Genomic DNA, 60,060 nt, shown 5'->3' with positions numbered 1-60,060 from the left:
CGAGGGGGCAGGGTCTCGGGGGATTGACGGGGACCATATTAGGGTAATTAGGGAGGGCTTTGGTGACAGGCACAGAACAGTCCAGAACTCTGGGAGGGGTTTGGGTGATTGACAAGGAAGGTGCCAGAACAAGGGGAGGGATAACCACATCGGGAGCACTGGGGGAGCAGCTTGGATCTGGGGCAGACCAACTGGGAGTAGAAGTGGGGAAGGTAGGGATGAACCATTAGGGTACAAAGAACATACAATATACAATAAAAACATCACATCACCACACTCAGGCTTGCTCAAGAGTTTTATGTGTAAAGTACTTAGAAGCACTTAATCATTAACTAATTTAACACTTACAAAATTATTCAATAGACTTTACTAAAAGCAAAGTAACTGAACTATAAATCTAAGTTGGCAATATTCATACTGTACTTGCTCTAGGGTATTTAAAGCCACTCAGGTCCTCAAACATGCAGACATAAGGCAATATGTACAAAGGTACCTATTAAAAATTCCCCCCACACCAAGGTCAGTGAAGTACTCGTGGAATACCTTTGCATCTCTCAGCAGGCTGAGCCTTGAGGAGTGGGGTATCAACCCAGGCCCCATTGTCAGCTTTCAGTGACAGTCCTCCAAGTATCAGAGTGTGAGAGTTGGCTGGCTCTTAGAGGTGTCCCACTGAGAGTGAGAGGCTGGGGCTCTGGTCCAGGAGAGCTCCAAGGGTCTCACTTAAAACTGCTGCTTATAGGGTTGCAAAATGCTTGGCTTCAGTCTTCTGTTAGTCTCCAGGATGATTCAGGCAACTAATGTTCCAGGGCTGTCAGGGTATGGCTGACTATCTCTTGTCCTTTGTTAGGCAACAAAAGCTTCTGCTAAGGACAGTGCCTTCCCACTTTAGTCATGCATGAGTTTTTGATAAGACTGAGGGAAGCTTCATTGCCTAAGTCATTCCTCAAGGCTTAATCCTAATGAGAATTCCTGAGATTGTAGAGTAGTCTGAGGAGGGGAGGAATGCACCACCAAAGGAAGCAGGGGAGGAGGAGGTGCTGATCTCCTCTCTCTCTGGTGACCAGTGATAGGAAATTGAATGAGGCTGTGTGAGGGGAAGTTCAGACTGGACATTAGGAAAAAGTTCTTCACTGAGAGGATGGTCAGCCAATGGAACAAGCTTCCCAAGGAATTGCTTGTGGCTGCAATTCTGTCAGAATCCAAGGAGCATCTGAACAATGCTCTTTGTCATATGGTTTGGTTTTAGAAAGTCCTGTGAGAAGCAGGGAGTTGGATTTGAGTATCCTCATGAATCCCTTCCAACTTGAGATATACTGTGATTCTGTGATCTGAAAATCAGTTGCTACAGGGTTGAATATCCTCAACATGCCAGACGGGTTTCAAGAGCCCGTGCAAATGAGGAATTAAAACTTGTTTCTGTATTAAAACAAACTCAATATCATGCTACATTTCTAATTACCCTTGCACACGTACCCACACCCTCACAGGCACTTCACAACTTCCCATTACAGCAGAGATAGCAGGAGTTTGTTGCAGCAGATGCACTCGGGGTGCTTATTGTGTACTGGTTTACTTGTTGCCCAAGGCTTTATGGTTTCCTTGCCAGTCAGTGCTTAATCTTTTGGGGATCCTAGACCTTTGCATTCTCCAGGTTCCAAGCTATCAGAGCATGCCTCCCAGCCTAGTGCTGTTGGTGTGGCACCCCTGCCCCTTCCTCCACTGTCAGGCATGGTCTCTCCTTGGTCAAGTATGTATGCTTGCACAATAAAGTTCTTCACTGAGAGGAGCTGCCTACAATGAGGTGTGACCAGCACTCTGTGAGTCAAGTTATCTGTCCCCCAGGCTGAATTTTCTCACCTTTTGTAAACATAACTGATGTCATCAGATAACTTCTACAATAGAAGTTGTTTAATGAAGAGCTTTGTTTTCCTCAACTGGTAAGATTCACCCAAATCACTCAAGCATTGTGTATTATTACATCCCCTAATAAATATGCAATAAATAAATAGGTAGGCAGAGACTATGTATTAGATGGGTTCATGTGAATTTTACTATGTAAAAGAGATAACTTTCTGCCCCTCTGTGTGCTTGATTTGTGGAAACCTACACGTTGTACTCTGCAGGAATCGGCTGTACTGAGCCCTGGTGTGTGCCATGGCTGAACTGTGGACAGGAGAGCCCTCTGAAAAAGTAAGGGAGTCCATGAAACATAACCACCATGAATTAGTTATTGGAAGGTGGTGTCAGGATGCTCTACTTGAAGGCTGATGCAGTTCTGCAATTATATGCGTTATTCTGCATTGGGCCAAATTGCCAAGGTAACAGTGTAAGAAACACCAGGCTGAGAAGGAACATCAGGAGTAGCAGAATTAAGGCCAATTAGAAAGAATTAATATGGGGAATTCTGGGTTTTTTGGGAGGAATCTGGGCAGAAGCAAGCAGGTACATGCAGGGACAGTGAAAAGGTGGGCTCAGGGAAGGAGAAAATGGGTAATTAGATATGAAGTAAAGACAAGGGTGAGATCTTTTGGCACTAGGACTGGGAGTGATTATGGATGGTGGCATTCAAAAATCCAGGTACTGTGGACTAAACACATCCTGGTTTCAATTTCCATTGTCTTGAGTTCACACGCAGTCCATGGCATGTCTTGTTCGTGTGTTTCAGCTCATCTAGGTACCCAGATTCCATTTATAATCACTCTACACTATGTTGATTTTTGACAAGATTGAGTCTGTATTAACTGGTCAGATTACTATCATTTGTAGTCCACAAAAAGTTAATTTTATTCCAATCAAAACCCAGCATCAGTAACAGTATTGTTCCCTGCATCTTGAAACACAAAAAACATTACTGATCCATTGCACTGACTTTCCCTAATTCTGAGAATAATGAAGGCACACATGAATTCTCAGAATAATGAAGCTCCCAGACATACTCCCACACTTGTTATTTCCGTCATTTTTTGCTAATAATAAGAGGAAAGTCTGTTTTCACTGAAAGAAACAGTGTTCCACTTGTTATGGAAGTGCTGTCAAACAGGATCCAGTTTTTATTACCTAGATCCATATTGTGGCCCTACTTGTGTCCATCCCCTGGCCCTTGCTGAGACATCCTGGGGCTGTGTCCAACCCACCTGCCAGCCCTCCCCCACTGCCCATGGCAAAAGCAGACAGTTGGGGAAGGCATCCAGTTCAGGTTCAGCTCAGGGTTGTCCCCATCCCCAGTTACACACTCCTTCCTTTCTGACAGCAGATTATCACTCCCACACAGTTGCATGTCAAACAATTCAATGTTGCAGTAATTAGAGGCTGGGGTCACTGTGAACTGATGGTTGTCAGGATGTTCACTTTGTGAACTGAGTCTGGATCATGCACACCAAGCCCTGTCCTTGACTCCTTGCCAATATTCCAAGTCCTCCCCTCGCAGTGAATAACACGGCTATCAAAGGGATATAAACCAGCAGAATATTTTTAGTAGTCTACACATTTTAACTGTGGTGCAAGTACTTATTTTTCATTATGACATTTCATTGATTTTATATGACAGACGACGCATCCTATTTATAGTCACAGCAGGACCTTCACCTTTATCCTGAAAATTGTGTTCTGTCAACAGCTTCAAACACAAAGCTGCATATACACATATTCCAGAGGGCACCTTCACTTCCATCATTTCTACTCTTGCATTTTCCTATGTTATTTTGTATCTCTGACTATTCCTGATGCAATTCATTTATCCAGGTTAAAATATCTCGCTCTGAAGGAGTTTCTAGTGAAGTTAAGGGCATAATGAACAGCATCTTCATTGTAGAAAAGGGTTTCAAGAAATTAAATCCCCAATGCCAATCAACCTGGGTTTCTTGAAACCGTCAAGTCAGGGATAACTGGTATTTTCAGTTCTTCCCACTCCTGCCTACTGTCTTCTCTAACAACGCTGTTGCTGTTTTCATGCACCACTTATGCAGTCAGGATGGCTGAAGGTCACTCAACACTTGCAACTCTTGCTTCATCCTCAGACCTTGGAGGCTGGTCATGGTCACTAAACCCCTGAAGCAAAGGCCTCCAGCTGAGTCAGCAACTTGTAGAGTCACACATGTGGGGCGTATTTCCAGTTTCCAGTTTCCTGTTTTCTTAATCTTCATGTTTCTGTTGGGCACTGAGGTTTGCTGTTACTGACCGTATCACGTGCCTCAGGCTGGCAGTCTCTCTAACAGGCACAGCCACTATTTTTTCATTCCGTTTCCTAATCCTGTTTCTCTGGTGAGCTTTCACATCTGATCCACAAATGGTTCCCAGACTGATTCATCCATTTATCAATCTCTTTACAGGGATCTTGCTTGAAATAATCTTCCCATCTCCCATCTCTCCACCACATTTTGGCTCAAGCAAATATCCAGAACCGTAATCCCTGCGCTCAATAATCTGAGTCTCAAAGCACTCATCCCTTTATCACTTCATGACCTCTAAAATCACTGTCAGGCCTGCATACTGGGATTATCTGCCCAGAATTTCATCCCCATGGATGTTCACAGCTGCACACCCAATGCACTTAACACTGAACTTCCAATGGTCAGCCACATTTTGGTTGTGCTGAAATTACGTGTTCTTGCCTCAAAGCCTTCTACCCACATGGTATTCTTTTACAGTGGTTGGGCATTCTTGTTTTGGTCCTTCATTACTAAGGGCACGGAATCATAACCTGAACAGAATAAAATATAAACTCATACCAGTAATATGCCATAATGAGACAGATATTAAGGAGAAGCAGTTGAAAAAAGCAGTGTTGTATGCATGTATTGTATTACCATTAATATATAAAGGGAACTTTGAAGGTCGAATGTGCTAAGACTATTAGAACTCTAGACCCAGATAAAACTATCCAGATACCTTCTATTGAAGTGCCTCAAGTTACATCAGAGAAAACATGAGCCGTGCTACCAGGGCATTGTATCTTGATAGATGTAAAACCCATGGAGTCATGAATGGAAATGCTGTCAGAACACTGTATTTTGATGGTGTAGCCTTGAAGCCCAAGTAAATTGGTGTTGCCTTTGCTGGTGCAGAGGCAGGAGGCTGCACTTTAGTCCTGAACTGCTTCAAGGCTGAGATTTGCCAACAGTTGCTTTGTCTGAGCTCATTTTGGCCTGCAAGGGGCTTTGCATTTGTTTGTTTAGATGTAACAGCAGTTGCCTAACAATCAGATGACATATAATATTATCTAAATTATTTTGACATTAGGTAACTTTGTGCAATTGTATGCTGTACTGTTATTGAAGTTTTTTGTGCAACTATGGTTAGTGCAAATAGGTCATTATTCTGTGTCTGTGACCTAGAATTGCCTAGAAGAGTAGGAGTGCAGGATGATAGCAGAGGCCTTGAAAGTCCAGGCACGTGATGATACCAGAGACCACAGGGTCATAAACATATTACCAGTACTCAATTACTGGTCACTAAAGGAATGTAGCCTTGGGAGCTGGATAAAACCTGTTTAAGGGAAGAAAAAAAAGAGTGAGAACAAAGAGCAAGTATCTAACATAATGTAAACTAAACCACAGACAGTGAATTTTGTTATAACAAGGAATTGTGAGGCAATAAAGAAAGAGGAAGATGTGGTGCACATTACAAAATATATAAAAATAAATCCAAGCACAGACTCTAGAGAGAGGATGTTTCCACCATCAGCATCAAATTTCTTCCAACGAAGAACAAGGGACACAAACAAATCTCCTATTTCACGGTCAACCTTTGGGGCCAGAGGGGTCATGAGAGGGTGATTCTAACACCAGAGAAGAGGGACAGGTACTAGGAAGTTTCCCTACAGCTGTTTTAACTGTGAATTAATGTGGCTTTTACTGTAAAATTTATATTCTTTAGACTATTAATGTTGCTGCCATTGTCACCAGATGGATAGCAATGCTTTGCTGTTAAGACTTCAGTTACTTTAGTCACAAATTCTGCTGGTACAAGTTATTTCTTTAGCCCACACAAATGGTACACATTGCAGCCCAGTGTTGAAGAAAACCAAAACCCTGTAATTCACACATTGCACAAGGGACCTGTAACATGACCACCAGGACCTGCTGAGGATGTGTATGACTGGTATCAGAACTGGAAGCATCTTTAGGTGTACGCTTAAGACTGCAACAAAGCGCACACACCACGAGCAGGGTAACAGTTATAACTCCATATAATATAATGTAATATAATATAATATAATATAATATTATATAATACTATTATATAATAATATATATATTAAATACAGATGGCACAGGCATCATTGTTTCAGAATCAGGTGTGCAGAATCAACCACTACCATTTTATAATCATGCTGTCTATTTCAGTTTTACCTTAGCAAAGGCAAATACGCCTCTGAGGTTTGTGTTGTCTCTCATTACTTCCACTTGAAGTAACTGTTGTAATATGGGTGCAACCATTTGGGCCAAGAGATGAATTTTCAGGAGTATTTGCTTGTTCGGGCAATACAAATCTCAGAAACTTTTTCCTCCCAGTCAATCTGATAATCTATGCCCCAAAGGGGATTTCAGGATCTCTGACCATATATACCCAGAATATTTGTTTTCTCTAAACATTTCCAAACATGGACCGTATCACCTGATTTGTGGCTGATTGGTTTTTTGGGGATTGTAGCTGGGACCAGCTTGCCTTTCTGATGGTTGTTTGGTGACAGGACTATTGTCTTTGGCAATGCAGTTGACATGGTGTTGAAGGATGTGTTGAATGTGGCATTTTTAGTCTTGCAGCTTGAAAAGTTGCCAGTTTCAATTGTCTTACAGCCTCTTCCTGCCTTGGACCTGTAACAAAATGAGTGGTTTCAGTTGCTTAAAGAATCACTGTCGAAGGTATCAGTGAAAACAGACTTTAATATGAATTTGCAAAAGCACAACAAAGTTTGACAGCAAGGTCCGCCCTACTACTTATTATATAGATAATACATATAAAGGAAAAGCAAAATATAACCAATTTAGAGTGATTTATATGGAGGACAGGGAGGTAAAAGGGGCAAAGCAGAAAAGGGTAAGGGCAATCCTCTCTAAAGTCCTTCTCAGAGAGGAGTCTGGATGCAACTGGATACAAACTCAGGCTCAGACTTGATCAATGGTTTACATCTAAAGGATTTAGCAGCCCTTAAATGTTGAATTAACCAATAATCAACTACAATCATGACAATAATGACAGTTATGCATTCAAGATAATAACATGTATACTATATTTGCTGTAGGGTGTTCAAGTCAATACACACGCACACACACACACACCAAGATATGTATATGTACAAAGGTACACCTATTAAAAATTTCCCTCAGGAATGATTGAGATACCCCCATCTAATGCCTTTTGGCATTTCTCAGTGGCAGGGGCTGAGCATCAAGTAGCTGGGATATTAGCCCAGGTCCCATTACCAGCCAAAGGTCCTCCAAGTTTCACAAACTTGGGAGTTCACACACTCTGAGAGGTCCCACTCAGAGGGAGATGCTGGTGCAGCCCACTGCAGTTCAGAAGATCTTAAAGGAATGCTGTTTATAGGGTCATGAGATTGTTGGCTTCAGTCACCAGTAAATTTCCTGGCTGCAATCCAGGCCTGGAAATTACTGAAATTTTCAAAATTCCAATAAGGGTGGTACGGTTCCACTCAGGCTACAATTCAGATAAGGGATGTTTCTGGGCTGTCAGGGGATGACAGATTATTCCTACTCTCCTCTCCCACCTTGGCCAGGCAGCAGGAGTTCCTGGTAGGGTCAGTGCTGCTCCCGCCTCAGCTTTGCAAGAGTTCCCAGTATGGTCAAGGGGCTCTTCACTGCTCAGCTCTTACATGAAGGCCAAGGCCACAATTATGGAGATCATAGAGCAGGTGCAAGCAGGCCAGAGGAGAGGGGGTGAGGATGCACCCCCACAGGACCCCATTCCCACTCATTAAATGCACCTGTTAGGATTGAGCAACGATCACATGGTATTGATGAGCCTAAAGTGTAACTTAATGATTGTGTAATTAATCAGTGTGTTTAATCATAAGTACGTGTGCAGTATATTTTTCTGTCCATGGGAAACACCATGTGTCTTTGATCACCAATTGCATTTATTCTTCCTAGGAACTATATGTATATTAATGTAATAAGGATATTAGGATGTATTGCCAAGGCAGTGTCCAAAGCTAAGTGCACATCCCAAATCTGATTGCTATTGGGATTGATGAGTCTGTATTGTGAGCAAAGCACTCACTACAGGAGCACAGGTGACCACAGAGCTGGCCACCCTGACCATGGATAGGGTCTGTGCAGCATGCCATGCCATCATCAGTTCAATGACTAGGCCCCTGTTCTTCAGTTATATTCAGGTGGGTGTTCCACCACACAACTTCTATTTTCTCTTCTTTATTTCTAAACCTATTTGTTTTCAGCTCGTCTGCCCAGAGCTTTTATTTTCCTTTTTCAATAAGCCACCCTTCAGTCTGTGTTGCTGCTAATGTAGCAAAATGAGAAACAGAGGGTGCTTTTTGTTTTAAACAATACTGATTTAACTCACATTCATGGTCTTACAGTATCAAACACACAACCACTAAGCATACCCATCATATTCAATTCGTCTTGGCCAGATCACTAAGGGAGTCTGTGGTCTGGCCAAGATACTCGGATATGACAAGAAAGACAAGGAATATCAGCTGAAGAGTGGTCATCATGTCTCTTTTGACTGGGGAAAAACAAGTGGGTTTTGAATGTCTTTCACTCTTCAAGGTACTTCTGGAGTTGGCAGTGATTGTAATCTTATTTTTTCATCCTGTGCAACCTTCCTGAACTAACTTTGCTGATATAGTCCTCCATGTGTCTCCCTCTGGAGATTTTATGGATCAGATACTGTTCTTTATCTTCCTGCCATTCTCCACATCTTCATTTCTGTCGATCATTTTCCCAGTATGCTCACTGATGTTCTGGGGTCTTGGTAACAATCTGGTCTCTATGCCACCAACACTCACAGTTCTTTTAACCTTGTTTTAACTGTTTCTGCTGGTGCTTTCAGACACATTTTGTATTTGTCCACCTTAGTGTTCCTACCACAAATCTCTGCATCAATATACCCAGCCACTATATAGAAATCGGCTTTTTTTTGCTCAGTCTAAATTATCAGTCACTCTGTGTGGTTCCTACCTTTTTTTTCTTTTCCAGTGAGTGGGTCTAACCACTTCCTTCCACAATGAAGTGATGGAAAGATCTCTTCTTGCCTTCTCACTTTGGATTTTCTGCCAACTTATATGGCAGTTAATGAAACAAAACTCACTTCAAGGCCCTACAGATAAGGAAGGTGATTTCTACTTTGTAAATCAGCTGACTCTGTTTACTCATATTTTCACCAGCAGAAGTATCAGTATGTGTGTGTCCAGGTATGTTGAGCTTTTGATGGGATACCCTTCCTTCTTGGACCAGGGTAAGAGAGCAGAGGAGGCTGCTGTTCTGCTAAGTTCTTTATTTCATAGTCTCACAGCTTTCTTGAAGGCAGAGTTCGAAGGGGGTTACACGATAAAGCCAAGCAGCAGGCAAACAGCAGGCAGAAAACAGCTTCTTCTTCTAATTCTAGTTTCTTCTTTATTTTTTTTCTTACAGAAGTGTAGATTATATTTGTTAACTGACCAACAAGATTAACACATGATTCTAGTTTTCTTTTCTGAACCTATCCTTGTCTAACAGTCAGAAGCCTTACACAAGTGTTACATAGGTATCACACAGATTTGCATATACAGTTTCTATCAGCCCTTATTGTTTATGTGAACGCTTTATCTAAAAAATGTGAACAGTGTAATTCTATCTATATTTTGTCTAAAGTAAAGAACTCTGTGAAAAGGTAACACTGCTGCAGCTTTTTTATGTTTAAGGCACTTAGCATATTTCTACTAAAAGTTAAAAATCTATATTTCTGTTTCACTTTGGTGTAGCTTCATGTATCTCAGCTTGTCTAAAGGTTTTAATTCAACCCTTGTGCTTTGGCTTCCCTCTGGGCCTGAGTCCAGAGAAGCTTTCACTCCAACACAGGTAATCTGGCCAGGACAGTTTGTGCACAACATGTTGGACAGGGCATGCCAGTACTGAATCCTGTCTACATTTGCTACTTCCTTTTCATTGTTGTTGGATAGCCTTTGAGTCAACAGTTCCTCTAATCTTGATATCTAGTTTCACTGCACATGAGTCTCAGACAACACTGCTGGGTCACTGTTTTGCTTTTGTTTTCCTTTTCTAGTTCCATTCTGGCTCCAGCCCAGCTCCTTTATCCGCCTGTCATCTTATCTCACGGTTTCATTTTCTTGTTCTCTGGTTATTGATTGAAACCATTCATAGGTTGCACTGTGATCCAGGTGAACTTCTGACCCTAGATAACAATATAGGTCATTATTTTAGTTCTTGTTCTACTGTTTCTTCTCATGTTTCCACTTGCCCAAGCACATTTCCACTCTCACTTCCAGAACAACCTGAGTATTCATGGTGCAAATGTCTGCGTTAGTTCCAAGTAAAAGTTTGGGGTTCATTGACAGATTAGGATTCCAGGTTGCTTTCTACTTGAATGCCATCAATCACTAGCATAATGTATAAAAGTTAAATTGCTAGTCCTATTTGTCTATTCTGTTGTCAAGCAAGTTCTAGCTGGACTCACCACAGGAAAGCTCTTTGCTTCTGAGGTGTTTTTTCTGTTATGCTTTCCAGTTCTTTTGGATCTTTTTAAGAATTTTAAGAATGCTTTCAGTATAGGTTAATACACTGTTTTAAAAGTTGCTAAGGCATATTTAGTATCTGTGGACCCAGCAACCCAGGATTGTGTAGTGTCTTAAGAACAGAAGCTTATCAAATGCCCTAAAAGTAACCCTACAGTTTTCTTGGCTCACCCCTCTGGAGAACATGTGTGTCATGCACAACACTGCAGAGGACTTGAGACCTTACAGAGCATTTTGTGACAAAACAAGAGCAAAAACAGCTGGTGACTGCCAGCTACAACAATCCCAGTGCAGCCCCAAATATGGGTTCTACCCAGCGTGCAAGAAGCCAGTTCACACAGAGTTGAGATATTTATTTTATTTCTGCACAGAGGTGGGTGCAAGGTGGTAAATCCAAAGCTAGCACCCACTCAGTATGCCAGCTACCTGCTTTTATGCACTTGACTGTGGAAGAGAAACATTTCCCCTACACACAACAGTCTAAACCCACATCCGTTGTGAATATATCTTCCCACCTTCATGTAAAGGCACAGCACCCATTTATTTTAGCATGCATGCTCTATGGGGAAGCGGCTTATCTGAATAAGGGGATACTATAGCCTATGGGTGTGTATTTTACTATGCAAATAACTAAAGGTTAGCACAAAAGTTCAAACAAAATTCTTCTTTGGCCTTATCAACAGTTTGTTCCAGTGTTATCTCCTTGTTTGGCAGATTTATGGTGTCATCTTGTTCTCACTTCTCTGCAGTGGGGCCTTGATTCTTGGTTTCTGATGGTTATCTTGCAGAGATAGGGTTTATTACAACACCACTCACCATTTGTTCAGCTCCTCTGTTGGGTCGCCATAATTTTCACAAGAAAGAGTCCCAGTGACAATATAGTCTGATGGAAATATTTCATCTCAAAGCAACACTGGTAATGTTTTGCCTGTACAGGGCAAGGTTCAGAGGTAATTTAGAGATCTGTCCCTTTGCTGAGAAAAAACCCTCTTTAAACACACTTGCTTTCTACCTAGATGCTAAACAGAATGCTGCCTTTCAAGGGCCAGCTTGCAGCCCAGTTTATTTGCAAATTGGTCTCTTGAGAGAAGGGTCTGAGGTTGTCTGGAGTACCCCAGCCCTGAGGGGGGTACCTTTGCCATTTAGTCATTGACTCAGACAGGCTAAGCTTGGCTGAAGCTTTTGTAGAGGATCAGCCTCTGGGATCTGTGGTAATTTAAATGTTGCCGTTGCTGTTTCCTTTCAGGTTTTTCTAAAGGTTTGAGTTGGTTTCTCTGCATCCCCATCAACTTGAGGATTTTCTAGTACAATGCAAGTGTGTTTTATAACCCCTTTTTTACAAATCAGTTGAACTAATTCTTCTCTGAAGTATGACTGGATTTTATGAAAGGGCCTCCTCTGAAAACCATGTATTCTATCAGGTATGGAAGGACATAAACCTCCATGCTATATTTTTTTTAGGAGAGTGCCAGTCTAGATGGTTAATGATATCAACAAAGACATAAAGCATAAGACAAAAAAGTAAACAGTTATTTCTCCTTGCTGTAGTTTGCAGGAACTTTGCATGAGTGATGCAAAAGTCATGGTGATGACCCTGGGTCTTGTGGTACTGAATTTTTATTCTCCTTTGGCTCATTAATTAAGCCTTAATTAGGCTGATTAATTAAGTCTTGGAGCATTGGAGATTTTTGTGGGGTTTTTTTCCATTGGCATAGGTATTTAGTACTGGTTTGTTTTGGGGGTTGTTTTCCTGAGTGTAGGTATTTAGTGCTTGTTTGGAGGATTTTCAAGACTATTGGATTAACTCCTCTCTGCTATGACCAGTACAAACATCTTTCAGCACTTCTGTGGGGTTTTAGAACCATGTGCACATACGTTATGTCATATAGTACATTTATGATGACTTCTTTTATATCATTTGACTAATCTTACGGTGTTTGTCACAGACAAATTGAGCCACAAAGCACCTGTTTTAACCACATCACTTGAACAGATTTAGGCACAAAATTCTGAGTAGATGAGCAAGTGGAGGTATATGTGGAGGGTGTGGAAAGGTATTTTATGTCTCTTGCCATGCAAGAAGTTTGCGTGAGAGAACCCATGTGGTGATGACTACAATCTTTCTCTGTCCCTCTCTCTTTCTCTTTCTCCCCCCCTTCTCTTCCTATTTCTCTCTCTCTCTCTACCTCACATTCATTGTTAAGTACTATTTGTACCATTCACTTTGGCATATGGTCTTGTTTGCACCTTAATTCAGGCAGAGGCATCTTTTAATAATTGAACAGTAACATTATTCCAGAAGTGGGATCCTAACATTATTCTGGTGCATCCTAACACTCCTGTTCCTGAATCAAAAGCAAATCCACCACTTACAAGAAAACACCCTCATCTCACAAATCTATTAATTTCTAAGAAGCAGTGTAAATTTTGAGCTCACTCTCCCTTGAACATCATCATTGTTCTAATTTTCTAGGCACCTTAGAAAAAAGTCTTTCTTGTGGGGCACATTACTTTTGCAGTTAGTGCCCTTGGTGTGGATTTCAACTGTGTCCCAGCTGTCTCAGGTCCATGCTGTCATGGATGGAGTGATGCACTTCACTTGTAAGGGAGAAGCAACAACATAATTTATCGATATAAAGCAGTGAGTTAAAAAAGCAAATGTGACAGTGGTTTAACGAGATTCAGTAAAGTAAAGTACATTTGGTTACTTATTGCATGGAGAACAGGGTCAAACAGAGAGATCCTCCCACTGTGTCACAAATTGGTGAAAGGACCCCCTTGCTTTCTGAACTCCTTCTCAGGGAGGAGTCTGGGTGCAGCTGGATCCGGACTTAGTACCAGACTTGGTCAAGGTTTGTGTCTGAAGGATTTTATGTGCACAATCAATCCTTTACATCACTTAGCTAAAATTTCAAAGTTTAGCATGCTATCAATCACTCACCAAGAACCTGATGTGGCAAGGAATCTCTCAGCCCTGGAGAATAACCTTGAGAGGCATCCTTGTTCCATGGGTATAGTGTGCAGCGTGCTGACCCGCAGGAATGCTCAGTGGGCCCTGGGCTGTACAGTACTTATGCAGCAGGATGTTTGACTTCTAGTCACATTTGCAGATCAGCAAGACATCTGGGCCATTGTTTCAGAGAGAACTTGGTCACCATGTTGCCATCCATCCCCCAAAGTCCAGAGTAAGCTGGATGCATCTTGGTGATGGCTATGCCTTGGGGGGCGTGGGGGTGTGTGAAACCACACCTCCACTATACTGATTTTTGCCATTCACATTGTAGTTTCCACTTTAAAATCCACTGTAGGAAATTTGTTTAATACAGGGGAGTAATTGCACTGAAAAAAAGAACATACCACACACAGGGTAGGTGGCTATTTTCATCAGCTCTCACTGAAATCGGAAGTGCAAGGGTGAGATTGGCACCACGAAGATAAGAGGCAAAGTGAGGTCTGGGAAAGTGAGACCTAATCCTGACCCATCTGCTTGTGAAACCACAGCAAGGTAAAGCTGCATGATAGGGCTGAGCCACTCTCATGACTCATCATCACCTTTTATTTTAGGTTCATTTTTCTAGAAGAACATAGATTGCGTCTTTGGGCCAGACTCTTCAGTTGCAGGGAACATGAACTCACGGCTGCCAGCTGTTTTGCTTATTAGTTATATGAGTGAAAGACTGTGAGAATACTTCCATTTTTCTATAGCTCTTACTGGCTGTGTGCATCTCTCTGCCCCTTCACTGTAGTGCAGGCATCTCACCAGGGTCAGCCACGAGGTCAGGAGAATAAAAAGTAAGTGAATCTAAACACATCAGGTGAATACTGTACTTGGGCTACACAGACCAGGTGATAAGTGTTTATCACTAAATAAAGAACTAAGACATTATGAAAATTCTGGAGAGGCACCTGATTGGACGGGAAATGAACACTCCCCAAAAACCTTGGATGAAAACTGCTGTGTAACTCGAAGCTCCAGCTTGCCTCCTGGGTAGTCCACTGACTCACAGAAGGGTTAAGCGGGAAGGGTTTCCCAGCGTGCCTGAGGGTGAGTGGGCAGGAGCCTTTGGCAATAAAGAAAAGGAAATGAGCTGGATGAGCAATCAGGTTCAAGAGCTACTGAATCAATTGGACCCTCTTCCCTGGAAGCTCTGGAATCCCGGAGCCTTTGATGGGCATGGACTGGGGATGCATCATGGTGCAGTTCCCCTTCCAGGCATGGTGCCACAAGTGCCTGGAGCTAGAAAGAGCTTTTAGCTTGCTGAAAGAGCTGTTAGCTGCTAATGCCTCTGCCCTGAGTGGCCTTTCAAGGGAGTGATTCTCCCAATGACTTTGTTCCCAGGAGAAGCAGCCAGCTACTACTCCTGACTCAGCCCAGGACTTGCATTCTCTGCTGGTGCTGCCCCAAACACTGCTTCCAAATGAAGAGCCCCTTTCTCTTAAAGAGGGTAAGCCTAAAAAATCTTCTTAAGAATCAATGTAAATAGCAGAAGGCAGCAGAGCAGGCCTGTCCAAGTCCCACACAATGGACTTTGACTCTGCTTGTTATAAAATGAGGAGCTAAAAGTGAGGTTAACCACGTTAGCGATCTGGGTGCATGGGCTTGCTCATCAAGCCCTTATCGGGGGGAGCCAGGGGCCTCAGTTGTGTGGCTGAAGACAAACAGGTCCATATCAAACGGGAGCAGGAGTGTCAGTTACATGACTGAAGACTCAAGGTGGCTGCTAGGAGGTAATTCCACAAAGCTAGCACCCCATCTGAAGAATATATGCATAATCATACACTTTGGATCTGCCTCTCTGTCCCTATCTAACAGCTATTCTGTGTTTGTTAACTAGTCCTGCAGGCAACATAACTACTGCTCATCTTTTGAGTCAGGGGGTTTCTTGAGTCAGTGGGCTGTGAGTTGGTGGTCACAATCTCCCACTGCTGGAATTACTTTTCCATTAAGGACACTGGTTTTGAGCCAAAGCAGTTAATTATGTAGTTCACATTCTTGATTTAAGATGGGCCTTGAAGCCAAGATCTATAGGCTGGCCTTCAAAGTCATTGTTCCTTGGTATGCTTTTGAATCCTTTACTGATTCTTTAGGTCATCTTGACCTTCTGGCATAACCCAGCAATTTTCCACGTACACTGAGCAGCAACTCTTAACCCATACAACCGGTGACGATTTTTAACAAGACCAGTAGCAAAATGTGTACACTCGTACATTCATGTTCCTGTATTTGATTCTGTCAAGTAAGACTCTGATTTTGACCATCATGGTTTGTGTGTCTCACTGGGAACTTGGACATTAAACCTGCATGCTTGCTACCCGGGACCTTGGAGATCCCAAGCACGTAGGTATCATTTGAATGAATTTTCTCAAACCACTTTTTTTTTTCACTCTCTGAATGTTCTCATGGCTCTCAGTCCGAGATCATCTGCTGGGGAAATACAGGGCTTCAGAGGATTTGGTGGGACCACTCTGTGTCAGAGGTGCATCTTTTAGTGAGCTTATGTCTCCTGTAGTGCTAAAGACAGCTGTGGTCTTGGCTGTGATCTCTCATGAGTGAATAGCTGTTCTTTTGCTAGAATACAACCAGCTCATTAAAGGACAACTAAGCTAATGCTGTCTCAAAGCACACTGTAAACCCTCCTGCCTTGAAAAATGAAAAGCAACGTGGGGAGGCAAGGTGACACAGAGGAGCTGTGATTTACTTGCATTTCATGGGAACAAACTGATAAAATCCCACTGTTTTCCTAGATACATATTATCACTAAATATATTTAGGGAGGCACTTCTATCAAAATAATACAGATCAGTAGCAGGACATTTTTCTCCTGCGAACAGCATTTAGTCCTATCAGGTGTAAAGGAGAAGCAGCCCAAGAATTTAAACATAGATTAAGTAGCCAATTATTCCACAGTAAACTGTGTTTTCTCCTCTATCCATGTACCTATAGCTTTTGCTTTTTAACCCTGTTAAATCAAATGTCATACATTGCCAGAATGCCTGGCATATATGCTAAAATCACAGAATCACAGAGTGGGTTGGAAGGGACCTTTAAAGATTGACTAGCCCAACCAAAATGTATATAGAGCCAGTATTCTCACAGTCCTTTTCTCTCTCTCTCTTCACTAATAAGAAAAATTACTGGCAGCGTACAGTCATGTTCTCTACGCCAAATGAAGAGCCTTTCCCAAAAATGCATTACATGTTCTCACAGTGACATAAGCACTGAATAAAAAGCAGACTAATAAGACTTCCTTTCTCAAGGCTGAACTTTCAAAACGTGGAAAAGCTGTGATACGTTTCATGGATTTATACAGGTTCATGCCTTAAGAGAAGTAGTACCAGCATGTTCAGCTATTTACATATAATTTAAAGTGGGGGGGAAAGTGCCATTAATTTCTATCAGGTATTTGTCTATCTGACTTTTCAACTCTGCTGTCTTGCCTGGTTGATTCACCAGGGTTACCTGGGTCTGGGTTACTTGTTTCAGGTACATCATGCTTTTGCCTTGTCTTGAACTGTTTGGATATATCCTGCTGAATATATTCTGCTGTCTCCTCTTACAGAGAGAAATATGTTTGGCTCCTGCTTGCTATTCTCCATGGGAAATGTAAGGATATCTTCACTGAAAGCCAGTAAAATAGTTTCTGTCTCTAGAGAAAATAAATCATTGTAGGGTGTTTTCCTGCTGCCACCATAATCAGCTGTGGGCATCAATCCTCAACAGCTTTTTGATAATTCCCAAAGATCTTCCCTTCCACTGGAATTACACAAATGACAGGACCTCCATCCCACACACACTTTGATCACCTTCTGAAAGGGACAATAATCCTCAGGAAGACACATGCCAGGCTCATCCAGCCTATTATCAACTGTGGCCCCAAGAGGAAATCTGGGTTCTCTCTGCTCTCTGGTAAGAATACAGTTCAGAAAGGGCTTACTGGAAATTCCCTAAAAGTGCAGCTTCTTATTGCATCTTAGAGTGGGAATATAGAAAAGGTTATACCAAGGGCTGCATTAGCACAGTCTGCTGCAAAAGCTTCACCCTGTGTGCACAAGAAAGCAGCAGATCCTGACAGCTGTTTTGAGGTCAGGTGGGACACATGCTCCTACACTGAGCAGTGAGGCTGTGCCAGATACAGCTGTAGTAGCAGAGCCTCACAGACAGCAGCATCTCAAGGTACCCTCCTCCAAGGACAGATGCATTCACCATACAGGAATGGAGCAGATGGACACAGCACCAGCATATTTGTGTCCCTCAGATCCCTACAGAGTCAAGGGACTTTTCTATAAAAGGGCTGAGTCTCTTTTTGCTGCCTAAAGCCTGAGGGGCCTTCCCCCATGGAGGACAGGTAAACAAGCACTGTCTCTGGAAAGCTGTGATTGCCCACCCAAATACCACTTCATAAACTTCGGTAATCACCTCTGCCTGGGCTTGTGCCTGGGCTTTTCCCATCATGTGGTCAGCCTGTTTCTGTAGGATATGAGCCTACATCATGTCATGAGTTGTTCCCATTCAATTATTTTCAAGTTATGGACTGAAAAAAATTATGGGGGCTTACTCACCTCTGAAGCTGTCATTGATCAGTCTTCCCACTGAACTTCTTGCTCTCAGGCCACCTGTACCTTTCCCTCTGCTTTAAGGACAAACACTGTATGTTGCTTCAGTGCACCACTGAAATGCATCAGCAGGCCAAAACCCACGAGTTTTTGTTAGGAAAAAACAAACAAACTTTTTAACACAAGTTTATTGAATTTTTATCAGCAAAGCTCATTCTTGTTTATTATTTCTGGAGGAAAAGGGTGGATGACCAGGGTGGAGTAGGTTTGGAAGGAAAGCCAGACAAACAGGTCTTTAGACCATTTAATTTTCCTTGGCTTTAACAGTTTCGTTTGATGAACTTAAAAAGTAAAGGACAGGTAAGTATGTTCAGAAGGCAGGGAAGGAGAAGGAACGTTTGGATTTGCCAGCCATTTGCAGCTCAATTTGTAAAGTAAATAATAAAGGGTATGCAATAGGAATATTCAGGAATTCTGAGAAATTTGGGATCTCTAAACTGCTATACAAGACAAAGAAGGTATTAGGGCTATCTGGAATCACTCTTAGGAAAATGTGACACCTACAGCAACATCTGAAAGACCCTTAGTCTTTGTCTGAAGTTAACAAACTTATCTTGATTAGCAAGAATGCATGAAGACTCTTAGCTACAGTCTTCTCCTGGGTGATCTACAGATAAACAGGATACCAAGCTAAAGAAAACCCCAACCTCCCAGAGAAAAATCAACCATTCTCACTGCTGAGGTGGAAGTGCCTCTACAGTGTGGGTGTGGGACTGCAAGAAACATTGCTTGGATTCCTGTCTTCTTCAGGACTGGGTGTGCAGAATTCTGGATCCTGATCAGCGTCCCTACATATACGAAGTGTTCTGTTATTTGAAGGAACAACTGCTGACATCCTTCCCACAACTGCTGTGGTGAAGCATTTCTTACCTCAATTTTTGGGCAATGAGGAACATCACACCTTGCATCCACACATATCTCAGGCTGGCAGTGGAACAAGAAGCCACTAGTCATTTATGGACTGTAACTATACAGTAACTATCTACATATATATATACACCCACATGTAGGAGCTTGGGTGGGTCGGATGGTCGGGACGGACAGAGACGAGAGATCTCTGAAGTCAGATCTTGGAACATGCGGTTTATTGCAAAGGGCGTGGGTACAGGGGCACTGCTTAGAGCTGCCAGATGCAGCTCGGAGCAGGCCCAAGAGAGCAAGAGTGTAAAAGTAAGAGCAAGTAGGTAAGAGTGGAGTAAGAATGAGTGAAGAGGAGGTAAGTAAGAGAGTAAGCGGGTAAGGGAGTAAGTAGAGTGGTTGTGTAGAAGTCCTCGTTACAATACAGTAAATCATCTTCTGTACTGAATATTCTAATTGTCACTAACCAATCTAATACAAGATACAAATCCTATAGCATTTACATACAGCCTATAAGAATTGTTATATTACCATAGAGTGTTACATCTTAACTCCTAAAAACTACTCTTTGGACCCCTTCTGCTGAGCTAGTAGGGTCTGCTCTGACCCTTGGACCTGCCTGCAAGCAGAGGGTATTGTTCAATCAAGAGGGGATTACCTTCAGTCGGCCATACCATTGTTTTCCAGTTGTTCAGTAACTAAGACTTAGTATCTCAAAGGTGGCTTTCATTTCGATGTTGCCTGTAGTTTTCATATTCTCAAAATCTTTTGTCAGGCAATCGTATTTATAAGGCTTTCCTGTTTCATCTTCCCCAACACCCACACACATATGTGTACGTATATTCATACAGATGTTTATACTACGTGGTAACTATAATAAAAGCAGGGCATAGCTATTACAAAAACAAGAGGAAGATGAAGAAAAGCTGAAGACAATTATGTATAATTCATATAGGTTTTCTCAGTGGCATAAGTATGCTGGCAGGATCACTCTTTTATTAATTTAGTTGAGGCTTCTTAGTTTCTGTCAATACAGCTGCATCACTACAAAATGAATAAAAGCACCCTGGTGATGAACAGTGCTCTGGGTCAAAGTAAAGGAATGTAGGCCTGGCCTTAGGTCTTATCTCTGCAACATAATTAGCTGACACCAACCATGTCCACGAGTTTAACCGTGAGAACTGTGATAGAAAGGCTAAAATTGGTGTGAATGGAACATAAACGGGAATGTCTGGGTGTGGAGACAGCTAAGTGCATCCATCAGGAAGAGGAGCCTGTGTTAACAGCACCCAACTAGCAGGTCATCAAAAACCATCCGGTTTCACAGGACAGACATGCAGACAAAGAACTGTAACGACTCCTGATGAGCACAGAGATAGAAACACAACTGATCACTTCGAAGATAGTAAACTACCAAACTACAAACTACATATCCAAACCCTGCCCATGGTCGTCAGCCTAAGAACCACCCAGGGGCTGGGAGTACTTAGTAGTAGTTAGCATCACTTGTCCTCCCTGTCACAACAGATCTTGGATACAACACCTGGATGGTGTCATGGTGCCTGGCTGGTGGTCACACAACTTGAACACCCAGGCCCTGATATCTGGAATCTGGGTAGCCTCCTTGGACACCACAAACCTCTGGTGCATGTGTGGAGTACTGAAAGTAGGTTTGTTTCAGTTTGTTCTAAACAAAGTCACCCCCTGTAAGTTCTCACCAGGGTATTTCCTATGCAGTTCATACAACACTGCGCTAGTATTTCCTGTGACCAAACCCTCTTCAGGTCAATCCAATCTTTTAACCATCTCCAACTTAGCTGACTTCAGAAGAGCCCTTTTCCATCCTCACGAGACCATCATTACTCCTACAAATGAAGTTTTACATTTACCCCGTTAATAATAGTTTTAGCGTATTTTTTGTGTCCTCGTTGAGCTTTTATTGTCCCAAATGCGGGGTCATTACCCAGTGGGCAACTCAAATTCACATGCCAAGGAGAGATATTTCTATTTCTTTATTGCAGTTTGCACAAAGTCGGGAGCTGTGTAGTAGCCCCCAAAGGGCTGACTCCCCAGTCATCAAAACTTTATACTATTTATACATTTTAACAAACAAAGGTATCAGCATGGCTTGGTTACAAATTACATAGCTTTTCCATTATTTAGTACTCAAACCTGTATTTGCTAATTTGTATCTCTCACTTCTGATGCTAATTAGTTCACATGGATAGTTCTTCCCTCCATTTGCACTGGGTGTCCATTTTGAGGAGGCAGTCAATGGGTCAGTGGTCGCAATTCCCCTGCCAGAACTACTTTTCCCCCAGTTATAGCTCAGTCCTGCTGACTTCACTACTGGTGGCTCTCATCCAGACAGCCCATTCATCTCGGGATTGTGCTCCCTTTTCCTTAATACAAAGGATTAGCCAAGCCTACAAGTTTCTATAAGTTTCACAATGCAGTTGCTTAATCCTAACTGCCTAGATATAGCTACTGATTAACAACAAAAAAACCTGCAAAGTTTGGTTCAGATAGTGAGACTAGGTAACTTTCTCCGTCATTATCTCACAACTTTAAGGTAAAATAGTAAGGTTAAAAAAAACCCAAACCAACAAATTTGGTAAGACATTGAAATCCTTTATATTAAAAAAAGAAACAATTAAAGAACACAAGGATTTTTTTTTTCTTTTTCTTTTTTTTTTTTTTTTTTTGTTTTTGAATACAGGTAGTCTTTAACACATTACACAAAACATTAATATTAGAACAACTGTATCACTTTGTTATGACCTACCATGATTCTAAAATATTTTTAATAATTTGACAATCAGTCTTGTCAAAGATTAATCACATAATTATCCCTGTGACCTTTTCCACTGAAACCCATTGCAAGCTGATCTCTTATCAGGGACTCTGTTGATTCCCATGGTATTCAATATATCAAAACGTCAACATTAAATTTTTAAGAGATTAAAATGGGCTAGGAAACCATACTACTGTGCTGTGTGCCAGAGTGGCACTTCAAAAACATACCCATGCAGGAGTACATCACATCCATAAAATGTTCATAACAGCTCTAAATGCTCACATCCACACTTCTGATTTGCTCTTTAGGTGATACTTGTGGAAAATTGCCAGGCTTGCTATCTCAGGATTCATAAGTGCTGTGATTTGCCAGCCAAAATTCTCATGAAGTATTGAGGATGGTTGAGGAAAAACATGAGCTAAGCCATGCTTATTTTGCACCTGGCTGGAGCAAGGCTTAACAACAGAACATTGTCTGTGAGGAAGCAGAGGTCTCACAGCCCAGTGTTGTCTCTGAGAAGCACAGAACAACAACAGTGTCACTGTACCAGCCTCACTCCCCCTCATCCATGGGAGCCTTGTTATAACTCTGGTCCTCTGAGGAGATAAGGATGTAAAGACTCTCTGGTGAAGGTCAGATGGCCTCTGCTGCTGCCTCAGCCAGAGGAGGAGGGTCCTGAAGTGTCATGGTTCTGTTCTGTCTTTTCTTCTCTGTAAGTCACGTAACTCCATTTTGCCAAAGGTAACCAAAGACCCTCATTGTCTCTCATTTGCATATTATAAAATATCCCCACCAATAACAGCATGAGAAAACAACTGTTCCCAAATTGAATCCTGCATTTGCAGGATATGATATTCCTGAACCAATCCTATTTGACTATAGTCACATCTCCGTTTTTCCAAAAGTATGCATTTTATATTTCAAATCCTCTACTTTTGGAGAACAAGAATATGACCCCACTTTGCAGACAAGGTTGTGGGCTGGTTCCTCTGTCCTCCCCAGAGCAGCAACACCTCTTTTTTAAGATCTGCACCTCCAGCTGCATTGGGGTATACCTGGGAACACCTATACATGGCACTATACACTTACATTTTGTAGACCGAGTGCATTTATCACCAGTAATCTTACAAGAATCTACAACCTGTTGCTTGAATAAACTACACCTTTTGTTAACCTGTGATCATGAAAGTTCTTATTGAACACGACCTATAGTGCCAAAATGGTTATAATCCGAAATTAAAACCTGCCTCACCCAACCCCTCTGATCTGAGGACAAGCTGGAATGCCAGAGGGGTTATTTTCTGCCTGATTTCATACACTTATCACAACCTCTGACATAGCCCAGTTTTGTATTACTTTAAATAACCTTTCAATGTGTTATCCCTTGCTGATGTATTCTACACCACACAAAAAGAGTATCTTCAATCCTTTCTGTTTGTGGTTATCTGGATGAAGGACATACTTTGCTGATGGAACTGATCTGCTCTCAGGCTTGTGCTGCATCTTAACTCTTACCATATGGGGCTGTGACCCGAATGCTGAGTCACAGGGCCTATCAAGGGGGGACAGCTGCAGGCAACAAACTGAATACACACATTTTTATAGTCAGGTCTGATGAAAATTATGATGAGGGAGAATGGGACCCCGATGAAACAAATTTTTAACTTGTTTTATTTATAATAATTTTTTTTTTAAATTAATACTTGCTACCGTGAAAAGCAGTTAATAGGGATGCCCATTGTACAACCTTTCATTCTAGCATATAACAGTGTGATCAAATAAAGTCCTTCTCAGGCAGAGAAAGAGGCTGAGCCCAGAAGAATCCACCCCTGAACTTGCAGTTAACTCAGTATGTCAGGAGATGGGTTCTTGGCACTAAATCTGTTCTGTGTGCTCATACGATGAAGTTCAGACACAATCAATAAAACTGATAGTTCTTCCCCACATTACAAGGTGCCAGTTGTTTGATTCAAGGTGACCCAGGCCCTACAGATCATGACTGAAAAGCAACTCCCCATTTTCCATTTTGAGCCATTGTTACTATATATAATAACTGTTAAAAAGCAATTTTAAAACTTAGACTAATAAAAGGACTAATTATAATGCCCAATAAACTCTGCTCTGCTAACTCAGTGGTTACAGCTCTATTGATTAATCTTGCAGAACTTCTTTCAGTGAAGGAGAATAATTTCACTTTAGTGGGTGAATAAAATGTCTAACTTCACCTACTGTTTTTATTGTGCTCATAATAAGTGTGAAGTACATCCATTTAGAGACAAGCTGGCTATCAAATCAGATTCACTGTCCAAAATTAAGTTAAATATTTGAAGATTCCATCATGCAAGAAGGATGCACCTCACTCAAAAGAGAGAAGCAGTAATATGTTTTGTTGAGGTAGAACCATGATTTTTGATGAAGTTCAATGGCAAAGTTCTCTTTATTAATTACTGCATGGAGGAGACATACAAAGAAAAATTGAGTTAGAATGGCTCGGACAGGGACTGGAGGTATGAAGAGTAAGAAGGACCCTTCTGTTGAGCCACGAGGTGCAGAGTAGACCCCTTTGCTCCTTTCCAGAGCCTAGGTACAGCTGGATCCTGTCTTAGTCTGAGATTCAGTCAATGGTTCACTTCTAAAGAATTACCCACACCATAACACCTGAGCAGCTACATAGGTCAGTAATCCTTCACAGTATGAATTCGGCATACTCTCAGACCCTTTGTGAGAAGCTGTCCTGGCTAAGGGGTCTCTCAAGTTCAAGGAGTAACCTCAGGCAGGTATCATTGCCATGCAGTCTCTGCTTCAGCAAAGGGAGCTCAAAGCTTTGCACAGGCTGTCCGTGCTTGTATAGTGAAGTAGTTGGCTGAAAGTCAACAGCAAGAACAGGACAAATGTCTTGTTTTGGCTCTGATATCTTGTTCTGTACTTCTGGTTATCTTGAACCTTTGGGTGTTGAAACCATGTTTTCATATTTTCAAAATGCCTTCACTCCCCTGTAGGTGAGACAGGGGCTTTACAGCTTGCAAGTGCTCCCCAAGGACACAACGCCTGTTTTTTCTTCATGAGTCTGAAACAAAGGACAGGTAAGGGTCAAGTGCGTCCATCACATTACCCCATCCCTGCAGGGTAAACCCCAATATACAAGTGTACTATATAATTGACAAAATTTTCCTGTCTGACCATGCAGGAGCCACTCTGGCAGTCACACTCCCACCACCAGAGGCTTCCACTGCTGGGACTGAGGTCCCTTTGCAGCAGCAGCTCCAGTGACCCCACAGGTCCCCACCTGGCTCCCCACACACCCCATACTCACATAGCCAGACAAGTTTTCCTTACTGGTTCAACTCCAGGTTGCCCATAGCAGAGCCTCAGATGTCTGGTTCCTTTAAGTGACTTAACTGTGATGCAGCAACAATTGAGCAACAGCTCGAGCTGGTGCCTCCAAGAAGGGACTGCAAACAAAAGAATCCCTGGGCCTTTATACTCTCACTGTCTAAGCCTGTGGTAGTCTGGGATTTTGAGTCCTGGGCTCCTGGTGTGTCTCTGGGTGTCCAGTTACCCCACATGTCCCCGTGGTGCCCTTTGTTGTGCAAAGGGTTGGAGACAGGTCACTTCTCATTGCCTGGGGCTCCCAGCACACAGAGCTCAACCTGCAGCTTGCAACCCAACCTACTTGCACTATGTGTATTCCTCAACATTTATGCTCTTGTAACTTAACAGTACAATATTTCTGGTAAATTTTAGACACAAAGCATTGTAACAGGTAATGTGGCTTTGCACAAGACAAAACTAGGCAGCAGAGAGAGCAAAGTGTGAGCATGTGTGTGGTTGGTTAAGAGTCATTAGACTTTTCTGAAATGAAGTTTACTCAATATATGTTCAAGGAGAAGTAGCCTTTTTCCATTGGTTTTTGTGGTTAGTTTTTGTAAAATACATTTAGTTCTCTATTTTAATTTCTTTCCCCCCACCACCACCAAAGAGGAAGACACTTGAAGAAAACCCAAGTTTCACTATTATGCAACTATGCAGTTAAGAGGAAGCTTCTCCTTATTTAAGCTAAAATAGGTTAGGTAGTTCTTACAGATCTCACAGATGTCTAAGCAGACAAAAGCATATGTTCTCTGACCTTCATCCTGAAATCTCTATCCTGTGGTTTCCTCCCATGACACACTTTCCTGTTGTCTCCTACCTAGTGCATGATTATTGACAACCATGTCCCAGCTGCTTTTTCTGCAGCAACCATTAATTAAACATTCCATGAAGCTGTTTCTGCAAGCTTTTCTTTTGCTTTAAACAGAATATCCCAGAAAGATTTGTATTAACTTCTGGCACAGAATACACATTTCTGTATGGCATGAACAGGCAGCATCATCCACCTTTACCTCTTGCTGGTACATTACTTCTTCAGCAGCAAGTGTTACAAGTTTGGTGTGAATTTCACAGAAACAAATCAGTCTGGAAGTATGATTGATATGGAAGTTCTCTCAATTACACAACATATGTCAGCTAATTGGATTTCAAAGGGGAAGGGGAAGGGCAAGGATGTGATAGCCAGGCTGACAGTTTCAAAGGGTTAAGCTTAAGCTAAAGAAATGCAAAGCAGAGAACAGGGAGACAAGTGCAGAAATTCCTGATGGATGCTATTCTCAGAGAAGCAATGAAGTTGAAAAAACATGTTTCTTTCCTTCACATGTGCAGCCAGTATTGGTCCATCCATACTGCTTGGTCAGCCAACAGAATCTGCCAGCCATTTCTTGCAATCACTTATAAACCCTAGGGTGTTTGGTGAAAGTTCCGTTTATGTTAATTTTAAGTTTAATTAAAGAACAGAACTTTATGTGCGGGAATTTTCAAGCTTTGTCATCTTTGACAGTTTCCAAGCTAAGCAGAAAAAGCAGAGCAAAAACTTACTCATTGCAAAGATTTTGATTAAAATAACTCACCTGCAACCAATATCAAGTCCTCAAATTGCTCTTAGACATACTTTTTCCCGTTGCTCTATACCTGCATCTCTTAAAAGACCTGCATTAATCCAATTACTCTCCACTTCCCTCACATATATACATGGTATGCCCGTTAAGTTTTATTTCATTTGAGAGCCTTTGCAGTGTGCCAAATATTCAATCACCTTTAACTACTGCTTGAATAGTTCATAGCAGTAGCTCATGTTCTTTCCCAAAAGATGTTTATTTTGCGACAATGTGAGCAGTATTGCCTTGCTTCTGTTTCAGACTTGTAAACCAGGCAGTAGATCTATATTTGCCTCACAAATCATTTCTTTATTGCTGCCTGTTGTCATCTACAATCACCTGAGCAGCAGGGGCATCTTGTTCAGCTTAAGTTACCAGCCTGATAAACAACCACAAGCACTTACAGATCGTAACAGGCCTGGAAAAATTAGGAAGTGCCTCAGTTTAGCACACAAAACTTTGTTCACTGCTCAGTACTGGGAACTTATGTCCACCAGCTGGGCCCGTGACCCAAGCCACTTCCTGCAGCCAGGGAGAAGAGTATTTTGGGGAGCTGCCCCCCTTACACACTCCTGGTGACATGCAATTGATAAAAGGAATGGAATATAACGATGCCTTATTTGTCTGAGTAAGGGAACAATGAGTTCAAAGAAGTAGATAGCAGAATGTATAAAGTTGACGCACAGGATGCTAAATGCAGTTGGAACCAGTGGATAAACAGATAAAGGGGGATATAGTGCTTTTTGTGGCAGAGCCATGAAATAAGAAACAACAGCACTAAGAGAAATTTATGGCAAAATCATCTATAATGTCGGGGGCACTCAGTGACCACCAGAGACCCCTTCAGATGACCCTCTAAGGACCATTAAAGGACTTCCAGTAAGGGGCAGATGCATACAAATTCGTTCTGGGCAAAGTGATGTGTATGTATCAGCCAGGAAATACACTGTAATCAATATGTATACTAATGATGCAATAAATACCCTGTTCTAAAGTTTCATGACACACCAGATTAGAGGAAATATCCTCCAGGTGTCCAGCATGGTGCAATAAAAATCTCCTGCTTTCTAATACTTCAAAATTGTGTTAGAAAGCCTCCCCCCTAGCCAATTTCAGTATCACCCTGCAGCCCCAGCATTCTCATCACCGCACAGAGGCAAGGAGAAATGTCAAGCAGCTCCAAGCCCTCACTGGACACCACAAATTTTCTATAGTTCATAGGTATTTATCTTCCCATGATATCCCTTCTCACGCTTGCCCCATTTACACAATTTTAATTTGTTCTCCTTTTACATTACAGTCAAATTCATTATTATTCTCAGTGGTAAAGCCCTATTTCCTACCCCCCTTGTTGGAATTCACAAGATTTGTGAGTGGCTGTAGAGATCAACTCACAACAGAGAGGTCCAAAGTAAATCTAAGCATTTACAATTCAGACCACCACTGAGATAATTATAGTTGTCATCTCACCATCATTTCAGAGGTAGCATCATTGACTAGACACAAAACAATCAATGGGCTTGTGAATTAGTGCGGGCTCATGGAAATGAAGTTAATTACTTATTCCTACCGGGACAAAGCAATTGAGCACTTGTACCTATTTTTTGTGAATTAACCTAACATAAGCACTAAAAGGGAGATGGAGCATTTTAAGCAAGGCCTACAGCATGAGCCAGCCAAACAGCTGCAAAATAAAAGGAGACAAGAACTGCTGGAAAATGTCTGTTAAGAAGATGCACAAGGGTGATAAATGTTGATTGGACCATTATAAGGAGATAATGCAAAATACAGCAAGTGTGTAGGACAATTGGGGTGAGCAGAAAGGAGCTCAAGTGAAGCCCATCTCCCAACTAGCAATAGGAAAATGAGTGAAAAGGAGCAAGAGAGAAAAGCTGCTCCAAGAGACTCAGCTCCTTCTCTAAAACATTTCACCACAGTGACACCCTGGCTGATCAGCTTCTGCCCCAGCAAAGCCTTTCCTCACGAGCCCTGCCCAGGATCCATCTCAGTGCCACATTTCTCTGCACTGCTGGGCTTCTCCAGGCCAGCTTCAGCTCTTTGGCTTCCTGAACTATTCTTGCCCTAACTTGTCCATACCTGAAACTCTTAACAGTTAGCAATCCAGGGTTAAGTAACTCATTAGATTACTCTGTCTCTTTAGGTTAGGCCATTTCTGGAATAGTTGGAGACAAAACCTGGTTTTACTTCAGCCACTACAGAATTCACTGTACCCCAGCACTGCCTGTGGTCTCCTACACCAATATCACCTCAGCTGCAGCTCTGAAATGAGGGCTGTACAAACTACCTTCCCCTCAGCCGCCCATTACCTGTGATTTGGGCCACCATCACTGACTTATAGTCACCCTTTGAAGGGACAAAAGCAGGACACAAGGTCTGCTCTCTATGCAGCAATTCCAGTTTCAAGTGACAGAGTCCACTGATCAGACACAAACTACACTGGCTAAGAACATGAGACAATTTTCCTAAGAAAAATACTATGCTTGTTAGCATGAAAAGAGCATCTTACAATTCATACAGGCTAATGAACCAGAAAGCAGTAGCAGTTAGTGACTGCTAGGCAAAGAAACCTTCTGGCATCCAAGATAAGGTACATGCTATACCCTTGGACAGTATGTTCCTGGTGCTTACCAGTTTTACTGCTCTTAGTCATCTTGCAACTTAGAGACCAACACAAGGCATTCTTTTAACCCTTCCTCTATTGTTTTTCCTCCTCCTTTCACATACAAATGTTACATTCATAATCCATTCAGAGTAATTGCAATACTCTTACTACAAATCTCAGCTGGGAAGCCAAAGCAATAGACCTCTATGTGTGTTTATCTTCTCTAAGTTAATGTAAAATGGAGGATCTTTCAAAATGCCTGTGAACTGTCACTGTCTCTGGTAAATTGTTCTAGCAGTCTATTGCTATTTCTGTACAATTACATATTGCAACAATAAAAAAGCAGGTACTCTTGGAAAAGACTTGACATTTTCAATTACATTTTTTTCACTCTTCACACCATGTGATAACTGCAATGAACTATCCATGGAAGTATCATGAATATTATTTTCAAAATAAAATTATGCAGTGAGACCACTCTTGTTGACCTCAATGAACATAACTGAACATATTACACTTGCTGCATCACTCTGAAGAACTCAGGGTGGTTTTATATGGGGTAGTCCAAAAAAAACAGAACTTACATGAGAAATTAGAAATTCCTTAATATATGCTATGGGCTAAAAGGCACTATGTAAACAATATATAGATAGTTAACAGTCACAAGATTTGTAGTATAAAAAAATGGAAGCCATTCTGAAGGTTTCAAGCAGAGTATGACAGATGAACAAGATTTAATCTGTGGTATAATAAAAGTCTGCCAGTTGTAAATAAATAATCAACTGAAAATTACTTAGGGGTGTTTAAATGTCCCTTCTTTCCTAGGAGGCTATTTACCCAGATGTCCTTATCTGTGTATCTTGTTCCAGGACATGAAAAGATTTCATCCTTTACAATGAAGCATTCCAGGCACCCTGTACATGTGATGCATTTACTATGTCTGAGAACCGCAGTCTCCCACACTGGGATGTCTGTATGGATCCCTCATTACGGCTGTCATTCTGAAGCTCTGCAGCTGAGCTGGGCTGGCTAAAGCTTTCAAGACCCCACACAATACATGGGTTCAAAATCATGGAAAATGAAGCCCTCACTGAGTGAATCCTATCCTCTCTTGTGCCTGAAGAACCAAGCCATCACTGTGTGAGTGAAAAAAAAAAAAAAAGCTGTCAAACAAGACAGAGTAGAAACTATAAAATTGTTTTACTACTATTTAAACTCTGACAATGTTTCTTTTTTTTTATACAGCTCAGTGACCTCCTGGCTCCTTAAGCAGTAAACAGAGCTCTGAATTGCAAATCAAGTAAGATTTATGATTACTTACTTCAGTATAGGTCCATCTGGTGTCAGAACCTGAAGGGAATCAAATACATTTAAGTAAAACTGATACATCACTGTGACAGTAACACTGCCATAACTAAACAAATAGTAATAACTATAATGCAAAAGCAGTGTGTGTATATATATAGTCTCTAAAACAAATTAAACCTTGGGCAAGAATGCATGCACAATCTATCCACTGACCCTAAATCAAGGGTATGCATGTTATGCATAAGTATCATAAGCAAAGATTGTTAAGATGCCACACCTGCAAAACACTGTCCATGTTATCAGAAAAGTGTATCTTGAAGGATGTCTAAGAGAGAAAGGCACTGCCTGTTGGAATATCAGCCAACCACTGAGTCACATAGATTTTGGACAAGGATTGTATAACAACCATTAGAAACAGCATGATCTTTATATTCCAAAATGAACTAGTTATGCATACACCATTGTTTCACAACTAGGTCTGCAGAATCCGTCTGGCATTCTTCAATGCTTTGCTTGCAAGTGTTATCTTGCTATCATTAAAGAAAACAAACGACAAATGCTTGTATAGGATCAAGTATCCAGCTCTTGAGGCCAGTCCTGAGCAGCGCGCCACCATTCCCTGGCCAACTCCCCCCAGTTTTATTGTTGAGCATGATGCCATATGGTGTGGAATATCCCCTGGGCCAGTCAGGATCAGCTGTCCCAGCTGTGCCCCCTCCCAACTCCTTGTTTTGTATCCAGATGTCAGCACAGGCTGCCAGTCGGATCAGATCATGATGACATTGCAATATACCTTTCCAGCTGTTTCGAGTTTTAAAATTACTATTCCAACATGCGTTCTGGTACCTTGTTCCTTGCCAACATAATTCTCAGTCACATTAATACAGAGCAATAACAAGATTTAGCACCATTGCTAGCAAAATTTAATAGTCAGAAAAATCTCCCTTGTTAAGCACAGCTAAGACAGTGAATAGAGCAGCAGTGCATGGGCTCGTGCTTCTAGATGTGTGGCCTTCTGGGATCATTGTCAAGGGACATCTAGGAAGCCTTATGGAAGCTTGAGGTTGCCTAAAGCTACTGGGAATAGACAGTTACAGGAGGCCTTGACTTCTAGCAAAGCTAGTGAGCTCTATCACTTCTCTTTGATTTAAGAGGCCCTTGGAGGTTTTGTTTCAGCTGACACTGATTAGGGTCTGGTCCCCCACTCAGCCTGAGGGCTATATAAGAGCTGGGCCTGAAACACACAAACTTTCTGAGGTATTTGGTGTGGGAAGGGCTGGTGTCTTATCTCATAGCAGAATACACTTCCTCTGCAGTGCTGAGGGTGTGCCACAAGCTGTTGTCCTCAGCAGCTCTTGGAAAAACTTCCCCTGTAATGTTGGAGGTCTCAACCCCAACACACCTTCAGAAGGAGGGTGCTTGTGTGGAGCAGAGGGAGAGACACACCTTTGAAAATGTTTCATTGAGCTGCAGGAGGATGTTGGTGTGCTATGCATCATCAGAGGTTGTGAAAGACTGGATCTTCTCTGAGGCCCTACAGCTTCAGGAAACCATAGAGTTATGTATTGAAGGAGGCCAGGCTGAGTCTATGTGTCAGGGTGGGATGTAAAAACTCTGAGGATGGTGAAAGCGGCACGTTTGTCATTCCTGCTGCTAGGACGAATGCTTATGCTCTGCCTGCACGTTTGTAAGTACAAAATATGCTCAGTGCTGTGGTTGGAGAAAAGAGGCTGGGAGCTCTGCCAAGTGAACTGCCTAAGCCCTACAGGAGCACCAGAAGGAAGCACTGAGGGCTGCTTCCTTAATGCTGACCCCTCTGCTGTAGAGAAGGGGCTTGTCTGCTGACCTGTTGTCTGGGGGAACTTTGCTGCTTTTCTGATTTATCATGGAGAGCCTGTAGAGGCCTCTCTGGCTCTCTGATTATTGATGCCTGCTGCTTTTTCATGTGGGCATCAAATGCTCTCTAATTACTGGACAGACCTGGATAGCATCAAATATGACAAATATAGCTCTGGAGTGATGGTGGAGGGCATAAGAGCCCATCTGGTGTATTCTCAGCCCCGCTGGCCAACTACAATGGGGTTTTGGTTTCTATGAATATGGTTTGCTCTGTGAGGCCTGAATATTGCTTGGAAGGGCTGGACTAAAGTGGGGGAGCATCCTTGCCAACAGGATGGTGAAGCTGGTAAGAAGAGCTTTAAACTAAGAATGATGGGGAAGAGAGGGTGCCAATCAAATGAAGATGTAATGGATGCGGTTATCAAGCAAATGATGAGGGCTTGTGCAAACAGAGGGGAGTTTATCATCAACTTGGGTGTTACCCAAGTACATGCATATAAACACAAGGTTCAGAAAGGATTCCCTTGCTTTTTAAACTTTGAAACTAAGTTTCAAAGCTGTCTTAATAATTATCAAGTCGATTGATGTTACCCATACTGATGACCATGAGCAAGTATTTTTTGCTCAGGCTCAAGGATTAACCTTAAGGGGCCTCCCCACTCAAGGGAGGAATCTCCACACACACTCCTACAAGTCCTCCCTGCTGGAAGACAGGACTATGCCTTTATAGCACAAAGTGATTGGTTGTTGCTAGGCTAGTCACTGCCATGCCAGCTTTATTTTTAAATAAGATGTTGTCACTTGTTTGTTTTTCTCCTTTCGTAAGCATCTGTCTTTCACATCCTTGTCTGTGCCAGTCTTTGTCAGGAAACATCTATCTTTCACGTCCCTGTGATGAGTTTAATTTAGGATTGTTGGTCAGGCTGATCTCAGCATCCTTCAACACTAAAAAGTGTTTTTACTGGAAATGAACTCCATTGGAATGAAGTTCAGGATCTTGAAAGGAGGGAAGAAGACATAAGCCAGGACTGTTGTCCTGGACTTCAAGAGGGCACACTTCAGCATGTTCAGGGATCTACTTGATATGGTCCTGAAAAGGGAACAAGTCCAGAAGAGATGTTTTGGTTTTGATTGGTTGGATTTTTTTTGTATCTCACAAGGAATTCACTTTCTACAAGCTCAAGAATGGCCCATTCTGGTGTTCAGGAGAACCTGCAAGGATGGCAGGAGGCTCTGCATGGATGTGCAAGGAGAGCTTGACTGAAGTCAACCATGAAAAAGAAGCATGCAAGAGGTGGACGTAAGCACAGGTGACTCAGAAGGAATAGAGCCATTGTCTTAACTGTGCAAGGATGAGAGGAAAACCAAATCAATCTGGTAAAGGGATGTGAAAGACAATAAGAAATGCTTCTACAACAGAAAATGTGCACCCGCCCCTGAATGTGACTGGGACATAGTAAAAAAGAACACTGCAGTAGGCCACCACAGAAGGTATTGTAAAGGAGAGGGATTTCAAGCAGAACTTAGGCAGAATTCAGTGGTAGGTTTTGGTCACAGAGAAGCATATGTTAGCATGAGGGATGGCTGAACCTGAGCATACAAGGTGTGCTGCCACTAAAAATGCAGTCTGTGTGTACTCTTTGTAAGGGCTTGTTCCCATGGGAATGTGTGAAAGTGTAATGCTTACAGCAGACCTCAGTTTGTACCCTCTAGAACATTCAGTATTGTACAGCAGGAGATGGATGGATTTGTTTTACTTGGAAGAATACTGTAAAGATGTGAGGAACAATGAAGCTATTGAACCTCACCACAGAACTCTGTACAGCAGTGACTGTCCAGATCTGCAGCATTGCATGTTTCCCAGCATTGCATAAGACATGTAAGACTAACTTTTAAAAACACCTTTTTCTCTTAAGCAACTTGTGCTTTTTTTCCTTTTGAGATCTAACAGAGCCAGGACTTCACACTACAAAGCAGACATAGAAAGATTGAGGTTCTCAATGCCTTATTTGCCTTAGTCTTTATAACACAGTTTGGGTTGAAAGGGATCTTTAAAGGTCATCTAGTGCAACATCCATGCAATGAGCAGGCACATGTTTAACTAGATCAGGTTTCCATCGAGCTTGATCAGGTTTCTATCCAGCCCAGTACAGATATTTATACAGTGAGGTAGATTGGAAACAGCTTCAGCTTCTGAGTTCAAAGGATCAGCAGCACAAAGACAAGCTGGAGACCAGACCCTTGTGTCAATACTAAGGTCATATCACTCAACTTCCTTAAGGACCTTGACAATGTGATATGCAAAGAGTGCATGCACACAAGTTTGCAGATATTCAAAACTAGGAATAATGATTGATGTTCCTGATTGTTACCAAAAATGGGTAAAAATTTTAAAACCCTTTAACACCAAATATAGTATTAAGAAGTAGGCGTTCTTTATTCAATGCTGGATGCACAAGGGGATATCTCCTCTGTGAATGCTGAATAAAGAAAAGCTCCTGTTTATATACTGTATTTTACATGCATAGTCATTGATTTTCCCAAGATAAACATACAATGATAATAATTTCCCTGAAATCATAACATTTTCCCTCCCCTTTATGCACATACTCTTCTGTCCTGGGGGTCTCTCAGGCGGTCTGTGGTGGTTGACCCCAAAGTGATACCTGACTGCCTGGTGAACTGGTAGAAGCTGGCACGTGGGCTGGTTGTGCTCCAGTTCTTCTCGCAGAATGGAAATTGTGCAGTTCCATAAGCCAGTGGCTTCTGAAGAATAAGCATTGTGTTACCCCACCACGTGCAGATGATTTTTCATCTGGCAACATGATGATGTCCCTCTGGACAGGGACAACTGACAGGTTGGAGAAATCAGCAGACAGGAACCTAATGAAGCTCAGCCAAGGCAAGTGCAGTTCTGCACCTGTGGAGGAATAACCCCATATACCAGTACAAGCTGAGGCCTCACTCTTTGCAGAGAGTCTATGTTTGAGTGTTTCCTGAGTCACTCTTTATAGCCCGGTGCTTTATCAGTAGTTTCTCACCATGTTCAGGCTGATGTGGCTGAAGTCCTTCCCGCAGCTGCCTGCAGTCAAACCAGTGTAAAAGCAGCATGTGTCTGCTCCTTGGGATAACCTGATGCTAGCTTGAGATACAGCATAGGTGTGTGAAGTTTGGCAGTTCATGAGCTGCTTCAGAAGCAGCTCCTGAGGTTAGTTAAAGTCACTGGGCTAGTAATTATTTAATTACTTCCAGCTGAGAAGCTACCCTCAGCACGAGACTACCCCTTCCAGATTCACTGATGGAGAAAGTGATGAACTGAGTCTTGTGAAAAATAGGAAGGGAATTGGCTGCTTGTCGGCCAGGCCAACCTAAACCTTGTGTGCTGTTTAGGTTTGTCACCCAGGCACACAGAATATGTCACAGAGTTTGCTACAGCTTTATCATGTCTCCTGACACCAGGAAAGGGACCTCCAGGGAGGCCTGCCAATGAAACCAGGAGCTTGTAATTCACACATGTGAATTAAAGTATTGACATGATTATAACTGAACAAAATAAAGACTTTAAATTCAGGATAACAGAAGAGCTAAAAATGGGAAGAAAAGTTAGTAAGCAAAACTGGTAAAACAGGAAGACAAGCAGCTGGATGTAATGTATACCTATACCCCTGTGCCGGGAAGAGATAAGGAAAACTGGCTGGTTTTGCATGAATAGGTTAAAAATATAGTAGCTTGATGCAATGTATACCTAACCACTTGCTTATTGAACACTAACCAAAAAAAGGAAATAAGGAAATGTAGTAAAAATGCTATGTAAACCCACTGAACTCTATATGGAACAGAGAAGCATTTCATAAAGCATGGGCTCTAATGCTTTCTCTCAGCTGGCTTAATAAATGTGTTTTTAACAGACAAAATTGTTTGTCTGTTGACCTTTGTTTCAATAACTGGCTCATGATGACTGAATAGCATTGCAAGAATAAATATTTAATTATGTGCATGAGGTGTCCCAGCCAAATTGGTCACATACAAGCAATTTTTCTTTAGGAGGTTTTATAGCTTTTACCGCAAGTGTATGATTTTAATCATCCAATTACCTACTAATGCATATTTCTAATTATCCAGTCACAAAGTATATTTTATAGGCCTTGCAGCATCATCACACATCAGCATCCTTGTGGTTTATTTGTTTATCCAGATGTTTCAGCTGCTGACTTAACAAAGTTATCAGGCATCAGCAACAACCTGTGTTTCTCATAGATATGGATCCTTCAGTTAATTTTGTGAAAACAGACGTTTCCTTCTGTTAGTAAATCACTTGGTCTTTTTAGTAGGGGTAGGTGGCAGGTCTTGGGTCTGAAGAGGATGATGCAGTGTTTATTTATTAATAATGCTGCTAACTTTTAAGGACTGTGTGGTCTCAATTTATATCACACCATCTAGGCAGAAATGTAAAAAGGGGAAAAAAGCCCAGAACCAAAGACAAAATTGATTGCAGGACGAAAGAGCTGGCAGACAGCAGGCTCTTACCGCTGCAGATGGATGGAGGTAATAGGAAACCCGCTGCTGTGGAATGACTCCGCTGATGGCAGCAAGGAGGGAAAGGGCCCTTAAAACCACTGTGCCCCTTGCCTGAAGGTTCCCAACCTCCCCTGTACTTCTTCCAGGCTTGGCAGGACACTTTCTCCTAACTGTTAAGCTCTGGAAATGGAGAGTGACAGCCCCGAGTTTTTTGCTGTGGGGTGTTTCAGCGTTCCAAGCCGCTTCGGGAGGCGCTCCCCGCGCAACGCCGAGGCGCTCCAGGGCGGGCCGGGAGCGGGACTACATCTCCCGTCATCCCCGAGCGCCGCCGCCATCTCGGCACCGACCGCCGAGCCGGGCCGGCGTCCCCACATTCCCCGCTCCCCGCCGTGTTCCTCGGGCCCCGCCGCATTCCCCGCTCCCCGCCATGAGCTGGGACGGCGCCGGCGAGGAAGTCCGGCTCCTCCTGGACCTGTGAGTGCCGCCCGACACGCTCCCGCCTGCCCGCCCTGTGACAGGGGCCGGGCCGGGCCGGGGAGGGGGCAGGGCTCGGCAGGCCTTTGGCGGCGGCGGCGGAGGGGGTGCAGCGAGTGTGGGTGCTGACAGGGTTCGGCAGCGTTCAGGAGCTGCAGGAGAGGTGGCAGGGTTTGTCAGAGGTGCCCCATTGGGAGGAGTTACAGGACAGGTGACAGGGAATGACAGGAGTGACAGGGGTGACGAGGTTTGGCAGGGAGGTAACAGGATGATCCTTGACAGATCCGGATGTGGAGGAGCGGCTGAGGATCCCAGGCTTCACCTGGCCCCAGAGAATCCAGCGAATGGTGTTTTGTTTTGAGTTTTTCTTCATGTTCAGATTTTCTAACACAGTTCGAAGTATTAAAAAGCAGGCATTCTTTATTGCATAGCCGGAGACATCTGGAGGATAAAGTGTCGTGACGCTTTAAAACAAGGTGTTTATTCCATCATGCACATCCATTTTCTTTAAAGTGTAATTCCTGGCTAATACATAAACATCACTTTCCTAGAACTAATGTGCATGCATTCACCTCCTATTAGAAGTCCTTTTATGGTCCTAGAGGGTCGTCTGAAGGGGTCTCTGGTGGTCACCGAGTGTCCCCAATGTTGCAAAAGATGACTTTGCCTTGAACTTCTCTTAGGGCATGCGCTCTTGCTTCTTGTTACATAACTTTGGCACAAAAGCCACTATATTCTTTATTATCTGTTTATCCACTCGTTCCAGTTACATTTAGCATCCTGTGTGTCTACTTTTTTATTCTTTTAGCTAATTTGCTAGTTAGTCTTTTAATTTCTATCTTGCAACTTCAAGGGGAGCTGAAAATTTCTATTTCCTGCGTTGTCTGTCAATGTCAAATTCCTTTGTGTTCCGGAGGAAGTTAGAAGCAGCACAGGAATAAAATACTTCATTTGAAAGATAAAAGAAAAATAGCTAGCAAAGAGTACAGTTAGATTGTTATTCGCACCTTAAAGCACTGAAGATGAGATTATAGTTGCCATGGTGTAGCCAATAAATGTTTTATAGTTTCCTATAAAGTAGAATTACTGTGAAAACCTTTATAATTTAAATGATTAATTGTTTAAACTGCAGATCAGTAATGTACTATGAGAATATCAACCAGCTTTTTGAAAAGAATGTGATTAATCTTAATAACCATTCAAGCTAAATTTAATATGCCATGGTAAGAGACAGTTCAATGTATCTAGAATACTTGGCATAGCTCACATTGATTTCCATGTATCTGCATTGGGTTTGGAGTATTTTCTGCAAATTTGAACTAAGTAGTTGGTCTAGGCTGAGAGGCCTCTTGAAGCATGGCTGCACTAGTGAGACAGGCCCCTGCTTTCTGCTCCCCACGTTGCACAGATCCTGCCTGTGGGGAAGTTCACATCTGTGGTCTTTAGAGATGATAATAAATGGTGTGTTTATTGTCTTTGATAAGAATTTTTTTTTTAGAGGTAAACAACTATTCCTTATTTCTGCAGTCAAGTAAAGGAATGTTGTATACAGATAAGCTGTTTAATCTCAAAACAAAGAATGTGGATGGGGTAACCTATATATGCTGAGACAGAGCTTGGTACAGGTTTCTCTGTTGGTCAGTCAGCTGAGTTCATCCAGCAGTCACGGAGGTTCTGTGAAGGCATGGAATTCTTGCACATCTTCTCTGCAGGAATGAGTTAAAGGTGTTCGTGGTGTGTGTGCTTAGGTTTATGAGGGTCTCCGCAGGCAAGGCTTGGGTTTAATTGCCCAGATTCTGCTTGAAATCAGTGTCCTCCATACAGTGTCTTCTGCAGTGACCTGCTAGAGGTGCTCTTCCTGCACTGTGTTAACTTCACTGGGGTTTTTTTAATGTGCTTCTGTGCTCTAAATCTTGCTTCTTTCCTGCCTTAAGTGTGTGCTACCCGTCAGACTATAAAGCATTAATATTTTGACTTTCTATAGTTTTTAATTGGTGCGAGTTTAATTTCCTGCAGTTTGGTGGCATTCTGATGCCAGACAAGGTTTTGTTGCCTGTAGGGACTCCAGAGCTGTGGTTATACGCTAAATTTAATTTGGCATATCTCCAGGCTGCTGCTGCCCCCTGCACTCAGCCACTTGTCCTGGCAGTGTTGTTTCTGTGTCCTCCGAGTTTTTGTCAAGGGGATTTTCATTCCAATCAGATGCTGAACAGCTCACACTGCAACTGAGAATTTCAGAGACAGCAAGAGGAGGGCACAGAAAAAAGTAGTTGAGGGGCTAATTTTGCCTTCAGTTTCTTGGGGAACACTTTCACAGAAGGATCAGCTGATTGACCCCAAAGGGCAACAGCTGAATCACTGGTAGCATGTAACAGCTGGAGCTGATAAGGTCTGAGGGAACCATAGCTGGATGCAGAAGATGACATTTTATGGCTTGATTGTTCTAGTTCTAATATGTAATGCCTCTTTTTGACTGTTCTGTAACTTCCCTTTATTTCAGATGCGTTCAGTGTTTGACAAAGAACCTTTCCAGATACTCTGCAGATATTAAGTCGTTGCCACCCAATATAAAGGATAAACTGATTAAATTAATGAGTAGGCAAGGGCAAATAACTGATGCAAATATCAGTGAGGTAAGAACCCATTCAAAACTATACTGTCTGTTTTAGGAGGGGAAAGTGGCCTCTCTAGCGCACCAGTCTGTTCCTCAGTGTAGTGTGTTTCAAGAAGCTCATGCATAATTTATTTTATATATATTATATAAAGGATTTCAGCAACTTGTTAAAATTCTGTTGGTAGAATTCCATTGCCAGTAAGCACACCATCTCCATATAATTTATTTCAATTTTGGTTCCTTGAAATGTAATTATGCCAGAGCTAGAAATTGATAGTTCAGGTTCTCCCATCCCTTTTGCTTACGGTGTGTGTCAGTGTTTCAGTATGACACCAGTTAATGACTTTTCTTCAGCTGTAAATTCAGAGGCACATCTGTTTTGGTATCTGTTCACTGTTATCTTGTTCAGCCTCAAAGGGAGGTATGAGAATTGAGGGAAGCTAAAGGTTGGCCTTGGTGAAACAGAAAATGAATGACTCCTTGTGCATTCCTGCTTTGACCTGTAACTCAGAACAGACAAATATTATCAGTTTCTCTTGGTGAAGCCAAGACTAGAAGCAGAAGCACTGTGGAAAACTTAGAAACAAAACAATTTAGCTTTAGATAAAATGATTTTGTGCTTACACAAAGTAAGTTTTTGAGTAAAAAATCAAAGGCCTATGAATTTATCTTATTTTGGAAAATTTGACTGGACAAAATCTGGTTTAAGATATCTTTTCGGTAAGGAAAGATTTCAAAACATCCTAAGAGATTATATAATTAAAGCCATGTGATTGTGTGTGTATAAATGCACAAAATCCATTAGGATATTTTTAGTCTGTAAACAAACTAGAGACCTTAATTTACAGACTTTTCTGCTGTCTCTTTCTAAAGTCTGATCTATATTTGTCTTCATTCAGCAGTTGATCAGTGCCTTCTCTTGGAGCCTATTTTCCATGTGACACTGGGAAATTCCGCTCTGGTTCTTTTTTCATGTGTTTTTCCTTTCTCTGTTCCTGCAATTTCTTGCAATTCATCACTTTCCTTGGGCATATTATACCTTAGCTTTCTTTGCTAGCAGTTTCCCATTTGTTTTTATACATGTCCTTCATGTCTTTTCTCTGTTTTTCAGGGGTTTTTAAAGGATTTTGCTTAAAGTTAAATTTCAGTTGAAATTCTTTTAATCTGAACCTTTGTATAAACTTCTCTTTAATCTCTTACCTCCCTATTCTTGTCCAAATTTGTGTTATCATGCATCTTTTTCCCCCTTATTCTGCTTTTTGCTTGGAGCAGCCATCCACATGCGTACCAAACTCCTTATTCTAAATCCCTTTTACCATAAAGTTTTATAAGGCCATTCAGCATGTGTCCACAGGATATAAACCTGTATTTTTAAATGTCTTTTTTTGTGTGCTGCATCCAGACCACCCTTTGTCTATCAAAAAATGTTATATATTTGCAAAACAGTCCATTTTCCTTGTAGTATCTTTGCTGTACCTTGTTAGAGTGAACAAGAGGAGAAATAGGCCTTTAACAAGCCTGTCAGCTGTGCTGTTATCTTTGCTAGTTTATGGAAATTTATGTTCCTGTCCTTGGGAGTTAAGGAAGGGAGTGACAAGCTGAAGGGAGTATATGGCTATTGTTAGTAAAATCTGAGGCCTTCCACTGCTTTGGGTCCAACTTTCATAAATGTTCTCTTGGGAAAGATTTTACAAAAATTCCAATCTAGGTCTTGTGGGAGTGAAAGATCCCATTTGATGAGGATTTGGTACCTCCTCATGGTATGGTAATGAGAATGTTTGTTTAAGAGCAAAAGAGTGTGGGGGGGGTGAGGAAAACACTCTGGGGGGAAATACCTTTCAAATACCACTCTTATCTGTTATGCAGGTTTAAGGTGGGTTTTTTTTGTTTTTTTTTTGCACTGCGGATTTCTGCCCCCAAAGTTGTGCTAGCAAGTGTGAGGGTACTGTCCTGGTAGAAGCACTACTGCTAGCAAGTGAACCACCAAGATTGTATTTCCATTGTTTAAGTAGCAGGATTAATGTGTTTCTACTCTGCATGTCACAGAAACAGTTCATAATGTAGGAGCTGAACTGTTGCACAAATAGACCATATTTTCTTTAGATTTGTTAGTTCCTAGGACTGGTAACCCCACCCTCTATTGTGAAGTTCTGCATGATGTCTAATATTACAAGTATTTTATATAAAAATGTAGGTGTTTGATGGCATAGCAGAGTTTGACTGAAATGGTGGGTTTTCATTACAGGTATTGCACCCTGCTGTGGAATCTCTGGACCTCCGAGACTGTGATATTTCAGATAATGCATTATTGCAGCTTTATAACTGCAAGCAGCTGAAAAAAATCAACTTAAATTCTTGCAAGGAAAACAGATTTGGAATCACGTCAGAAGGTGTGTTATCTGTGCACAGATAACTGGGATCTTATTTCTGGCTTATTTTTCTTATTAGATTGGAATAAACTGCAAAGAAAATATCTAGGGTAAATATTGCTTTAAAAAATGCCCCATGCCACCCCAATACTAATTAAAAGTCTCTTCAGTGGTGTAAATTACAGGCCTGGAGCACTAATTATCTTAGGAGAGAGCTATCAAGTTACTCTTCTGCTAGATATCTGGTAAAACTGTGCTATGCTGAACATGTTTTCCACTTTATCTTAATTATTCCTTCCTCAAAACTTGTTCCAGAGCCTTTGGACATGGTGGTTATGTTAAAGAATGAATAATGCTGTCAAGTGTTGTTTCTTTGGCAGGAGTCATAGCACTGGCCTTATCCTGTCCTTACCTGCGTGAAGCGTCTTTCAAAAGGTGCTGTGATATAACTGACAGTGGAGTTCTTGCTCTTGCATTCAACTGCCAATTCCTACAAATAGTGAACCTGGGCAGCTGCTCAGGCATCATGGATGCATCTCTGCAGGCACTAGGAGAACACTGCAAATTTCTTCACAGTGTGGACTTCTCATCTACTCAGGTAGCTATGGTGGCAATTGGCCCATTGACTTGTGTTTGTTTCTTTTTTAAGATTCTCATGACAAAGTTCAAAGGGGATCTTGTTATCTCTACTCTTGACAAGATTTAGAACCACAGTTTACTTCTAATTTCTCCCTCTTAAGGAAAAGGAAAGGTATATTTTGCTTGTGGTAACTGGAAAAGTACACATTTTGGTATTACAGCATGTATGGTAAAGCAATGACAAACTTTTGTTAGAATCTGCCTAGGGGTTTTTTTCAGTAACTTTACTTAGTGCAGTCATTTTCTTTAAGTTGTAAAGTAATCCAAAATACTCAATTTAAAGAAAGTAGGATCTTGGACAGATTATTGCCTGCTTTCAGTTAGGACAAACTGATGTGGGTAATAATCTAGGATGTCAAACAATTCAAGCCCCTAGTAGAAGTAAACACTCCATAATTAAATGATTGTTTAGGAGTGACTGTGCTTTCTGAATGGCTTGTCAGAGTTTTGTTACAAAGTCAGCACTGAAAGAATGACATTTTAAATGTCAGAAATGGCAGGGAAGAGGATTTAACAACAGTATTTAGCATGAGAAGGGGGAAATGAGCTGCAAAAGCAATCCTGCAACATATTTCATAATTACAGTGAGATAATGTAGTGAGGGAAAGGTTTTTTGCAGTAAGTGTGGCATTCAATTGACACTGATGGTGAGTAATTATGTTGAATGTGAGTCCAGTACTGAGCATTCACAATGAAATGTCAGTTCTGGAAAACATGTAGGAGGTTCTTATTTTAGATACTATTCTTCTTTTGATTTTTCCCAAAGTAGGATGTCAAAAGAGTCTTAATATTTCATTTGGTAATTTTTTTTTATTGCCATTTAACTCTTATTTCTCCAGACTTCCTTCATTGCTTTTTTATTTCCTTGCCTCTCTTCCTTTATAGAGAATAGCTGTTTCCCTGTGTCTGTTTTAAATGAGATAAAAGCTTCTCAAGTAACTACTAGTTTACACTTTTTTTTTTTCTTTACTTTTCTGCTAGGATTACTTCTTTCCCCAACCCAAATTGGTCTAGGTAGAGCAGAAATGCTTTTAAAATCTATAAATTAAAAGTGCTGTACTCTGACCATATTAGTGTACCCACTGTTAAATGAGACAAGGAAGCTGCAGAAATAGCAGTGACACAGTTGGAAACATCCTTGCAGAAAGCCAGGATGGATCACATGGCAGGAAAATGAAACAGTATTTAACAGAATGAAAAAAAACCACCTTGGATAATTTTCTCTACAAGTTTAGTTGAGAAGAAAATACTGTAGTGTTAAGTGTATTCATTGTTTTCAGGGAGTGAATAAATTAATGCCATTTCTGCTTCCAAATAGCTGTGTTTGAAAAAACTGAGCTTTAATCCATTGTGGTTTTTTCTCCAGGTAACAGATGATGGCGTTGTAGCACTAGTGAGTGGAACTTGTTCAAAGAATTTAAAGGTAACTGACTTAACCTAATAAAAAAGGGATGAACAAAAGAAAATACCTGCATTTTAAAATTATAATTATTGTTAGCAGCAGCATTACTTCTGAGGGAGGGTATTTACTGACTTTCATTTCTGTCCTCTTTCAAGATCCTTGGAGTTTATAAATTGGAAAGACTTTCCAATAAGAAATTTTTTTTATTTTTACCTTCTGATCTCCAGAGTATATTTTACCAAATCCTAATTTCATTAGATTTGATGGTCTTCTTTCTGCATTTTTTTCTTGTATGTTATATTTATTGATAGGTAAGGCAATTTAGAGGAGGGGAAAAAAGTTGGTAATAATCCGTTTATTTATTCTGCTTTTCATCTTTTCCTAGCATGTAGTAGTTGTAGTAGTAGAGGTAGGAGTTGTACAGCTGCAGAGAAATGAAGAAAAGAGCAGGGTTTAGTCTAATCTTGAAGAAGTTCTTTGATTTCTTTTAGGAACCATGTAGGTAAATAGAAATACCAGGAGCTTCAGCAGAGGCTCATAAATCTTTCCTATTTTGGGAAACACCAGAATTTAGTTTGGGTTCTGTTCTCCTGGACAACCAGTTGGTAGGAGAATGTCATAGGCAAAGTGATGGGACTCAAACACCATTCAATCTCATTGAAGAGTTTTCTCAGATGTCTTAAATGGTACATGTGTGTTGGAAAAACTCAGGTTTATGTTTTTAGTTTAGATTCTTCACAGAAAAGCTGTCTTATTTTTCCTTAGGGTATTTTCCTGGTCTGTACAGGACCGCATATGAGGTCGATACACAGAGGTCATAATTCCTTCTGGTTGGGGGTCTCTGAAACTGGTTGGGCAAACGAAAGCTTTGCCTCTAAAATTCTCTGTGCTCTGACAGGCTGCTGTCATTCCTGTTTTCCTGACAGGAGATCCACATGGAGCGCTGTGTGAATCTGACTGATATCGCCGTAGAAGCCGTCCTTACTTGTTGTCCCAAGATACACATTTTTCTGTTCCACGGATGCCCACTGATAACAGGTAGGTCCAATCACACAGGGAGTAAGAAGATAATTAATTACTGATCATGCCTTCTTGCTTTCTGAAAAAGCACACTAAGTAATCCCAAACAAACAATAACTTACTAGATAAAATAATCATCGTACACTGAGATTTTCAAAGCAAGGTGAGAGTTTTGCTTTGAGATATGGCAACCTTCAGAGAGGGGATTTTTTTTTTGTTTGGGAGTTGGATTTTTTTTTTCCCCTTCAGCATGCTGATGAAGACCCAAAGACTTCATAGAAATGTTAGCATCTTAAACACCTGCTCTATTCCAAAAATGTGGAACAGCATCCATTCAAGACACAGTGGAATGGAGTAGGACAGCCTGTGGATATTTTAACTTCTGTTGGTTGGTGATGCTTTACAGTTAGGTGATTGGAGAAAGTGAAACGTAGATTTAAAAGAAACAAAGATTTTAGTTATAGGCTAGCTGTGTTGAAATTAGTTAGAATAAGAAGGAATTTGGGCCCAGCTAGAGTTAATTAAAATAGTTAAGAGAGCTGGACCTGAAACGGTTTTCAAGATGTTAGTAATTGATTACTAACTAATTGATTATTTGTCATTTGTATGTTTGTTTAGCTGTGCTTAGAACGAGGAACAGAAACATTGATAAGCTGGTCTAGGGAACAAGGACAATTACCAATTTCCTCCCTCTGTGAGAACCTATTCAAAAGTCACACAAGAGGAAATTTGGAGGTCACTAAAGTAATTAGGGTTGTTAAAGTTCAGAAAGGTGGAAAAGGTCAAAATGAGGGAGATGAGCTTACTTCCATTTATCTGGGACCACTGACCCAATTCAAGACCACCAATTCAATTTAGAGCACACACAAGGCATGCTTAATGACATTAAAGCTCATTTCCATACGAAGCGGAGAATGGGAGGTGTTATAGTTATGAATATGCATTTGTATTTTGGATATTCATAACTTTTGTGGATAAATAAACTCTATAACCATTTATACCTTCACACTGCATCTTAGGAAGCTATTCCACACAGCTGTCCAGTGCCAATAAAACATTCACTTTCTAACTCTAAACTGTTAAGAGAGTTTTTGTCCGTCTCAGCTGGGTGTCGATATTAGATCAATATTCATATCTTGGTAAATCAAAAGAACCAAGAGGGTTTGGATTACTACAGATGTATCTGAAGTGTGATATTGTGATAGCAAGAGAAGCATAAATGCAGATGTATAATTCCTTTACTGTATTGTGTACCTAATTCCAAACACCACCTCTATATTCTGAATGAGTAACAAGAAATTCTTTTGTTCTTTTTCAGATCGTTCCCGAGACGCTTTAGAGCAACTCATCATATCAAACAAAATCAAGCAACTAACATGGACTGTTTACTGATTATTTATCCTGTACATGTGAGTGTCAAGTTTACAGGTGGGAGAGCTCCTTCAGCAAACAAGCATCTTGGAGAACTAGCTGGTGGCTTCTGTACCACCAGGTTGCATCCCTCCTGCTTCCCACTGGAGGTCTCCGTTGCCATTCCAGTCCTTGCCCATGAGCCTGGGCTTCCCCATTGTCTCTCCTTGGAGCCCTGTCTGTCTTGGTATTGATCATACTTCATTAAGAGGAAGGTTAAATTTTAATTAATATTACACAGAATATATTGCTCAGGCTTCCTGAAGTGCTGGATTTGGCTGCTACTTAGTACCGTTTAGCAATTTAGCTACATGTACAAACCCAGTTTAGGTAAGTCTGTGTTCTGAGTTTGTATTCTGGGATGGTACTTGCAACTAAAGTACTGAGCCCAAATATAACATTGACACACAGAAGTGTCTGTAAAGTTGGACGTTTAATCTAACAAAAATCAACAGACAGAACTGGTGAATGGAAGTGGCATTAACAGCAATACAAAGGTACTTTCAGTAGTAACAAAGAATCTCCTTTCACCATGTGCTTTTGCTAGGTCTGGAATAAAAAATGTTGGTACCTTTCTGTTGATGTTACTGATGCTGCAGATTTCTGTTCTTGTTTACCATCAAATACTTGCTGGATTTTTACACATCCAAAATTACAGCCTGTGAATGTGTAAACATAAACCTGCTTTGGAATTGTTATGGTTACTTTTCAAATTTCATAGTACCTATGACTAAGAAAAGGATTTTATATATGGGCAAATATTAATTTGCTCTGGCTTTTGCCTGTGTTTCTACATGAAAATCCTTTTAGAGAACAAAACACTGGTACTCATAAGTATATCTGTGAATGAAATAGGACCAAATGTAGTATCTGAGCACATAAATGTCAGGATGGTAGAGTGTATGTTTTGCTGTATGCAGTTGTTTATATATCCAGTGGCCCCCAGAAACTGAAAAAAATCAATAAATTTATTGTTCAATTATAGTCATATCAAAAAATAATTTTTGAATGGTAGAATGAGTTTATTACATGATGGAGCAGTGCTCTCATCACAATTGTAAGTCATTTTCCTTGGCTTTCTTGAACCAGCATAACCTCTAGTGAGAGTTCTATGATTTCTGCATTAAGCTCCTTAATGCCAGCCATTTTAGCTTTGTAAGGGCATGGAGCACACTGGGTTCATCCTCTGGATCTGGAAATAGAAGAGTTTAGCTAGGGTGGTCTAACATGGATTTGATGACATTTGGAAACCTAAAGAGTTTAGGCAACCATAAAGAATATGTTTACCATTTAACTCTTGTCTTAACCACACTAAAGTATGGCAGAAATAAAGCAGTCTTATATAATCTATTTAAAGTTCAAGTCTAATTGCATGGAAGGTATTTTTTGTTGCCGATATTAAAGGATATTATGATGTCTGACAATAATCTTGTTTCTTCTGTTGATTATATGGTTTATGAAAGTGCAAGTCTATTTAGAAAAGTTGTTCAGGTGTAAGTAAAAGCATATTTTTCAAGACCAGCGCCTAAATCCCTTACTCTTGGTGCATGTCTCAGCCCAGTGATGAATGTGTTCCTGTGGTCCCTGTGGGTGTAACTGCACCAGTACAAACCATTCTTGCAAGGAGGAGCTGATTTTGCTCCAGTAGCCACAAGCATCTGACAGCTGTCACTGCAGCAAATCTTTGCACCAGATAAAGGCCTAATAACCTAATCTACCAGATTTTATTTCCTTTGGGGGTTTTTTGCTAAAGAATAGTTTATTGTTATGGCCTGTGGAATCCCTGGGATCAATCAAGGCCCATCATTCCTTTGAACACTTAGACAATAAATCTGTGTTGCACTATTTTTGATATGGCAGCCCTGTGAAACAATGCTACTGCTAACCTCAGTGGCAAAGTTATCCTTTTTCTCCTTGCTAATATAACCTTGGATTTGTCATGTTGAACGCAAATGCAGCTTATACTGTGTCCTTAAGTGTGCCTGCAGATTTACCATCTTCCCCTACAGCTTCTTCTCAATGTGTAACTTAGGGCTACATCCTCACCTGGTGCTTTAAAAGCTGTACAACGCTGCAGCGAGGTAACACTGTGTATTTAGGTTTGAAAGTTTAACGTACATTACTTTAAATCCTTCACCATTAGAGCCTAAGTCTGCCCTTACAGTGTCTAGCATTTGCATAACTCTACTGGAATGTTTTTTGGTTTCGGTTAAATCACAGTAATTTTAAACAAATGTTTACAGGCACTGGGTGAAGTGGAAGAAGAACCTCGTGTATGTGCTTACTGCTTCATATTCTGTATTGTTTGGACATTGTTACTGTTGTCAGCCTTGCAGAATACTCACATACTGTTAAGAAGATTAAAGTTTGGAAGTTGGCTGTTTGGATAGTTCTGAAAACTTGTTGGATTGTAGAACCATGTACATCTGACTGTGCTCCTAAACCTCATACTTCATGAATACCATGGTTTTCTGAGTGAGTACCACACACCTTTTCACATTTGTAAGCTTCCACCACGTGACCTGGTCTTGGGATAGTTGTAGGTGCATTTATTAGTTCCCCATCACTGCTTGTTCAATAATTGACTGCTAAAGTTAACAGTTCCTGTAAGACTGCTCTGAAAGCATTGGTTTCTTCTTCAAATGGCTACAGCTACAGCATCTTACCTGAGGATCAGATTTTTTTTTTTGACCATGTTTAGCAGATAAAAGTGATTCTTAGTTGGCAGATAAAACTGAGCATGATTTTGGAGTTTGTCCAGCATCTCCTCAAGGGAAGAGCAAAATAATTATATCAGACTTTTATTCCCTGTTTTTATTTAGTTACCCTCTGTTTGTCACAGAAGTAAAGATTTCTTCATCCCTCAGCAGCTTCCCAAGATGGCAAATTGCCTGGTTTACCCTTGCAAAGGGTAATGTAGGAAACGTAGATCATTTGACCCCACTCTCGAGAGGATGAAGTTATCCCACAGCTGGCACTATTTAGTCACTTTCTATTTATTAAAGCTTTTACATTGGCTGGCAGTCAAGAAGCAGAGTTTATATTTGGGTGCAACTCCTACATAATCACTCTGGCAGTTTCAAGGAAGAGGAAATTTTTATTAGAGAGGAAAAGGGGGAGATTCAAATTAGTTACTTTGACATTCAGAGATATCCAGAAAAAGAGCAAGGCACTTTAAGTTGAGCATATTATGAGCTAACATAGTGGAGAATTTGATGAAGGACAGCAATAATTTTCTCTGTAAATAAGCTGCAAAAGCCTGTGGAAGCAGTGCAGTAGTCCTTCAGCCACAGCCCTGTCCCCACAGCAGTATGCTGGACATCCAAAACATTGCACAGTAATGTCAGCAAGACACAAATATACATGAGAAACGTCAAGCATGCAAACTCTTACATGGAAGTTGTCTGTAGATCTGCACTTCAGTTGCAGGCCTCTTTGAACACAGTTTGCATGTAGCTTTTACCTCAAATTGAGCAAAAGCCTCAGTGAGTATGATTGAAATCAGTCCACTGAACGTACAGTAATCTGCTTCACATTAACAAATAACGTTCCCTGCTTAATTTCCATTTGCATTTTATATACCTGCAAAAAGCCAACCAAGTGAGACAAAATCTCATAGAAAGCCAGCTCAAGAGTCTTCTAAGCTGTTTGAGGGTTGATAACTCCAGACGATACTTGATGTTAGCCCGTAGTTTTCTTGTCTAGTACACTCAGGAAGTGAATATTCTATAACTTTGTGTAGCTGACTGTGAATGCTGTGGCTTAAAAACTGATGCCTGCCAGGGTCACCAATCAGCACTTCAGTCTGGTGTATCCTGATGCACTTCTGCAGCCAGTGATGCAGCCCATCAGCAAGCTGTTCATCATAAAACATATCTCCTAGAACTATGAGGTCCCAGTTGCCAGCATCTGAATTAATGATGTTCTTAATGGTGATGGGGAAGGGATTCAGGTGGTTCAGTTCACAGTTCAAGATCATTGCCATTCCTGCAACTGAAGAAAAGTCAAAGGAAAATTAAAGTTACATTTTAGGATTCTGCCATTCAGCCCCTTTACATATTTCTTTGACACATTTTTCAATTTCATCTCTCAAATATTTTTGTTCATCCTATCTAGGGGGCTTCCACAGCTTTCATTATGAGTCAAAATCTAGCTTGAAGTGATGAAAGTTTATCCTCATTACACCAAGACACGGGGAAGAACTATTCCTAGGATGGATACCAATGGAAATCAATCATTGATTGATGACTTGAAGTAGAATATAATAACTGCCTTAATCTATGGATATACTTCCTTCCTAACTAATGAGTAATTCAGTTATGAAGAAACTGTATTCATAAGTCAATTATGGAAAGACAAAGTCTAGAAGAAAAAGGCAAAATCTAGGCCCTGATGTACATGAAAGCACAGGAAAATGCTATGGTTCTACAGGGAAGTCAACTTGCTGCTTTTGTGCTTGGAGTTCTTGTCCAAATCATACTCTCATATGTTGTCCATACTCCAAACCATTCTCCTACTGTGATGGTATATGGACAACACCTGACAGAAAATCTGCTGTTCTAAGGAGCTATGGAACCATACCTGGGCCAAGAGAGGCTGGTACAACCCAGCTTCCAATACTGGCAAAATCCATTCCTCTTTTTAGCATTCTTAGGATTCTGTTTGGAACTTGAATTTCTCCCAAATGGAGCGAAGAAAAGTCTGTGTTAAAGGTGCTTTAAAAATTAGTAAATATCTTTACACAGAGATGAAAAAAAAGGCCTTACTAGGGTCAATGTCATTGGCAAGGACTTGGGATGCACCACTCATCATAGCAGCTATTGCTGTTGCTCCACATCCACTTCCAAGATCCAGAACCGATCGCCCTTTAACCACATGTGGATTATCTAAAATATACCTGAGAAATAAAAGCTGTTAAAGCAGTGCATAAGATCATGCAAATTTCTCAGGTTTACATTACACTGCATAAGAGTTTCTTGCCAAACATGTAATGAAGTGTGGTACCTTAACACTATTCCACATGTGCAGCTGCCACAAAGCTCCTTATTTGTCTCTGATGATATAAAAAAATCAAGAACCATCATTTTTCTCCCTTATTCCTCCCCCACCCACAAACAAAAAGAAATTCAGCCAAGTAAGCAACATTTTATGTCAATCAGATCCTTCCCTGACAGGTGAGCTTATCTGTTATGTAGACATAAACTGGTAAGTAGACACTTCTAGGTAACTAGAATTCATCAGAATGCACAAGAAATAGTAAAGTAAGAATTTGTAGAAATTAAAAGCAATCTGACTGAACAAACATGATGTATTCACACTGAATATGGTGCCCACCGATCAACCTGGAACACTGCTTATGCAATTGCTTGGAAGAAGAGGAACTTCTCCTCTTTATTTTCCTGAGCCATGCAGACAGAGATGCAAATACTTTGAAATTGCTTAGCATTGTTCCTGAGTAGCAACGAGAAAAAGAACAGAGCTGTGGTGAGCAGAAAGGGGATCTTCATCTAACTGCTGACACCTGCCAAGAGAAATCCTGAGAAACCTTTAGGCTGGAAGTGGAGAACTGACAGAAGGCAGGCAACAGTTATTGTTAAATACTATGAATCATAATATAACCATTGCAGAGGGTTCAGAACTTTAACAACTGCCTTGAAATTCAGTTGGCTGCAAAGGGGAAAGGCCCATGTTTCAGGGAAAAGAGCCCTGGGTGAAATGAATTACTGCAAACTGCCATAATTTTGCTACCAATTTCCCTAACTTCTTTTGAAGTAGAAACAAGAAAGGGTTCTACATTTGTGTTCTCTTCTGACAGGGAGAGTGATGGCTGACTCTTCACACAGGGCTACTGGTAAGCAGAGCTTTTGCAGGGGGATTCCAGGGCACATAACTGTAACAGAAATGTTAAGACTGGTGTACATTGGGAATGGATGTATGGAAATGTCTGGGCCTGGCAGGAATGGCACCAAAAGGCCTAGGAAGAGTGTCAAGTGCAGGACATTGGTGTTGAGGCTCAGCATCTCAGATGTTTAGCAACATTCCCCTAAGGCCATCACTCCTCTAAGGACAGCCCCTAGTTTACCAACAGGCCGTGGGATCTCCACAGAAGTGCTCTGTTTCTCCTTCCTAGGGGCTCTGCTTGGATTTGCCATGACTTTCCATTAGTAATTTGTGTAGGGCATGATGTGGCCCTAATGCTGCAAATGCCTTGTTCCCAAATGAGTGGTTACTGAGTTAGTGCTGCTGATTGTGGTGACTCAGGACAGCTGGATGCTGCTGTATCTCCTGGCACAGTGCACACAGTGTCTCTGCCCTCCTGGGTTAAGCAGCGATCTTGGGTTACACCAAGAGGAGTAGCTTGAAATAGGAGACTCTTGATGCTGTGGAAACGCCAGCTGTGAAAGGAGGACAGTTATGGAGGCAACCATATGTTCTCATGCTCCCTTTTTACTCTTCCAAATTACGCAGCTGATTTCTGACATTTCTCAGTACATCAAACCAGTGCATAGACAGACAGTAAGACAATAAAGTAGTGAAATGCCAGATAATTATTATTCCCACCCAAATATCTGAGCATATGAATCATATGATAACAAAATGTAGAGATTAACTTATCTATTTTATTTACCCCATGTTTAGAAGCACTCTAGTTCATCTATATGGCAGGATAATCAACTCATAACTTAACAGTAAGACTCATCTTTTACCTGGTCCAAACTGCCTTCTTATTTATGCTTTCTTGCAGAAAAACACTAATGCCCCAATTCAGATTCTTCCCTTTCATCTACGTGGGGACTCTGACAGCTTGTTCTCTGCTGTAAAAATTAAGATTTTTTTTTTTCCTGGTGTTTAAAGTGAGAGATTTGATTTTACAAAATAAAAGAACTCTTAACTACTTCTTGGGAATCGGGAACATTAAAGACATTTTGGCAGTCAGTGGCCAAAATCAAAATGTGGCTTCTGATGTGACTAAAATCCGCAATAAGTCTCAACAATAAAGCTACTGAAATCCCAGATGAGGAGAGTGATTCAGGCTAAACAGCACTCCAAGTGCATCAGCATTAAACTATTTTTCTCAACAGATCAGAAGCACATCCATACTCCTGTCTGTCTCCAACAAAAACCCACACATGTTATGACAAAACAGCAATCCTCTTGTTTGGAGTGATAGAATTAAGTACCTCACCAGGTTTTGATGACAACTGCACAGCCCTTCCATGGATCCAAATTCAGCCCCATTGTCAGCAAACGCATGGCCACTGAATATAACAAGTTTCTACTTAAAAGATACAAGTTATTTTACACAGCAGGTGCTGGAACTCGCTGCCAGCCAGCAGAAATTGGGACACTCCAGTATAAGCAGAGAGGAGATAATGCACCCATAATACCAAACACACATCACTAGGAATTGCTACAATCAGAGCCAGGTCTGACATCCTGGCACGCTGGAATTACCAGCTGCGGTGAACTGTGCTGCGTACCTGGAGAGGGCTTGGCCTCCTGGCCAGTAAATTGCCCAGAAGGGGTCCCCATAAGGCCAGAGATCAGGTTTTTCTCTCCAGAACCTGCAGCGAGGGGTGAGGAGGCGCAGCCGGATCTCTGGTGTGAGGTGCCCGCTGTTGGTGACCTCGGTGTTCTCCTCCAAAAACGCTCTCACCTCGGGGTCCAGAGACTTGCCCGCGCTCCAATGGCAGCAGCGCTTCCAGCGCAGAGAGGGGCCTCCCCTCCTGCTTCTCCAGACCTTGCCAAGGGCGTTCTGCCTGCCCAAGAGGAGCAGCCTCTTCCAGCCACGGAAGGCCATGCTTCCCCAAGGACACCAACCTTCCCCAGGAGAACTCGGAGCACAGCTTATCTGAAGCAAGTGATGAGGCACAAAGCTTGAAACAAACTCACAGGGTGTTGTTTTTGATAGCGATGGATGACAATTCCTGAAAGGAGAAAACCACTATGTGAGTGATGTTTCTTCAGTGACTTCAAGGTTTGCACGACCAGGGACTTTAAGAAGAGGAGGTCCCTGTGCTCTTGTGCCCATAAACACATGCCTTGCCCTTGCCCAGTCTTAAACCTGAAAGAAGTGGTATTCAAGGAGGAAGATATCAAGGGATCCATTCAGAACTCTAAACTTATCCAGTGAGAAACAACCAGTTAGTGGGACAGCTGATAGAACTAAAAATTAACTGTGCCACCTTTTAACACATCTCTCCCTCTGCCCTGGAGATATACACACAGCAATCTACTCCCATTTAAGGTTCATCCACTGAATCTTCAGATTTTACAGGAAGACTCTGGCATTGCAGGGCCTGTGGACATAGCAATGGTTATCAGTAGGTAGTTTGAAGAGACACCATTAATTACCAGTTTTATAATGGTGATGAATCTTTTATACAAAAGCATCTTTTTAAAGGCAAGCAATTAAAGGATTTCCTCTCTCTCCCTAAGATTTATCGATCAAGCTCTAAAATTGGTAAAAATAGAAAAAAATCCCCAAACCTGATCTTAACCAGAGTAGTCCCAATTCATTGCATATCAGTCTGTATTTTAAAGGATTGGTTAGTCTTATGGTGCAATAGTCTCATGTGGATGCTGTCAGCTGTAGAAGAAAGCAGACCTCCATCCCTGTAGCCCACTCTGAGAAACTATATAAACATGCTCCAAGCTGTATGAAGAGAGACACGGAATCCAACACATTTAAATCAAGTTTTTAAAAGGTGATGCATTCAGACTGGACAGCCTTCTCACACCACTCAAGGTGTGCAGTACACTTCACAAAAGCAGTGAAGGAGAATGAAAGATTGGTATGTCAGAGTTTCGATTCATTTAAGAAACAAGAGAATGGAGAGTGGAGAGCCACAGCACTGCATTGAGAGGCAAAGGAAGAGCCTCTCAGCACTTCATCACCAAACTTTCCTCACCCTCCATCTCTTGCAGACCCTGGGCCTTTCCTATTCTGATCCTGCAAGTACACTCACCAAGAAGTGGTCTGAAGGGAGAGGAAATGTTTTCTAGCCTTCCTGCTTAGATCTCCTTCACCCATCCTTTAGTATTTCCATATCCTTTTTCCTTCCCCACCTTGCTCTCTAATTTCTTTTCAATAACTCAGACTTCCTTGCTTCAGGGCACAGCTTTTGAACCTCCCCTGAGACTGATGACCAGAGAAGCATTTCAGGCCTGTGCTCCCACAGCAGTAAGACTACAAGTACAAACAGACAAGAAACTGAACTCATTGTTTTGCAATTGTTTTCTCTCTTCTGGAGGTTTTCACAAAACAGCAGAATGATGCATGAAGAAAAACAACTTTCATCCCACCCCTGACAATTTTTTACAACAAAAGAATCGTGGACATCTTCACCATTTGAGAGCTGTGCAGGTTGTCCTTTACTAGACAAAGGGACAACAGGAAGAATATGCCAATGAAACAGTCTTAACACTTTGTATTTCATTAGATCAGTTTTTCTTTATTTGTCTGTATCTTTAGAAAAAATTCACACATTTTTAGTGGTATTTTTGTTGTGTGCTGGCCTCTGCTTTAAGTACTGGCTTTAGTTTCATCACTTACTAAAACATTAAGCTGTGAACTTCACACTTTGTTGTTTAGGCTGATACTCTCACTAAATCTTTGTTTAAATCATTGGCTAAAGGCTTTATGTTTCTATTACAAATAAATACACAAAATCAAACATTTTGCATTTTTCCACACTGGAGAATGCCATTCAGCAGAGTCCATGTAATTAATGAATGCAATTAGCAAATGCCTTCCTTCTTGAAGGCAGAGCTCTATAATCCTCATCTGCCTAAGGGAAGCATGATGTTAACTGCAATCAATCGGAGAGATAAATCTTGTCAGCAAATGCTGTATGCTGGCTTTTCTCCATGAATTGCTGCAAATTAGCAGGTCTGAGATTCTGTAGCGTTTATTTTGCATAGCCTGTCACGATGGTTACTCTCCTGAAATTAATCATCGGTAGAGAAACACCTGCCAAGAGCTCTGTGCTCAAAATGCCAAACTGAGCTTAAGCGCGTAGTGAGGGAAGGCATCAGGATGGATATCCCTGCGTTTGACACTCCTGGCCCACCCGTTTTACTGGGAATAAAATCAGGATGAATAGCAGGATGGATAGCCCTGCATTTGACACTCCTGGTCTGCCCATTTTACTATAAATCATAGTATCAGGGGGCAAGGAGAACTTGGACAAGAAGAAAAAAACGTAGCCAAACCCACAAGAAAAAACCACCTCCAAACCAACCCCCCCAAAAAAACCCCGAACCCCCAAACCAACCCGCAATTTCTACGCAATTTATGTTGGGTTTTGTTTTTGTTTTTTTTTCAGGCAGCAAGAGCCTTCCAAAGCCCAACCACACCGCCCCACTTCCCCTCGGGGGATGCCAGTCCTCCCAACGCCCGCTCCTGCGACGGGGGCAAACGCCGCCCGCACCGCGGGCCGAGCGGCCGGCGCTGCCCCGCCGCCATCGCCACTCGCGCGGCGCTGGGCTCCTGCAGCAAAGCCGCCGCAGGCCTCGGGAGCACGGGCAGCTCCCGGCCGGGGCAAGGGAGGTCCGGGCCCGCTGCCCAGCCCGGCCGGAGCGCCCGGCCCACACATACCTCCTGCTGCTGCTGCCGCCGCGCTCCCGGGGCCGCGCCGGGCCGCGCTCCCGCCCGCCCTTAAAGCGGCAGCGCCGGAGCGCTCGGCACCGCCGCCGAGGCCTCGGCTGGTGCTCGGGCCGGTTCTCTTTCCCGTCCTGCAGTGCCTGCCCCGCTCCGAGTCCGGAGCCCTGCTCGGTGCCGTTTGCTTGCTCCGCTCCTAGTGCATTTGAAAGGCTTTTCTAAAAGACTTGCGTCAATGTGAACTACCCCTGCGTTTAAAAGCGTTGATAAAATCCACGCGGGAAAAGGAGAGATAACATACGTCCGCATCAGACAGCAGGGAAAATAAGGGGTTTTTTTCCCCTTTGCACATCAGATCAAGGGCTCTGTCAATCCGGCGTGGCCCAGAGAAAGCTCTCCAGCCTCTTGGAGACAGCAGCAGCTACCACAGGCAGCAGCCACCGAGAGAGCGCCCAGTGCCGGCTCTGCCCCTCGGGCAAGCGGGACCTCTGGCTCCTTCTCTGCATGTTCGCGTTCCACCTGCTCCATCCGTCCCGTTCATATTGCTGCTGCTCCAAAGAGCCCTTCGCTTCTCTCCCCAGACCCTCTCCGCTGTGGGCAGGAGGGGGGGGCTTCCCTCACGGCACCGTGTTGTTGCTGTCCCTCAGGAGGGCACAGCTCTGTGGCAGGTAATCACTAGACACACCGGCACCTACAAACACTGGTGTTTCCTCCGAGGCCTCGAAGGGGCCACATTTTCATATGGCAGTGACTGTGACCCATTGGTGCTGGACAAGGAGCCAAACCCACCTGCATCCCCTCCAATTCCCCAAGGTTTCTGACCTTCACAGAGAGATCCCCCCCGAAACGGGCTCGCTTCCCTCCGAGACACCTGCGACTCCCCAACAACTCCCACCTAGTCTCTGCCCCATCTCCAGTCCCATCTGCTCCCTAAATCTGGGCTTTAGGGAATACCAGCAGTTTCCAACAGGAGTGACAGATGGGGGTTCTCTAGCTTCCCTATGGGGCAAAGTGTCCCAAATTTCTTGCGCTGAGTTTTGAAAAGGCTCTTGTGCATTGACCGGGGTGATGATTCTGCAGCACTTGGGGCGCCAGGGATTTAAACCTGGCGATTTCTCAGCCCAAGCCTGGGTCTGCCCAAATCTCTGAGGTTACGAGGCCATCTAGTGATCTGCAAGCTTGTTACAATTAGAATGTACTCTCCACGGTGGGAGAGCTCGTTGTAAACCAGGATCTCTTTAAATGCGGATGATCCGCAGCCTCCCGAGAGAAGGTGACCCCACCATGCTAGGCTGCAGAGTGACCAGGACCCAGACAGAAGCTGGTGTCCTCCTGCCACGTGAAGGAGCCTGAAATCCACAGACATGTTAAGCTACAGGAATACTTGCATGCCTTTTACTCTTCTGAAGCAGAACCCACACTCAGTCTTTTTAGAAATGATCCCTCGAATCGTAAAAAGGTGGATCTTCGTGGTTTAAGCTCAAGGAAGGACATAATTTCTTGGAGCCCTTAGGGGAACTGTGAAGTTTCAAAGGTCTTTCAGCGGCTCTTGCTGGTCCTCTCCAAGAAGGGAGACACTGGAAACACTCGTAACAGCCAAAATTGTGAATAAAACACACAATTTTTTATGAAATATAAATTGTGAATAAAACATGGGGGGTTGTGCCCTCTAGATACTCACCACCATGCTAGGAATAAAGAACTCAATAATGTAACAGGGAAAACATTATCAACATCAGCTCAGGATGCCATGTAAGATGTGATACCAGGATGTTGACAGGTGATGATACAGCTCTACCTTGTGCATTGTATTTTATGCCTGACATGGTTCTCAGGGAAGCTTTTACAGTTGGATCTCCAGCCTCTTTGATTGATATTGTAACAAGTATCTTCTCAAATCTAGTTTTTCTGAACATCTGATATATTATTTTACTCAGTAGCTATGTGAACCTCAGTGAAGTCACTGCTGTCTAATACAGACCAACATCCTACTTTAAAAGGCAGCTAAAAAGGATAGAATCATAAAATCACAGAGTGGCTTTTGTTGGAAGGGACCTTAAAGATCATCTAATTCCAACCTCTCAAAGAAGTTGTCTGGCTGCTCCCAGCTGAGAGATCTCTTAGGTGAAAAAGGAGGGGTAAAGTCTTTGCTTCCTAGTAACAGTGGCAGGGATGTTAAAACCAGAAATTTTTCTCATTTAACAACAAATAATTAGTTGTGATTGTACAGATTCCTAGCATGACATAAGAAAGCCCCGATACCAGTGATAGCTGCCATGCCTCTT

General features: G+C 41.9%; 2 protein-coding genes and 1 long non-coding RNA gene across 5 annotated transcripts; 1 reads left to right on the top strand and 2 right to left on the bottom strand.

The window, feature by feature from the left end:
* The first annotated feature begins 37,585 nt into the window (after positions 1–37,585).
* AMN1 (antagonist of mitotic exit network 1 homolog) lies at positions 37,586–48,599 on the top strand. 3 transcript variants are annotated; one of them, XM_039571263.1, is made up of 8 exons: positions 37,629–37,718; positions 38,001–38,194; positions 40,219–40,351; positions 42,578–42,722; positions 43,082–43,299; positions 44,707–44,763; positions 45,669–45,780; positions 47,081–48,599. In XM_039571263.1, exons 3-8 carry the CDS (start codon positions 40,310–40,312, stop codon positions 47,152–47,154), a joined length of 648 nt encoding a protein of 215 aa, XP_039427197.1. In that variant the 5' UTR covers positions 37,629–37,718; positions 38,001–38,194; positions 40,219–40,309; the 3' UTR covers positions 47,155–48,599. The 3 variants fall into 3 exon arrangements, with proteins under 3 accessions (XP_039427196.1, XP_039427197.1, XP_010408721.1); XM_039571262.1 differs by lacking the exon at positions 38,001–38,194 and having other exon boundaries at positions 37,586–37,718; XM_010410419.3 differs by lacking the exon at positions 37,629–37,718 and having other exon boundaries at positions 37,740–38,194.
* A 1,545-nt stretch (positions 48,600–50,144) lies between these two features.
* ETFBKMT (electron transfer flavoprotein subunit beta lysine methyltransferase) lies at positions 50,145–58,236 on the bottom strand. The gene is made up of 4 exons (XM_039571261.1): positions 57,773–58,236; positions 54,654–55,100; positions 51,939–52,069; positions 50,145–51,165 (listed from the first exon to the last, which is right to left on the bottom strand). Exons 2-4 carry the CDS (start codon positions 54,971–54,973, stop codon positions 50,801–50,803), a joined length of 816 nt encoding a protein of 271 aa, XP_039427195.1. The 5' UTR covers positions 54,974–55,100; positions 57,773–58,236; the 3' UTR covers positions 50,145–50,800.
* LOC109146154 lies at positions 52,768–54,647 on the bottom strand. Its single transcript, XR_002048014.3, has 2 exons — positions 53,880–54,647; positions 52,768–53,567 (listed from the first exon to the last, which is right to left on the bottom strand). It is a non-coding gene; the product is annotated as an uncharacterized LOC109146154 (long non-coding RNA).
* Positions 58,237–60,060: the final 1,824 nt, after the last annotated feature.

Source organism: Corvus cornix, chromosome 1A, assembly GCF_000738735.6.
Source record: "Corvus cornix cornix isolate S_Up_H32 chromosome 1A, ASM73873v5, whole genome shotgun sequence".
NCBI classification, from domain to species: Eukaryota; Metazoa; Chordata; class Aves; order Passeriformes; family Corvidae; genus Corvus; species Corvus cornix.
Note: the sequence above shows the minus strand (reverse complement) of the source record. Positions and strands in the feature narration are given on the sequence as shown.

What these genes read in the sequence shown, in the direction of transcription:
- ETFBKMT (XM_039571261.1), bottom strand. Translation starts at nt 54,973, where the DNA reads ATGGCCTTCCGTGGCTGGAAGAGGCTGCTCCTCTTGGGCAGGCAGAAC. An exon ending in GGAGGCCAAGCCCTCTCCAG is followed by an intron (nt 52,070 to 54,653) that starts GTACGCAGCACA and finishes TTTATTTCTCAG; the next exon opens with GTATATTTTAGATAATCCAC. An exon ending in TGCCAATGACATTGACCCTA is followed by an intron (nt 51,166 to 51,938) that starts GTAAGGCCTTTT and finishes ACTTTTCTTCAG; the next exon opens with TTGCAGGAATGGCAATGATC.
- AMN1 (XM_039571262.1), top strand. Translation starts at nt 37,672, where the DNA reads ATGAGCTGGGACGGCGCCGGCGAGGAAGTCCGGCTCCTCCTGGACCT. An exon ending in CTGATGCAAATATCAGTGAG is followed by an intron (nt 40,352 to 42,577) that starts GTAAGAACCCAT and finishes TTTTCATTACAG; the next exon opens with GTATTGCACCCTGCTGTGGA. An exon ending in TGGACTTCTCATCTACTCAG is followed by an intron (nt 43,300 to 44,706) that starts GTAGCTATGGTG and finishes TTTTTTCTCCAG; the next exon opens with GTAACAGATGATGGCGTTGT.